General features: G+C 35.6%; 3 protein-coding genes and 3 pseudogenes across 3 annotated transcripts; 5 read left to right on the top strand and 1 right to left on the bottom strand.

The window, feature by feature from the left end:
• The first annotated feature begins 6,348 nt into the window (after nucleotides 1-6,348).
• Nucleotides 6,349-8,094, top strand: LOC113351956 (annotated as a pseudogene).
• A 12,044-nt stretch (nucleotides 8,095-20,138) lies between these two features.
• On the top strand, nucleotides 20,139-23,873 carry LOC113351955 (annotated as a pseudogene).
• A 10,919-nt stretch (nucleotides 23,874-34,792) lies between these two features.
• LOC113351954 lies at nucleotides 34,793-35,410 on the top strand. The gene has a single exon (XM_026595853.1). The coding sequence runs from the start codon at nucleotides 34,793-34,795 to the stop codon at nucleotides 35,408-35,410; it is 618 nt and encodes a 205-aa protein (XP_026451638.1).
• A 4,746-nt stretch (nucleotides 35,411-40,156) lies between these two features.
• On the top strand, nucleotides 40,157-42,992 carry LOC113349120 (E3 ubiquitin-protein ligase WAV3-like). Its single transcript, XM_026593038.1, has 2 exons — nucleotides 40,157-40,407; nucleotides 40,996-42,992. Exons 1-2 carry the CDS (start codon nucleotides 40,402-40,404, stop codon nucleotides 42,784-42,786), a joined length of 1,797 nt encoding a protein of 598 aa, XP_026448823.1. The 5' UTR covers nucleotides 40,157-40,401; the 3' UTR covers nucleotides 42,787-42,992.
• A 5,531-nt stretch (nucleotides 42,993-48,523) lies between these two features.
• Nucleotides 48,524-50,471, top strand: LOC113351953 (annotated as a pseudogene).
• A 701-nt stretch (nucleotides 50,472-51,172) lies between these two features.
• LOC113353940 lies at nucleotides 51,173-53,767 on the bottom strand. Its single transcript, XM_026597410.1, has 3 exons — nucleotides 53,351-53,767; nucleotides 52,932-53,018; nucleotides 51,173-51,667 (listed from the first exon to the last, which is right to left on the bottom strand). The coding sequence occupies exons 1-3, from the start codon at nucleotides 53,603-53,605 to the stop codon at nucleotides 51,518-51,520; spliced, it is 492 nt and encodes a 163-aa protein (XP_026453195.1). The 5' UTR covers nucleotides 53,606-53,767; the 3' UTR covers nucleotides 51,173-51,517.
• Nucleotides 53,768-72,089: the final 18,322 nt, after the last annotated feature.

Here is a 72,089-nt window from a genome sequence, read left to right as displayed (position 1 = left end):
AAATTCTGATGAAAGTTGCTTTTCTAATTTGGACCTTGTGTTACAATGGTGCTCCAACATTAGATTATCTTCATAATGTTGGTTCAATTCAGGATGCAAATTGCTTATTTTGTGATAATCATATTGAGACTAATGCTCACCTCTTTCTACATTGCGGCTTATGAGTTATGGTCTTATTTATTAAGTAGTTTTGGCATTAGATGGGTACATTCTTGTGATGTCAGAAGAACTTTGTGGGAATGGAGAAACAAGAAAAGTAAGAAGAGATTAAAGAGACTATGGGGTTATTTGTTGTTTGCTATATGGTGGAGTTTGTGAAGAGAAAGAAACAATAGATTTTACAACAACAAGGCTCGAAGTGCTAAGTAAATTATTGTTGATGTAAAATGTTTATCGTTCAAGTGGACTATAAAAAAGGATGTGTTTTCTGGTTTTTGTCCATCTACTCTTATTTGTAATTGGTTCATACATCCATGTAATCTTTTTTAGTTTTTTTGTCACTAATTTAGTGACTTAGAACGTTTTATAAAATTTGCCCTTTGCCGTCAAAAAAAAAAGTGTTGAGACATTGAACTATAACAAGTTAACATCATAGATGCGGTAATAATCTTCGTACAGGTTGTGGCGTTAATAATCAACATCGTTACCTTTTTTTGGCAGTACCTTTTACTTCTCAGTCAGTCTAGTCACTAGTGATGGTAGCTTTTGAGATTTCGAGCAAGAATATTACTTAATGAAAAAACATATAAATCGACTATCTTCCTCTTATTTCTTTCTCTCTCTTATCCTTTCCTCTTCTCTCAAAAAGAAAAAAAAACCTTAGCCTCCATTAATCTCTTGCTCAGATTTGGTCCTTTTTGGACCCGATCTGAGCAATATTTCTTTTCTTTTTTAGGTTTTAATCGAATAAAAGTAGTTTTCTTTTATTTTTGATGTCATTTGACATATTTCTTCGCTATTTGGAGCGATTTTTCTTCGCCATTTGGGGCGAGTTTCTCTTCGCTTTGAGAGTGATTTATTCAAACCTTGATCGCTGGTTCGTGACTTTCTATTCTCTATTCAAGAACATCGACAATCCAATACGGTATTGCTTAAATTCGTATTCAATCCAAAGGATTTAGGACATCCGGGTTCGTTTGGATTTACAAGATTTTGGGAAAATAACTCCTTTCTTATTGGAGTATCTCTTATTGAAGAAGAAGAAAATCAGATTAAATGGTCGGAATCGATTCCGGATTACACCATCATCCTTCCCTGCTATATTTACAATAATTGGGTATCTTTACGGTATATGGCTCTTTTTCTTCGCGATTTACCCGTGATTGATATCTTCATTTGTATTAAGGTTCTTATTATCTTGTATTTTGATGTTTTTGTTATTATTGCAAGCGATCGTGTAATCACATTTTGATTTGAATAAATTGAAATTGTTGATTGACCCCAAAAAAAAACATATAAATCAAAACTTTACATTTCTAAAATAAAAGTGAAAAGAAGTAAAGTGAAAAGAATCGAAGCTTCTAAGTGGACATCTGCAAATGCGAATCACTAGGTAGAAACACACTAGGTACAAAATAAGAATCCTATTATTGGGTTTGTAGGGGGAGTTTTTGGGAGCTAAAATGCTATATGTAGCCAAAAAATGGATAGGGGGACTCAAAGTATATGAAAAAGTCAAAAATACCCTTGCCTAAATTTCACTATTCATTTAAAAAAAAAAAAACCTAAATCTATAATCTTCTCCTTCTCCTTCTCCTTCTCATTTACAAATCATGATTAAAAAAAAAAAAAAAACTAAATATATTATCTTCTCCCCATCCTTCTCTTCTCATTCATAAATTGTGATAATGATGATGATCATAGTTTAATCATGATGAGAACGATGTTCATAAAGAAAACCCAAAATTATAATCTTCTCTTTCTCCTTTTCATTCATAGATCATAATAAAGATGGTGATCATCATAAAAAGAAAAAAAAATAGAAAATGCACCATTTATTTTTGCTTTTAAATGGTTTAAAATATGATTCCATAAATTTCGGGTTAAATAAAAAAGTTTCTGAAAGTATTTACGGCTGGGAGTTCTTAGATTCCCAGTCGAAAGTACATGTTTCGGCTTGGTTTTCCCAACCGAAATCAGTTATATGATGTTTTTGGTTTTCAGAACCAGTTACGGCTGGGAAAACGCAGTCGAAACTGTTGTTACTGCTAGGAAAACCTAGCCGAAACTGTTGTTATTCCCAACCGAATTCAGTTTTCTGATGTTTTTGGTTTTCAGAACCAGTTACGGCTGGGAAAACCCAGTCGAAACTGTTGTTACGACTAGGAAAACCTAGCTGAAACTGCTGTTACGGTTGGGAAAACCCAGCCTTAACTGGTTCTAAAAACAAAAATAATCAGAAAAATGATTTCGGCTAGGAGTTCTTTATTTCCCCTGCTGTTACGCTTTTTCGTTCTATGGTTGGGTCGAAAAATTATCCCAGCCGAAAACCAAGTCGAGGTGCAGTTAAGGCTGGGAAAACCTAGCCGTAACTGGTTCTGAAAACCAAAAAAAAAAAAATCGAAAAAACTTTCGGTTGGAAAAACCAAGCCGAAACATAGACTCTCGATTGGGTCGACAAACTATCTCAGCCGTAATCTTGATTCACGGTTGGGAATCTAAGAAATCCCAGCCGTAAATACTTTCAGAAACTGTTTTTTTTTTTACCCGAAATTCATCGAATTGGATTTTTTTAACCATTTAAAACAAAAATAAATAGTGGGTTTTCTTAGTTTTTTCTTTCTATGATGATCATCATCTTTATCATGATCTTTGAATGAGAAGGAAGGGGAAGGAGAAGAAAATAGTTTTGGGTTTTCTTAATGATCATCATCCTCATCATGATGAAATTATGCTCATCATCTTTTCACAATTTATGAATGAGAAGAGAAGGATGGGTAGAAGATAATAAATTTATTTTTTTATGATCTTCATCATGATAAAATCATGATCATCATCTGTAAATGAGAAGGAGAAGATTATAGATTTAGGATTTTTTTTTAATGAATAGTGAAATTTAGGTAAGAATATAATAAACATTAGGAATATGATGTGATAAAGGATAACATCATTTATTATTTCATGACCCTAAAAAAAACCCAAAAGACCATTGACTTTCAAAACCTTCAATAATAGAATTCCAAAATAAAAGGCGAAACTACAGATATAACTTGTCAGTACTAGCGAGCAAGTGACTTATTTTTGTAATTAATTTGGTCCGATGACTAGGTAACTTAGACCAACATTATTGAAATGGATCGTCCATCCTTCGGAAGAAATAATAACGCTATTATGTTTCTTCCCCCGCACCACCCTCCACTCTTGTGAAATTATTAACTTGTTTTACTTCCTTCGTGAATGAGATCGAAAAATAAAGAAGAGAAAAGGTGAACAGATACAAACTTACATAAATGTGGATTACTTTTTAATACAAGGGTGAATGAATCTGTCATTTTCTCACACGCAGTAAGCCCACGCATTCCCGTGCTTGATTAAAATGGAAATGCTAACAGTCGGGGCATATTTCCAAAATTCAGAAAATGTGAAGTGGGTGGCAATGGCATACTCTAAAATGCATTTAGGATGGACATATTTCTAATTTCCCCTTTTAGGAGATTAAATTTTTTTTTTTTTTAAAAAAAAAGAAAAGTTAATAACCAAAAAAAACGAAGCTGAAGCGACTAGACAACTAAACCATTGTGAGACTTATTACCCATCCCAGTATCCCACAGTTTTCCGATGTAATGTGGCGGTTGGTAAATGGTTGTTATTTGATGACTTTGAGGCTTCTAAACAACAACCTGGACATAGAATATTACATAAAGTGCCGACGAACCGGACCGTGACCATACACATGCAGTTACAAAACTGATCAGAGTGGAGGTACAGGCGTTCGTTCGCTCATTGGACAAGCAAATTACTTCAGTGTGCTTTGTTAAGCTGAATATAATGTACTGACTAGCAAAACACAAATCCAAAACTGCATCCCTACGTACGCAGCAAGTGATGTTTTTTCCAATATAACATTTTTGGTATAAGTCGGTGAGTAACTTAGACCGACGTACATTGTTGATCATCTTTTTCTGAAGAAAAACAATAAGGCTTTTTATTTAAAACAATTTGTTGGCTGTTGTAAGGAGACTTTGAGGTCGTCAAACATTAAGAATCTTTGTATATTACATTTTAGTGAGAAAATACAACTCAAGAAGTTTTCTTGTTTCTTACATTTAGATGGATTTTGTCACATGAAACCTTACTTATATAAGACCACTTCATCTGAGTGTGATAATTGGTGTTGCTGGTGGTGATCTCATTACAGACCAAATACAAGATATTGGTGTTAACTTCTTCTTTTCGGTGTCTGGGCTTGTTGCAGAGTTCATAACAATCATGGTGGTGAGTGTAATAAAACTTCCCAAACTCTCATTTAACTGCATGCTGTTATGAAATTATAGATTGCGGATGATATGATCAATTTTTGTTTCAGATTCATCTCAGTGTTTTTTTTCTTTTTTTTTTTTTACTGTTCTCTGATAATTTTATTCATTCAGTTTTGTTACTTTCTTTTGTTTGTACCCGCCGTTCCTTTTTAATAGGCTGGTTTTGTTTTTAAAGAAATTTAAAGAAATTAAGAGAACTAATCATTGAAAGTTGTCCTCATGACACTTGTTAATAAAAGAAGTGAAGTGAAATGGTCCCCATGACACTTGTCAGCAAAAAAAAGTAAAATAAAATGGTCTACATGACATTTGTTATCAAAAGAAGTTAAGAGAAAAGTGGTCCCAGAAAATTGAAGTAACATTTGATTTTCCCAATTAGGAAACCAGCTTATTTTTCTGAAACATTTATTTACAGAAACCAGCCTATTAAAAATGAACGGAAGGAGTATAAAACTTTTAATTTCGTCGTTGGTGAAAACCTCTATGTGTTGGTCCTTGACTCTAGCGGGCAGCGACCGAGGTGGGCAGTGACGGATTTTGGGGTGGCTTGGGTCTACTCCAGCCACCCCCAAAATTCTAAATACAACCCAATTTTCATTTTTTTCAAAGGCAAATTTTGTGGGAAAAATTTTTAGCCCACCCTAAAAATTCATTTTTAACCTAATATATATGATTTAGCCCATCTAAATTTTCAATCATGCTTCCGTCGCTGGAGGTGGGGAGGCTATGGTGGGCTTTAGCCTACCCCAAAATTTCAGAAGTCAATTTTTGGCCCTTGTAAGTTCTATAAAAATATATTTAACCCACCTATAAATTTAGATTAGCCCTCATGTTTATATTCATCATTATATTTGATCATGAATTTAAATTATGTTTAACAAAAAACCCTTTCAATGAACTTGCGTATGTTAACGATCTACGTTTTTTTTTATATGTTTCTTTATTTTAATAGCTAGAACCGTTTGGTATTAATAGCTAGAACCGTTTGGTATCAACACAAAGAAAGATCAAGGATTTATAGGTTGTGGCAAGTTCTCTACTCTTCCATACTGATTGTGTACAATGTAGATTTGTTTGCTTGTTCATTTTTGGCGTGGAAACCAATACTCGTTACTTTTGAAATGACATGTTACTTTTTCGAAACCACAAATTCAGTTTTGGATTATTTTTAAATTGTCTTACTATTATTTTGATAATTATTGAAATAATCCCGACATGTCAGTCTGCTTAACTATCATATAAAGATAGTGTTGGACATATTATACGTTTTTATTTTCAAATGTGATAGTGTCATTGAGCTTTAAAAAATAGACAAAATATCGAAAATTTGAAGCGGCCCGCCTAATATATTAATATTTTAGTATCTAAGCTTCGTACAAAACTTTCATTGTTGAAATGTACTCCGATGAAGATAAGTATTTGGTTCATTTCCCGATTCCAGGTACTTTTATGACTTTACTCTACATGCCCAGATAATGTGGGACTAATAATCTCAACACGCCCCCTCACGTGTAGTTTTTTTGGGTCTAACAGGTGGACAATAAATCGGGTGATGCTGAGTAAAGGCGCGGTCAATGATTCGTCGCAAATAACCTGCTCTGATACCATGTTAGAATACGGGCATCCAACTCAAAACCAATTGGCAATGAGTGGAGTGGCCCATAGGATTATAAACAGCAGGATCTTAGATGCCCAGACAATGTGGGACTAATAATCTCAACACACTGTGCTAATGAAAAATCTAATAAACTCGTTCAATTACTAATTGTTTCGAGTTTGTTGGTCTTTAGCTTATTGTTTGTTCTTCATCAATGTTTTTAATGGTTTATCTGAAATTTAACTATGGGTATTCTTTTTTTTTTTTCGACAGATGGTTTGTACTCTATGTGATGGTGCCTTGAAAGTTGGAGATGGTAATGCCATTTTCTCCGCAGAGTGTTCACATTCCTTTCATTTCAATTGCATTGCTTCATACGTGAAGTATGGAAACCAGATTTGCCCAACTTGTGATGCTCAATGGAAGGATATTCCTGCATTTGGCCCTCCAAATCCAACCAGTGGCCAGTCAACAATTCTTCCGATTACTAGGACATCTCAGCTCAATTCCACACCAGCAACACCATGGCCTTGTATTCGCTTGCAAAGAAAATCTACATCAAAATTCTCATCTTCTAAGCCATCTGTCTTCAGTGACGATGATCCCTTAATAAATCAATCTCGTTTTTCCTCAAACGACAATTCTATCGTCAGGTCCATTGATATCAATACACATACTGAATTCCCAGCTGTTCAGCGATCAATTTCCCAAGAAAACTTCCATATATTGATCAATATCAAAGCTCATGTTACTGATCTAAATCAAGTTCATCGTGATATGCACCAAACCTGCCGTGCACCAAATGACCTTGTCACCGTTCTTGATGTAAGTGGTACAAAATTTCAGTTGTTAAGGCGAGCTATGGGATTTTTGATAGACAACCTTGGCCCTTCTGACAGATTATCTGTTATTAGCTTCTCTTCTAATGCCCATTGCGTCTTCCCGCTTATTCCCATGACGGATTCTGGTAAACAACATGCACTACAAGTTGTGAATTCTTTGGTTGCTGGTGGAGAGTCAAACATCCTAGAAGGACTAGAGAAGGGTGCAAAGGTAATTGAAGATCGAAAACACAAAAATCCTATTTGCAGTATCATGTTATTATCCGATGGGAAAGACGCGTTCATGAAGAGAATCAACCTTAAAGAAATTTCAAGGTTGCGAATTCCAGTTCATACATTTGGATTTGGTGCAGACCATGACCCCAGCATGTTGCACTCGATTGCGGAGGGTTCGAGGGGAATTTTTTCTTTTATTGAATCTGAAGGATTAATACAAGATGCATTTGCTCAATGTATCGGTGGTCTTCTCAGTGTAGTTGTGCAAGATTTGCAAGTACATGTCCATTCGCTTGACCCTTTTCTTTGTCTTACTCAACTAAAAGCTGGGAGTTATTCCACTTATTTGACTGATGATAACCAAACAGGATCTGTTGTCATCGGAGATTTGTATGCGGATGAAGAGAGGAATTTTCTCGTTGTAGTTAACATTCCAGTTGTACCAGGTGGAAATTACGATGATCAGATGGAGTTTGTTAGTGTGTGGTGTGATTACAAAGATCCAATCACTAAAGCATCTATTACTACTGAAGCTATAGAAGTAAAACTTGAGAGACCCAAAATGGTTAATGAAGATATGGTTGTTTCTATAGAGGTTGATAGGCAGAAGAATCGGTTTCGGGTTGCTCGGGCATTGAGTAATTCACGTGCTGCTGCTGAGAGAGGTGATATGTTCACTGCGTGGTCTATAATTGATGATTGTAGGATGCAGATATTAGAAACTGCATCTATGCATGCTGGTGACAAATTTTCTGTTGATTTAGATTTAGAGCTTCAACAGGTACGATCAAGGATGGGAAACAGGAAAACATATGAGTCAACATGAAGAGGATATCTACTTTCAGGACTGAGTTCACATTCGAGGCAAAAGATTACAACTCGAGGAGATTCTACTATGAGTTTAAGCTACCAGATGCCTTCTATGAGTCATATGGTTAATCGGTCTGGTGCATCTCTCTAAAATTCTTCTTATGAACAATATACACCGAAAACAGTTTAAAAATAAAAAGCTTTATGTAGCGATTTCTTTGGTTGTACTTCTATGGATGGATGCTTTAATTTAGTATGATTCTTGCTTTGTGAGGTGTTATTTTAAGGATACAGTCATTTCTGTTATCTTAATGAGAAGCTTGTGTGGAAATGAAAATATCTTATTGACTGGCAACAAACTTTACTAATTTTGTCTTTTTTTTACTGGCACACAGACACAATGGTACATTATTTTTATTTTCTTTAGCCACATTTTACCTAAAAGCAATTACTGTGGGCACCAAATCTCTCAATTCTTAAAACCTAATATTTCTTAAAATAATGTTTGAGTCCACAATTATTCATCATATTTTTAGTTTTTGGAGGACCCTAGTAATTGCTTTTTCTGGTTCAAGTGGTTGGTGTCTTAGTAATCGAGTCACAAGGGAATCATCTCAATTCTCCGAACCAAGCGGTTCTAATTGGTTCAGAACCCGACTCTTAGAAAATTAGATTACCGCTTAAAATCTCATTTTCAATGACAGCAGGAGAGCAGTGGAATAGAATCTTATTTCGAGGAATGCAGTCGAAATTGAAGAAACCTTGATGGAACCTATAAAAAACTAATTCATTTGTAGGATTATAAATTTTGGGATGAGGAATTTGCTATTTCATCCAGAATATCCGACTACGTTTAACCGGTAGTCCAGTGCCAAAAAGTAATTAATCAGAGGTCCAAAAAGCTATTGAATAGTCAAAATTACTTGTCTATCCTCACCACTCACATGTGGATGCATATCTCGTTCTTCTTCTTTATTTTTTCTTCTCATTGTATTCATCTGCAGAGGAAACTCCTTCCTCGTTCCTCTCAATCAACAACACCAATAACAAAATCAACCTAAAAATCATGCTTAATCATCTCTAAAAATCAATCAATTTTCTTAAGCAAAAACCAAAATCTCCAATCAATCTTCATCAGCAAACCCTAATTCGATTTTAGAAGAAGATCTCTGCTAATCACCAAGATCCAGAGAAAGAAAAAAGAAAGAAGAATAGAAGAAGAAGATCTCTCCTAATCACCAAAGGCAGTACATATAGTTATGTATGATCATATATACACCTTTACCTTCAATACATATCGATATGCACTGGAGGAAAATACGTACTGAAAGTAAAAGTGTAATCCCACAATACATATTGATATGTACTGGAGGAAAATATGTACTGAAGGTAAAAGTGTATAATCTCATGGTACATATTGATCCAGCAATACATATCGATATGTACTGAAGGAAAATATGTACCGAAGGAAAAAAATGTATAATCCCATGGTACATATTGATCCAGCAAATACATATCGATATGCACTGAAGGTAAAAAGTGTATAATCTCCTCGTTCTTCTTCTTCTTGGATTTTTTTCGTGAATCTTCTTGATATTCTTCTTCACTTGTTTCACTTCTTTACCACCGCGTATTACGGAACATACCTGGATTGGATGGATATGAAGCTATGAAATTAAAAGTGTACAATCTCATGGTACATACTGATCCAGCAATACATATCGATATGTACTGAAGGTAAAAGTGTACAATCTTCTCGTTCTTCTTCTTCGTGGATTTTTTCGTGAATCTTCTTGATATTCTTCTTCACTTGTTTCACTTCTTTACCATCATCGCCTATTACGGAACATACCTAGATTGGATGGATATGAAGCTACGAAATTTGATAAAAGACATAATCTAGGATTTTCACAAAATCGATAGAATCAGATCTAACAGGGAAAATAAGTAAGAAATGTATCATCAACATACATGAATTTAAAATTGATCAATTCCATAAAGAAAAAACCTAAAAAATAAGCATAAGAATAAGAAATTAAGGAGAAACCCTATAACCAAGATCAAGAATAACTTCGCTTAAAAATGGAAGAAACGAGTTTGATTTCGGGAATGAATCACAAAAGATCTACTTCAACAAATTTTCGTCGGCGCAGAGATCGACTGAGAAAAAAATAATATGAAAAGACAAAGTACTTTGAGTGCGGGCTAATTTGGTCGTTTCGAAAATATACACGTGCGGTAGGATTATGACATTGGACCACCGAATAATATTTTTAGTCCAAAATCATGAATTTGGACTAGCGGTTAAATTACTTTTATGGGTGGACTAGGCACTAAACGGGTCTCCTAGAAATGGATTAATCAGTAATTCCTAGTTTTGGGATTCATGTAAATCCCTAGTATGTTTGGTAATTCAGTTGAAATTCTTAGGATTCATAGAATTCTCTTGTGTTAAAGTCCATGTACAGTTTGGCATTGCCCTAAGAATCTTAAAATTGTATATTTATAAGATTTGAAATTATAAAAAGTGGGTCCATAAATCCCTTGATAAGTTTCTCAGCAATTCTTAGGGAGGGTCGGACTCCATACGAAGGATTTGCTGGAAAAGTGATTCCTGTCGGAAACGTAATTTTAGGGATTTGGGAAACCAAACGTACTGAGGGTAACGTAATTCCACCAAATTATCTAGACCTACAAATTCCATCTTTAAAATTCTACATCCAAACCCACCATTATAGAAACTATAACATTTAAATTTGTTATTTTCTCACACGCTCTGAGTCCATATGTTTACGTGCTAGACCAACTTAACAACACTAAAATAGAAAACCAACGATCAGGGAATATTTCCAAAATGTAAAAAGAGTTAAAGTTTGTGACATACTCTAAAGTCTAAACTGCATTCATAATAGACACATTTCTGATTTCCTCGAATAGACATACTTAGGCCGGTTTCTATGGTGGGTGGCTAACCCACCCATTTTCCATGCCAGCTGGCCTGGCAAACTGGCCACGTCACTATGGTAAAAACATTAAGTGATCGAGTCTCCACCTAGTGGTCTCGTAGCGATCGCCCGGTCTAGTTAACACCGCCAGCGGTTTAGTCTCGACTGTCCACGGTCGGTGCTCTACCGCTTATAGATACCCCTATTCCCTTCAGTTTTTCATTCACAAAAAAAATGTCTTCCCTTCTCTAGAGAGCAGGCCAGAGTGATTTTTTAAAAATGAGTAGTTCCAAAACAAATAGACAAAGGAAAAGAAACAGGAAAGATAAAGGAAAATCTGTTGCAGATAGTGATATCGTTTGGGTTCAGGATAAAGAGCACGAGTTCACTAGTGTTAGGCAACTAGTTGGATCTGGTGTGATATCTACGCATTTATGTAACCATCCCGAGCGAGTTTTGTTACCTAAATTAAGAGGTGGGTGGTCTGAGCTAACTGAAGTGTTTGGGTTACTCCCCGAACCTGTTCAAGAATCCTTGCGAAGATATCCTTGGCAGCGTTTATATTTCATGAAAGGCAAAAACCACAGGACTCAAATTGTGTGAGTTATTTGTGAACGTTGGTGGAACACTGCAAATACATTCTTTTTCAAGGATTTCGAGTGTGGTAAGTTCTATTTTTTCCATTTAATAGTTTAATTTTTAGTTCAGAAACAAATTTTAATTTTTAGAGATTCAATTTTTTATTGATACAAATTTTAATTTTATGACCATGTTGTTTTTAGGGTTTACACCGTTAGATTTGTATATGTTGACTGGAATAAAAAGTGAGGGTGAAATAGTACAATTTAACCGGTTAAAGTGGATATCAGAAGGAAGATGGAAATAATTACTCCCCTTGTACTCAAATGATACTGAAGGAAATCCAGATTCCAGACAGTTACACTCATATGGATTATGAATGTCTGGGCTGAAGGCTTTTTTGAGTCGTTACAATGCCAAAGGGATAAACAGAACTGAAGATTATCCCGAGCTTGAACGTATTTTTGTATTATAGATGCTAGGCCAAGTTTTTTCCCCCAATGCTAACACAGTTTCATTAATTGGTTTTCTGGAAGATTTAAATAAAGCGCCAAATTATGATTGGGGTTCTGCAATTTTAGCTGAGCTATACATATGTCTCGGTGATTGCTCAACTAAGAAGAAAGATAGCTTAAATGCATTTTGGGTCGTATTGGAGGTAAGAACTATTTATTAGATTTATTATCGAGTTGTCAAACTAGTGGTGAATGTACTAACACATCAATTTTCGTCAATGTTATTTTACAGTATTGGTGGTATACTTACTTTACGGTCGGCAAACCTGATCTTCAAAATAAACGATTAATTTTTCCAGTCGTGTACAAGTACAAAGCTGATAATTGGATTGGCCATATTAATGATGGTCAAAATGTTGTTGCTATGCAAAGGATGCAACAAGTGTACAGAACTAGTATCAACATTACGCCAGCGTTGTATACAGTAATTGATGAGTTCCATGATCCAGTGGCACAAGCCATGCTTCAGTTAAGCCTTAAGATACTTGTGTTTTACAGTCTAGTTAGTGGTCAGGGTATTTGGTACTACGGAGAAAGACATCTGTTTCAGCTACAAGGAAGAAAGGTAAAAGCGATCAACCCTTTTCCAATTTCAATTATTTCACATGATGATTGGATAAAGTTGATAAATAATGGACAACCTTGGGAAGAAGCTGATGATTTGAACCAAGTACCAGAAAATGACTATGATTACTACAGTTGGTTCCAAAAGGTATTCAAGCTAAATATTGTTGTTCATCCACAAAACTTAGGTAGTGTTGACTTTCCAGCAATTGGCAATTTCCTACTTACAGATCTTCCATCCCAAGGTTATGAATCACCTGATGCTACTCAACCACCATCTCAGAGTTCAAATAATGAGTTTTCACAAGATCAAACAGGCTTAGGGGTTATGTATTTGGTGTTAATCGTCAGTTTGATAGATTGATAATCGTTAATATGAATCGTGGTTTGTTTAAATCGTTAATGTAATTGCAATTTTGTTTGATAGATAATAATCTTCATTTAAAGTTTTCTACATAAGTTAAAATTGGGAACTTAGAATTGATAAGCTAGATTAAATTGGGGCAACACTTTTAAGATTTCATAACAACTTGCATATCGGAACTTCTCTCCGTTGTCACGGAGCCACTTTGCACAACATCTTTGATCAATCTGCAACAGAGTTTCACCACTTCTCATGTTTCGAGCCTCTTCCCTTATCATATCAATATACTTGTTAACATTCTTGGAAATTATGGAGAACCGAGCATTCAACACCATCGAATTGCGATTGTTGAGGTTCGTTGTTTCTTCTTCAAATTTCATTAAAACGTGCCCCCAAAACGGAATAAGTCGTAATGCGCCATCAACGATTGGATGATTAGTGAAGAAAACATAATTCCTGCAGATGCATTCATCTTCTAACGTGCTAAAATTGCGATGTTGTGCTCTTCTTATTTCATTTTGCACACTAGTTCCAAGTGCAACTCTTTGATTTTCGGCCGCATGTTGGTCTTCTATAAATTGAGCCATAGACATGTTTTGAGCCATTGGAAAATCTAACAAAACAGGAAGAAGGTGTGAGTTAAAATGATAGAGGAATCTGGTATTTATAGGGGGAAAGATTTATGACCGTTGGGTCAGATTCTACTTAGCGGTGTAAACTAGACCGACTGGTCTTATAAGAACCGCTAGCGGTGTAGTCTTGGCCGAGCGGTCGAGACGGTGGAAATTTGACCTGCCTGGCTAAATGGAAAATTTTCCACTTAGCAAGGCCAGTTTCCCAGCTCCATAATGGGTGCAAAAATGGCAAACTTGAGAGTTTGCCACACCCATAGGAACCGGCCTTATAAATCTTATGAAATGATGTTATAAATCTTATGAAATGATAATAATGATTTATAAAGGAATCTAAATTTTCTCTCACTTATTCTTGTTTTGATTAAGCCATGGAGCTCATTGATGTCCAGGGCCTTCTGTTATGGTCATTCCATCTAGGTACGCCGTATTATGTCAACTACATCGACATGCAAAATGTATGCCAAAAGCATCAGCAATTTTGTTCAAAGATGTTATGAATTCCAATGTAATGAACACCAAAACAACCACTAATCCACCTCTTCAACTCCAAAGATTAACCTACCCCAATTAATGGCGCAGATAACACATAGATGCCAAAATGCATTGCTGGATAAGAAATAGTGTTGCAGGATAACAGATTAAATTTGTTGAAACAACATTCATAAATATGGATAAGATGGGGGCAGGCAGGGGTGGTGGAATAAAATATTAATGCGACATCCGTGCGGAAAGAAAGTGCACAATTTCTTTTTGGACGGCAAGCAAACTTTAGTAGTCTTGTTTATTTATAGGAGTCTATATGGATGAATGACTGACCAAGGAGTGAAAAGTAGAGAGTCCAGAGACATTGAACTATAACAAATTAACATCATAGACAATATTCAAACTTTCACCTTTCTTGGCAATAACTTTTACTTCTCAGTTGTAGTGATAGGTTATTCATACTTGTATTTGTCTTACTCCGGTAATCGTTCTTTTTTTCTTGTCGGATTTTTCGGTATTATACTCTTACCGTAAGTTTTTGTTACTTTGTATTCTTTTATTTTCGATCTTAAACTCATTATAATCTTGAAATCCCATTAATGAAAAGGTTCATTGTTTATCAGAAAAAATTTTTTTTGTAGTGATAGGTGTTAAGATCAAACTGGAATTTTAGGCTCATTGTTTATAAAAATAAAAAATAATTTTTTTTTTGTAGTGATAGGTGTTAAGATCAAACTGGAATGTTGCTTGATCAGATAAAATCAAGCTTCCAACTCTAAATAGAAAATGAAAAGAGGAAAAGAAAGTATTATTGCCATGGGAACAAAAGTCTAAATGGACCCTCTAAAAAGCTACCTAAAAACGTCTCTCTCACGCAAATTATTTTTCTCCTAAGCTTCTGGCATTCAGTTGTAACCCACCACTCTCTAAAAAGAATTTACTTCTCTTTTGGGCGTACAATTTTTAAATATTTTTTGACGGTCCATGTAAACGATGAAAGAAAACGGAAAATTATAGATCCATTGGGACTGAAATTCAGTGAATCACACCGGATGACACAGTTGTGGTGGGTCCTACGGTGAACAGAAACAACACCCTTATTGTTCTCCTGGTAGGCCCAGGAGCTTTCTCTCGGTTGGTGTATTTTTCGATGGCGTGTCTGACAAAGCCGAAAGAAAAATACACAAGATTGTATTTCGGGGAAGAGGTGCTAGACACACCGAGGAAGTCATCGAGGAATCGTGTGGTCCCTGTAAACCTCTAAACATTGGGATGGGTAAAAGTTAGGTGGGTTCAGATAGTTTTTTGCACGGTGTGTTTTTCGGGATAAGCCCGAAGTACATCTAGCATTTGATTTCGAGGGTGTTGTTGGTTTGAGTTCTTAAACTCAGCTTGTGGCCTGTGGGTGCCTTGCCTATAGTACTAGAAGCTGAGGGTCCATGTATGTACAAGAATGGGAAAAATATGGTTCAGTCCAAAAATCATTCTAAATGTACAGTTTAGTCCAGTCCGAGTCAACTAGGTACAGATTAGTCCAAAAACATGGAAAGTACACTAATAACCCTCATTATTTACCATTTAGTCTAAATATTTGCAATTTAGTCGCACTGACTCATGACGATGTCAGCAATTTTAAATAATATAAAAAATAATTAAAAACAATTTATCTTTTGAACCGCTCGTCCAAAATCGACAAACTTTATATATTTGGAAAGCATTTTTCGAGAGTTACAAAAGGAGTACCCATATGACTATATAATTTTCATTTTTTAAAATTTTTAATTTACATTGGTGTGTACAATAATGTACACCACTGCAAAGATCCAAAAATTCCATGATAGCCAAACTGCCACCCTAATCGCACAGACTGAGAAAAATACCAAGCCAATCTCCAGTTGGATAACATCCATATTTGCAGAGGTAAGTTTAGCAGATAACCTGCATCGAGGACAAACCAATGAACATGAGAAATCGAAACTTGGAAAGAAAGTGATTATCCTTTCACCAACATCCACATAAGAAAACAAAACAAGAAAACGATCAAAATAAAAAGTTACTTAGTTTATGGTCAGAGACACAATCCATGTGGGCATTACTACACAAACTTAATATGCATTCGAAACATCCCAGTACAGTGATTCTTTGCACTTTACCAAAAAGGAGATTACTAACATACATAACAGATCAATCATACTCATACCCAGACCTACTTTTTCATGAGAAGTATATTGGCGCATCAATATATTCATCCCTGTGAAACATTCCTAAAACCGATCCTTCATAGCCACAAAAAAACCTACTTTTTCATTGAAAATACACTGGTGCACCAATATGTACACCCCTGCAAAACATGCACAAAATCGATCATTCATATTCACACTCGGGCAACACTTTTTTATGGGAATTATACAGGTACACCAATGTGTACACCCCTGCAAAACATGCAGAAAAACGACCATTCATAACCACACACACACACATCTACTTTTACATGGGAATTACAGAGGTGCACCAATACGTACACCACTTAAAAACATGCATAAAGCTAATCATTCACAACCGCACACAAACCTATTTTTCATGGGAGTTACTTCCCACAGGTGCACCAATATGTACACCGTTGTAAAACAAGGGAAACACATTTTTTCATAAGATTTACACAGGTGCACCAATATGTACACCCCTGTAAAACATGCACAACACCTATCATTCATATTAACAATCAACAAGTTTATAACTATATACACATTAGCTATGTACCTCTATTATTGTGAATGTTGTACGAAGTTTCTCCTCTTTCTCCTTATTCTGAACCATTAAAAGAAGTTGTAACCTATCCAGGTCTTCTCTTTGCATGCTGACACACACAATTCCAGTTCCATTCTTTATAATAACCGTCATAGCTTTAGGATTTGTTAATCTGATGCCATTATTAAATCTCCTTCATTTTATCTATCGTCGTCATCAACAACAATGACCATCTGCAAGATAGACTCAAAAAAATTAAATTAAATCATGGACAACTCGATCATTCCATTTCAAACCCAATTCCGAGCTAAGGGTACACCAATATGTACACTTGTATTACAGGTGCACCAATTTGTACACTTGTTTTACAGGTGCACCAATATGTACACTTGTATTAACAATCATCATGTGTATACTAGTTTATACACCCTAGTTATTTACGTATATATTATCTTAATGAGTCATTTTACCACATATGTACTAGTTTGTACACCCTAGTTATTTAGGCAAGCGTAAGCATAATGAGTCTTTGTTCACATGTGTATAACTATGTACACCCTAATTATTTACCTCAAAACATGCACCATTTTCATATATTCACGACACAGAATTGTGAGTGCAAAAATACTATTCATTGTGGCATAACTAAAACAACGAACTTAAATTAAATATGCTTGTATGCGAACAAATTATCAAAAAACAATTGATTGATGGTGGTAAGGAAATGGAAAAGACATATAGTACTTTCGATTTAATTCTAGAAAACAAATCCAAAAGAGTTTCATGAAACACAGAATGTCAAGCCGTCATCACATGAATTCAGGACTTAAATCACAGGACTTAAAAATAATTTTCAAACATATATAAATACAAAGGGGATGCAAGTATAACAAGTGGTTGTTCTATGTAAACGAATCGAAATCGCTGTAATCCTCAATAGGCAAAAGTTGTAGTGAATCTATGCTACTAAAGGAACTCACAACCATCGGGAATTTATGTACCAAAAAATGGTCCAAAAAAAATGAGCTTCTAACAGAAAAAAAAGAGAAAATAAATATAAAATCACAAAGCCCATAGCTTAACATAGAATGGATAATCCATACCATGATAACACCAATCAGAGTTTTTATTACTGACAACTAAATATATAATTTAAAGAATAAAAAACTTGCATTAATTAACAATAAACAAAAGTTTCATAATCAGCAAAGTCAACTAAATCACTTGTTAGTTAACAACACACAGGGAATTTAATTGGAACTATTAAAGCATTCCAACAAATTAACGAATAAGTTAAAGAAATTTTCATTTCTTATCAAGCATATGTTGTTCCTATTGCAAGAAAAGTATTTCAAGCCGCTACCGTCATTCCCCTTAGTTCTATTTTTCATTCTAGGATGGAATAGTAAGAAACATATCAAAGTTAATAGATTTTAAAACACTTGGCCAATTAAGAGATAGTTTTGTATCAAAATATCCACCAATGTGCGACATCTACAAATTTAACGCGATACATGTGGAGGCATATCAAAAATATCAAATATGGAAACGCATACATGAAATGCATATGAAAAACCTTAAATTAAGCCCATATGTGTGTTTTCAAGTCCTCGGGGAAAACTTCTAAATTATCCCGTGTTTGAAAGTATTTCATTTTCAAAATTAGTTGATGGGTAATGAAGATTCAGATTCGCTGATTATGAATATGAAATCATATTTTAAGATCGAGAAAAAAGATTGAGAGATCAATCAAATCTTATACATGAACCCTAAGAAAATTTAATGAATTGTTTCCCGTAAATTATAGGTCAAAATGAAATAACGATGAGATAATCTTAGGTTGGAAGGAAATAAAAATTTAAGAAGAAAAACATACTCTCTCACCAATTTTCAGTGAGTCATTGGATTTCATCTTCAGGAATAGGGAAGATGATTACAAATATCATCTTCAACTATAAGTAATTTCTTCTTCAGGAACAAAGATCAGACCGATTGGTGTTTACGATCATAATAAGCGAAAACAGTAACCAAAATCAAATTTAAACCTGAAAAACTTTCTCAATCAAAAATCGCCTCTCTCTAACGGTTTCTCCTACAGACGAAAAATCTCAGATCTAGAATAAAAGTATTGAAATGTAGATTGAAATACTGAAGGATATTTTGGGTAATAAAATAACGTAAGAAATATAGGATCGGTGAGAATTTGGACTGACTCGTCCATATTTGGACTAAACTGTTGGAGGCGGGGATTTTTTGGACTAGATAGTACTAGGCCTGAGATGAGTGGACTAAAACTTTTCAAGCCCAATAACTTTGGGACTAAATGTCAATTTCTACTACAAGAATTCCCTTCGGATAATAGACTGAAACAAGTGGGCTGGTGTTGGGTCACATTGATGTGAAAGTCTTTAGACTTATCCATAAGGGTGATGTAAGATTTCTAGCGTCAGCTGCACACACCACTTTAATTGAATGTTGACGCCAAAAGTCGCGATTCCACTTCAATTAGTTATCAGCTGGTGTCTTTACAGGTTACATGTACAGAACTGGTTATGATAGTAAGTTCTATGGTGTGCTAATCTAGTAGTTAGATTAGCAGTTCACGTCAGCTAGGACAACCTCCAATGCCCTATGACAGTGCTAATTAGCATTTCACATCAGCGCCCAACCAATTTTAGCCGTCAAATCAAAAAATAAATCTAGACGCGTTGAACCATTCAGCACAACTATCTCGTTGTTAGTTCAAATGTGAGAAAATGATAGGAGAGAGAACTAGTGTTAACGAATAGACAAAGCTTTCTTTTTCATGCCAAGACAAACATGGAAAGCAGAACCAACCAGTTTGGAACTGCGCTCTACGGTCAATTCTGGTCGTCGTTCTCTTGACTTCAGTCAAGGTTCTTTATGCATCTTCTGTGATGATTTATCTTCATCTCTTTTGATGATTATATGTCCCTTTAGGGTTTCTTTGTGATCACTTGTGTGGTCTTTATCTATTCTTTGATTTTTTCTTTTTTTCTCTCTGTGTATTTGTTGGTTTTTGCTGTGTTATAGCCTCAACATCAAGAGATGCTCAAGATCGAGATTTTGATGCGATTCTACATCAGCTGAGCAACATCATGGTAGAACCGGTTACTCACTGTTATGATGATAATGAAGATGATACAGAAGACCCAGTAGAACTAAATAGAAATATTATCTTCAAGTTTAACTTAGGTAGAGAATACAATCTAAGTACTTTGAATGAGGTCTTAGCAAAAGATTGGAGACCTTCTGGTACGGTAGTCATCTCAGATCTAGGGGATGGGTTTTACAGAACTGAGTTCCAATTTCTCTGTGATTTAGAAGCTATGTTATAAGTAATGCCATGGTCCATTAAAGAAGATCTCATGCTGGCAGAACGGTGTAAAGAAGATCTACTTCTTGCAGATTATGATTTTAGATATGTATACTTTTGGATTCATGTATATGGGTTACCTTTCAGCATGATGAAACCAGGAAAAGTCTTCAACATTATCCAGAACATTGGAAAACCAGATCCTATTGATACTTCTCTGGCAGCAAAATGGGGGAAATACGCTAGAGTCCGTGTTCAACTGGATATAACTAAGCCGCTACCAAAAGATATGATCATTACTCTCAAATCAAAGAAGAAGTTTACCATCCATTTCGGGTACAAAATTATTCATAAAACACCAAGGTGACCAAATTAGTGATGCAAAAACTCCAACCATATGTTGAGATTTATAAGAACTCCATTTCCCCCAAAAGTGATACAAAAACTCCAAATCCAAAATAATAATCTAAATTAGATCTTTTCCTATTTCAGAAATACCAGGCTTACCCTTTTTATGCTTTTCTTTGTACGAGATATTAATTCCCCAAGCTCTCTTAAACTCTCAAACCACCACTGAAACCAGTACCGTGTCTATATCTTTCATTAACACCATCGCCGCCTCCTTCACCAGCAGCAACACCTCAACCTCCTACTCTTGCACCACCACTAAACCCACTGCAATATCCTGATCCTCCACCAAAATCACCTCCACAACTCCTCTTCCTACCATTACACCTCAATCAAACCCATTTCCATGTCCTTATCTACAAGCAAATTCGAAATACAGATCTCGATTCAACGAAGATTGGGTATTAATTTTTTAAGTTAAATCGATTTATATCAATGATGATGACGGTGGTGGTACTCCAAATCATATAATTTTACCGAACCTCCTACTCCTCCTCTTCCGATCCAACCTTCAATTTCTGACCATCTCCGAGAATCACTAAACAAAAAGTTGAATCACAATGATGATATATCATTATCATCATCATCTATTGTTTGATTTGAAGAAATTTCACCTCAACCTCAACTATTACAAGAGGTGCGTATTTCATTTTAGGGTTTTTTTGTATCTAATTTCCAATCAGAATCTGATTTCTAAAGAATTTGGTTTTAATTTTATGAATATCAGCTTTCAAAAGATTAACATCGGTATGAATACCTGATGGTGCTGGAATTCGGTCTTTTGTATGGAAGGTAATCAGTTTTCTTTTGATTTTTTAGGTTAAAAATTGAATGAATTTTGAGTTGGGTTTTTACAACAATTAAGGTAAATAAAAATGAATTTTATCTATTTATACGAGAAGAAATGTTTTGTTGTAAATGTGGTTGGATATGTGTTGAGATCATATGAACCAACAACTGCATCACTAGTGTGGTCTGATGAGGTTTACAAGCGAAGTGAAGTGAAGATTTAGTCATGTATGGGTAGACTTTATAGTCATATGGAGATGTATTTTTCCTATTTGACTGTTTAGAATGGGATTTTTGTATCTAACTCTTCTGCTGTTTAGATTTATGATGTAGTTAAATTCTATTTTCTTTATATTTGCTCCAAACTTATACAACGGTATATAGAATGTGGAACAGACTTCCACCTAATGTTTCTAGCAACTAGTAACCATAGGTAGGGAGAACATGGATGCACCAATCCACTGGATACGTGTTATTGTTGAGGTGAATGGTATTGTAAAATAGTGAATAGGATGTGGGACGGGCTGGAGCCTAGTAACTATGAGTGTTTTCTAGCAGGTTCAAATGTGTAGAAACTTTTTATTCTCATCGTGGAAATCCAAAATTGGTTTTTGCGCAGTTTTTTTCTTCCTGATTAGTGTTTGTTTTTGGTGCAGCATATGCTTAGTTGCAGTCCTCAACGTGTGGATGCTTGTTAGTTATGTGTTTACCAAGTTGAGTGATTCATTAATAGATACTTGTGAAATGATTTGTTTGTTTCAATAGTTGAGACCTCTGTGTGTGTCCATGCCTTAAATTATTTGTCCGAGTTTCAAGTTATTTTTTTTATAAACCAACACAGGTTATTGGTATTGGTGTGGTCAAACAGAATGAATCATGGTTTGAAATTTTTCTTGCAGTTGAATTCTGACGAAACCAATTACGGTTTCATCTTATTTATGATGAAACCGAAAATTGGTTCCATCGTATTTATGATGAAACCATAATTGGTTCCATCTAATCTTATCCTTAATTAAATTGAATTTTGTTTATGAGTTTGAATTGTTGTTGTGCTTGATAATGGATTAGATGTATGCTAGGATTTGTTACATGAAATTGAAGAAAAGGCCCGAAAATGGTTAGTTTTTGTATGTGCATATAGGCTCAGGAGTGGGATACTTGCTCTGTTGGATGTCATTTTGGACATAAAAGTGGATATGATAAGACGCCGGATGCTTCGTTTGGTCAACCTAGTAATGGAGTGCCTGGGATTCTTCGGATAATGGAGTCATCGCATTATTATTCAGAGAATAACGTTGCTCCGGCACGAGAGTGGGTAAGCACAATCCAAAATGTCTTTTTAGAAATAAGATTGATGCACTAGATAGTCTTGTTAGTTTGATAGTTCAGACTTTAGACGATGAATTTGCAAGATTGTGGCTATATATGAGGCGCTGAATTAGAAGTAATCCCCTTTGTGACTTGATAACCGTTCCAGTAAGCATTAAATGAACACTGCTAATTAGAAATATCTATTTAGCGTTCACAGACATCCCTGCAAGTCTGAATTTTAGGCTACAAAAGTTAACCTTAGCACATCAGAATGAAACTACTGGCGAGTAACCATCTTTGACATCAGTTATGTCTTATTGTTGTTACCACTCCAGAACTATCAAGAGTTGCTAAAGACTAATGTTTGCTATAATTTCTTTTGTATTAGGAAAGGGTTTAAAGTTGTAATAACAACTAGTCTCTCATCAGATGTTCCTGTTGGTTATTTTTCGTGGGATGAGTATGACATTATGGCACCCTTACAACCACAGACAGAAAAGGCCCTTGCGGTTGCCTTCAGACTGTGGTGCCTGAAACTTCCTTTTGCAGGCCCTTGAGATGCTTGAGAAGTCAAATATTCCAATAGATTCCTATGGTGGTTGCCATCAGAACCGTAATGGAGGTAGAAATCATACATATTACTTTGTATATCGTATCCCATTTTGGTGCCTTATTTTGAAACTTTTTGTCCAGCTCCTAGATGGGGTTTATAAAATCATGCTAGAATTATATGCTTAGTGTTGTCTGGTTGGCTTGTGAAGAGATTTTTAATTCTATTAGATACATAGACCACAAAAGTTTAATTTAGCAACTCCGTAAGTGCATGCTACAGTTACAACATTTATATTATTATTCGACAGCCTAGCATGTATCTTCTGTTGCCTGCTGTTGCTAATAGATAATAGTTTGTTGAGGTTCTTGACGACTAAAATAGGATACCTGTTTTTAGCAATAAACTTTGCACCTGCAATGTCAAATCTCTTGATATATAGTGGTCATGTTTGCTTAACTATTCACCAATCACGTCAAGCTTTCTAGATGTTCATATGGGTATCTTTTGTTATTCATACTGTACAATTAAATAATAAACTTTCTAGTAGACAATGAAACTTTTTTTAGGTGATCAACTTGATTTTCGATTGGTGATCAACTTGATTTTGGATTGTCTATTGAGAATTTACTTTTTGTTCATTCTTGAGTATTTAAGTTGTATCACTGCTTGCTGACATTAGTTCACTTTGTTGCAGGCTGACACTCGGTTCGCACCAATTATGGTTTCATCTTATTTATGATGAAACTAAAACCAGTTTCATCGTATTTATGATGAAACCAAAATCGGTTTATGATGAAACCAAAACTGGTTTCATCGTATTTATGATGAAACTAAATTTGGTTCCATCTAATTTTTGGTCGGTGGTGGTGGGCGGTCGTGGTGCTGGTGGCGGTGGTGCTGGTTTTGGGCGGTGGTGGTCGGCGGTGGTCGACAGTGGTGGTCGTCGGCGGTGGCTGATAGTGGTGGTGCAATGGCGTAGTGGCGGTGGTGGTGGTGGCGATGTGGTGGTGGTCGGCGATGGTGGCGCGATGATAGTCGTCGCCGGCAGTGGTCAGCGGCGGCGGTGGTGGCCGGTGGTCGATGGCGGAGGTGGTGGTTGGCTGCGGAGGTGGTCGGTGGCGGCGACGGTGGTAGTGACGGTGGGCGGTCATGGTGCTGGTGGCGGTGCGACATGTGTTGGCGGTGGTGGTGGTTTTGGTCGGTGGCGGCGATGTGTGGTGGTCGCCTGGTCGGTGGCGGCGACGATGTGTGGTGGTCGGTGGCGGCGGTGGTGGTGGTTGCGGCGGTGGTGGTCAGTGGTAGTGGCACGATGGTGGTGCTGCTGTGGTGTGTTGTTGTGAGAATATAATAAAAATTAAAGGTGGGGTTGATTTTTATTTTTTTTGGGTGATTTAAATTAGAAGTGTAATATTGACAGTTTATGTTAAATGGGGTTTTTATGAACAATTTGTTTTGTTGGAGTTTTTGTACATAGATAGTGACACCTATGGGGTTATAACTCGCGGCCCGTTTCAGGTATGAAAAACTCCCAAAAATGTGCTTCTACTGTGTTTTTTTTGGTCATGTTATGAAACAATGCCCTCATCTATCTAAAGCACTAGAAGAAATTCCTAATCTAAGTCCTGAAGAATTCGCTCTCAAGATGAATGATAAAACCTTTGCGAGATACTCTGAAGAAATTAGAGCGTTTTTTAAATCAAGTAATCCAGGTATCATACATGTTGTGAAAGATGTTCATCAGATTACAAGGTTCAATAACACTGTACAGGGGCCATTGATTTTCAAAGATCAAACCAAGGGCGGGGATGGTAACACATGTCATCTACAGACAACACTGGCAGCACTTAAGATGGCAGACAAAAATGTTGCAGGAGCTACAAGCACAGAAAATACAGGAAAGTGCACTATTTTTACCAGACAAGCTGACACTACTCTGCATGAAGACGAAACGGGTGCAGGTGCAGGCACTGAGTTGTTTGCCAACAACGTTAATAAGAAGACAAATGAGGTAACAAATCCTTCACGTGATCCAAGGAAAATATCCGTTCAAAAAGATGCTATCACCGAGGTTGTGCATGCGGTAGGGTTGAGAGTAAAAAAGAAAAAACTATTACTAAAGGTATTGTTATTTCGGGTATTACTGTTGATCCATCGGGTCATGTTAGTCACTTGTTAACCCATCCCATAAACGAGCTAGAAAAGACTATCCCAGAAAACCCAAACTCAAACCAATCAACCTTACCATCAACAGTGCTATCGACACCCCAGTCCCCAACCCTCAATGCATACCCTAATTTCAATTTTGCACAGAAAGAGGAAAAGTTTAACCTAAACGAAGAAGAAGAACTATCTACTTCCACTGCCTCATCAATTGACAACACAAAGAAAAAGATTAAAGGGTGGAAACGATCTGCAAGAATAAAGACAAAGAATGAAAGCAATCAACAGTGTGTAATTGTAGGATCAGAATCTCGCAGCAATAATGCCTCAGCGAAATTATCAACAACACAACACGACAGCGTCACAGAACAATTCCAGAAATGACATAATAAATGACGTCAGCTAAAATCATGAGAAAAATGTGATGATTCTGCGAAAATAAGAGAGTTTGCGAGGTTAACATTCGTAAGGTTGTGAGAATGTCGCAAGCCATATCCGAAAATAAAGGACAGATTAGCTGTCATCCATTATGAATTTCCCTATAAATAGTCGTTCAGTTGTAAAAGAAAGGAGAGAGATATTTTTCTGAATGAGAAGCAAGTAAAGAGGAGAGAGAAAATCTAGAGCAGTGGTTATTCTTGATTCCTTTATCTTTTCTTGTAATATTGTTCAAAGATTCATCAATAAAATTAAGATGGTTGATCTAAAATGAGTTGAATGTTAATAAAATCTTGTGAGGGGTGTAGTGTAGGATTTCCTGTAACTACATAATGGCGCTAGAAATGGGGAACATTGAAGATTATTCTAGAAAAAATTGAAGATTAATATTGAGATTTGTGAAGATTTAGAGTGATTGATTAAGAATTTTACATAATTTCTTGCAATTCGTTAAACATTGAAGAAATGGCTAGAAGAAGAAATACATCAGAACAACCAACTAATGTTAGAAGAAGCAAGAGAATTGCTGGAAGGGAAAGAAGTGAAATGGGAGAATCTACTAGAATGAGAAGTAATAGAGAAAATCAAATTCAACCACCAGTTCAACAAACACTAGTACCAGGGAGGAATACAGATTATGATAGGGTGAGTATACACACTTGGCAATCAAATTCAGCAGAAGAAGTAGAAGAAGAGCAACAAACCAAAAACCATAGACAGGTAGAGAGAAATCAAGAAGCAGATAAAGGAATAATTCGTGGAGATGAGGAAATTGGAGCGTTAGAAACGTTGAGACGAAGAATACACGAAGAAAGAAGAGCTGAGGCAGAAGAACGTGCGAATTTAACAAGACAAAATCACGAATTGAGGATGGAAAATATGAGACTACAGAGTAGAAGATCGAGAAGTATTACAAAATCATATTCAAGATCGACTAGAAGAGAAATGAGGCGAAACTCACCCACAATTAATGCTGGAAACAATATTCAAGAAGAAATATCAAATCCTAATGAAGAATATCGCGAAAATAGAGAAAGAACTGATGATCGTTACGTTCCACAAAATGAAACTTTTGATGATAGGCAAAATGGTAGAAATCAAGAGAACGGACAACGTCAGGGACGAAATGACCAAGATGGCGAAGGAAATCGAGAAGAAGGAAGGAGAATTTTACATGAAAGAGAAACTCAAAGAAATCAACAGACGATCGAAGAAGAAATTGAAAGACATTATGCTGAACAAGCACGTTTAATTTGCGAACGTGAAAGATTGAGAGCGAAAATGGAAGAACAAGAGCTTCAGGAGACAATTCGCCAGAACAATCACGACAATCGAGAAAGAAGGCGTACACAAAATCGGAATAACGGTAATATCAATGAAGAGTATGATAGAATACAGAGGATGGCTGAAAGACAGCGAATAGAATTAATAAGAAATGAAAAAAATCATGAAGGGGAAAATGAGAGACATCATTATATGCGAATTCAAGATAGAGATGAAGAAGAGACTCGCAGAAGAAGACGATATGAGGATAACGAAGAAGAAATGCAAAATTTCGCGAGAGAAGAAAGACATGAACGCAGAAGAAGGAAGGCGAAATTAAAAAGACCAATGGATCAAAATTCAGGTGTGAATAAACAAATATTGAAAGAGTTAGAAGAAATGAGAGGAATGCTAAATAATAGAGGAGAAGTAGGCAGAAGACAATTGGATGAAGCTATAGAAGAAGCTGTGAAAACTCCATTTACAAGGGAAGTACAACTAGGAGGAATACCTCCGAAATGCAATTTGCCCGCATTAACCATCATTTTTGATGGAAGAACTTGTGCAATTCAACACATTAAAGCCTATGTGAGGTGTATGCTGCAATGGGAAAATCATGATGTCGTATTATGCAAGTATTTCGCATCCAGCTTAACAGGGGAAGCGTTAAAATGGTTCGAAGGTCTACCAAAGAATACAATAACATCCTTCAATCATTTGCAGACTACATTCCTGGGGGCATATATAAATAATAATTCTTCGCGACCTGGTATTGAAGACGTGTTTGTATTAAAACAAATGATTGGCGAAAGTTTGAAGCATCTAACTAAAAGATGGAGGACTATGTGCAGCGAAATGGTTGGCTGTGTAGATGAGAGATATCTTATATTATCATTTATCAATGCTATGTTTGCAACCAACCTATTGTATGTCCAAATTTTCAGAGTCAAGAATACGATCACAATGACTGAATTGCGAGAACTTCAAGAAGAATATATTGCTCTAGAGGAAAGGCAAAATGAAATGGAATCATACCCAGTTGCGAACAACAATTCACAAACAGCGAATGCAAGCTTATTACCCAAGCTAATAAACACAGTGGCGAACACTTCGCAAGTACAACAAGAGAAGGTGACAAGTAACAATCAACAGAAACTGGTGGCTATGGGAAGCAGAGATCAAGAGGAGTATGAAGGAGAAATAAATTTCTACAATCGTGGTGGAAATAACAAGATTCAAAGACTCGATCAGCCACAAGAAACTTATGGAGGTCAAAGACAAAACTATAATAGAGGACAAGGAGGTCACAAGGTAGTATGGGAAGAAATCAAGATGCCACCTCTAAATGCAAGTGTGAAAAAAATATGGGAAGCTATAATTTTGATGGAGAATATACCAATACCATGGAACATGGGAACGGAACCACCTCCAAACCACAGAAGTCATGAGTTTTGTTCTTATCATCATTTTCATGGACATACTACAAATGATTGCAGAAATGTAAAAAGAATTTTATTCTGAGAATGATATATCAAGGAAAACTTAACCACTTTTTGGTAGGGCACCCACAATCTCAACCATTGCCACCACCACCAGAACATCACAAAGTAAACACGATGAAAAAGAAGGAAACATTCTTCATAGAAGTGGGTGCAAAAGAAAATAATCTATTCTGTCACTCTATCGTACATTCATACAAGACAATTGAAGATTTTCATGACAATGTTTTGAGTAGAGTGTTCGCAAGAGATAACGATGGAAGAGAAATTATGAATATTGCGAAAATCTCGCCACTAGAGGAATGACAGAAACAGATTATTTCTTTTACCGCAGAAGAAATCCCTGAAGGTGAAGAGGTACATGATAACCCATTGGTAGTAAAATTAGAAATTAATCCAAAACCGAAAGAAGATGAGGATGATGAAGCTGAAGATTCATGGGCAAATAATAGGATTCTGATCGATACTGGAAGCTCTGTGAACATCTTATTTTATCATACTTATAAAACTATGGGAGGAAGAGATGATGATCTTATACCATCAACATATAAGATATATGGTTTTAATGGTACTGCCAACAAGCCTAAAGGGGAGATTACTATGCGAATTCCATTGAAGGGAATACCTTCTGAAATCCTATTTTGTGTCGTTGATGTAGAATCACCCTACAATGCATTAATTGGTCGACCTTGGCTACATGGGATTCTAGGTGTAGCTTCAACTTTCCACCAGTGCATCAAATTCCCTCACCCTACAATGCATTAATTGGTCGACCTTGGCTACATGGGATTCTATATGTAGCTTCAACTTTCCACCAGTGCATCAAATTCCCTCACCCCAGCGGTATGTGAATCATAAAGGGAGATTGGGTTGAAGGAAAGAGGTGTTACGAAACTGAGATAGAATCTTGCGAAGGAAGAGGAAACAAGAAGGAAAATTGGCGACACAAAATCAAAGAGACCCAAAGAAGTGAGCGGTTGATGGTGGATGCAATCGAAAGAAAAGAATAAGATATGTTGCGAAACTAATGCTAGCTCAGAATAAAAAATGGTAAACATACCTCTACCAAGGAAACAGTAGCAGAAAATAACAAAGAAGTAGAGGATAGCAAAGGTAATATATGAATGATTGATTTGTTGCGAAACTCTCGCAATAAATAAAATTCTCAAAAATACATTTTATTGAATGACAAAATTGAGATTGCGAAATGCAAATACAATATGATGATGTGCAAGAATCTCGCAGAGATAATGAACTCTACAAAAGACAATCAGAGAACAATGACAAAAGAGAAATGGGAGAACCTTTATGGCGTACACCCTAGTTCGCGAATACGATTTCGCAAGAGGCAAATGTAAGACCTAAAGTATGTCATATAAGGGGGTACCTGTTGCATGGCTCAGGGAAAGTCTACACCGCTACCGGAACCTGAGTCATGGAGATTTGGGGTCAATAAAGCCCATCCGGGAGAGCCACCTTGTATTCTCAGCTTAAGCATATGATTTAGTTTGGGTGACTCAAGAGTGCAGAATCTGATCAAGGCGCCGAGGTACACGGTTGAGTCAAGAGTGCCAGGGGCGTTTGAAGCGTACCTTGCCATTCTTGACAAGTCTTGGCTTATACTGCACTCGGCCCGAAGAAAACCCCACTTAGGGTGCAGTCTCGTAACCATAAGCCCTATAGGTAAAAGGGATAAGAGGATGCGAAAACAACTGGTTGTTGTTAAGACTGGATGGGAGAATCTAACCTTGTATGGTAGAAGTACGCCTCCTTCAAGGGGAAACCAGGGGGAAGATAATGGCGGCACCCTCCATTAGGGAGATGATAAGTGTCTTAAGACGCAAATGTCATTAGGATTTTTACTCGCAAGGGTATTAAGGCTTGTCATATTTGTGCAACAATCCTGAAAAGGCAATAATACAAAAGAAAAAGATAAGACGAGATCAATGGGTTTTCGCATGAAAGTGCGAAGACGTCCTGCGATTTCGTCGCAAGACGGCAATGTCACGGGGCTTTATTTTCGCAAGAATATTTAGGCCTATCATATTTTCGCAACATTCCTGAAGAGGCCATAATACAAAAGAAAAAATTTAAAGCAAGATCAATGGGTTTTTGCATGAAAGTGCAAGGATGTCCTGCGATTTTGTCTCAATGACAAGAGGTGGCATAATAAGACCTTTAACTAGGAAGGCAAAATAAGACCACACATGGATGAGATTTTGAAAAGAATCAAAATTCACTTTGCATTTGATTGCGAAATTATACATAAACAACTGCGAAGTTGAGGCACACAGTAAGAAAAATCGGCAAAATCTCTCATTTGGATACAAATAACAGAGGCAAGTATGGGAATGAAATTAGAGAATGTTATTTGTCTCCACATAATAGATTTACGCAAAAATTAAAAAATTAATGATTATATTGATTAACCATATTGCAAGGAAGAATTGTTTTAATGAATGCAGGTCAAAATGAAAGAAACTCATATATTAAGGAATATGGAAAACCAAAAGAATTCGCAAATATACAGAAAGGAGGAATAAATGTACAAGTATTACAGAAGATTAAAGAAAGAAACAAAGACTACTTCTTAGTTGATCCTTCATCATATTCATCAGACTTGTTTCCTTCTTCGTCTGCATCAGAACTTTCATCTCCATCAGAACCTTCATCACCATCAGATTCTTCATCCCCAGCTTCGCTATCAGAAATAATCATACTGGGAATGTTCTTTGGGATCTCCTCCAAGAGACAAGGATAATCAGAATGAGGAATACTATGGTCATCACAAACCATTTGAATAGTTTGATTGCGAAAATGCATAACATCATTCTTGAAGTTCGCAACAGTGATCTTGATTTGATTCTTTAATCTAGAAACTTGTCGTTGCGAGAAGAAAGATTCTTTGCGAGTTCTATTTTTTCAGCTTCAAGTTCCTCAATCCTTTTGTGATATCTACTTTCAAAATCTGCGAACAAAAGATAATCAATTATAACTTGATGAAAATTCATAAGAAACAAAAGATTAGTGTTGGAGAACAGTTAATAACCTTCTCTGTCAGAAATCATATCTCTAATCAAGGCTGTATGCTCAACTTGGAGACTAACATTTACACCTAAATCTTTTCTTGCATCGTCTAAGATTTTCGCAGCCCAAGAAAATTCATCCTCATTACTTATAATAAGACGAGAACGAATTTGGGTTTCTCTTTCACAGAACTCGGTATTCCTGCGGTTAGCTTCATCTCGTTCAAGTTGAACTTCAAGAAGGGACTCTTGGAATTTCGCCAAAGCCTTAGCACATTGATCAGAGATGCGATCCTTATCATCTATGAGACTGCTAATTTTGGTTCTCAACTCATTAATTTTCTCTTTAGAATTAAGAAAGAGACGCTTAAATCGGTTGGCTAAGCCTAAACTAGATCTATGGTCAATTTCTAAGAGGCGAAATTTGGATCTTAGTTCATTCAAGGAAAGAGATGAAATTTTATCATTTGAGAAACTATTTAAAGATTTATTAAGACGCTCAAGAAGGGTATCATTATCCAAGGCATTAGGAAATGAATGAAGAAGGGTAGCTTCATCAGAAAGACCATAAATGTCTGCAAAAAGGATCAATTAAATAAGATAAAACAACAGGATGAATGAATGAAAGGAAAGGAGAAAAGAAACATACCATAGAGATGATTATTAGCTTGCTGAAGACTAGATATTTTTTTCTTATACGAAGAAGAATCAATTTCTAGTTATCCATTTTTCTCGCGAAGACATTTGACTTCAGCTTCCAGTTCCTCATTCTTTGTGCGAGATTGAAGATTCTTCTTTTTAAGATTTTCGCATCTCCTCTCAAGATCTGAGGCAACAGCGAAAGAAGCTTTTCCATCCTGCGAAAATATAAAAAGTATTAAAATATAAAGAGATTTTGAATTACAACAATGAAGAAATAAAAGGATGAAAGCATACCAGGCTATTAAAAGAATGCAGGAAATTGGGAGTCACTGATCTAGAAACTCCGCGAAGAAAATTATCACCATCCAGCAAAGGAACATCGCAAATTGTAGCGAGAGCTTTACAGGTGTTAGCAAATTGACTATCTTCTATTCCTTGCAAAGAATCATAAAAGAGGCCAGAGAGCTTAGCCATAGAAGATTCAGATGGGGAATCTTCATTTGCGGCAGGGTCATCATTATCTTCATCATCCTCATCATTCTTGGAATTTTCATGAGAAGGAATATTTGAAGGAGAGGAAGAACGGACTTTTCTTTTCTTTGAAGGAGGAGCAGTTGGTCTTTCCCTGCTAAGAGTACCTTTACCTTTATCACCAATCTTCGCAACATTGGCAGACTCTTCTATTTCAGCAATAATCTTCACACAACAGATAGAAATAAGAAATAGAAGCAACAGTATATTGTTCAAAATCATAAGAGAATATTTCTTACCTCATCTGTGTATGAGCGAAGAGCTAACAAGGTACTAGCTTTCCCAGTCCTGTTATAACTATCTTTCAGTTTTTGGATCTGTAGAATGTCGCAAGAGTCAGTGAACAAAAGAATAAAGGCAAATAAAGAAATATAAAGTGAGCGAAGCTGGAATAAACATACCTCTTTCTCCTTCTCGGGCCAAGAAAATACCCAAGGTTGATAGGTAGCGAGATTCTCAGGAAGAACATTTGACCCAGCAATGTAAGGTCCTTTTAACATCAAGGGAAAAACACAACATTTATCATCTTTGGATTGGCGAAGAGTTGTGTTCTTACCAGAATACCAATCAATATCTTGCATGAATATTTTAGCTTCATCAGTGTTATCTTTCCTATTCAAACGAATACCCCAGCGAGTATTCTCTTTCAACATGGAGATCAATTCATAATTTTCAAAGAAACTCGCTACTGTGTATTTCTCAGCAATTATCTCCAAATCTGCGAATTTAGGATCCCTAAGTTATTTGGAGTACAGAGATCATTTACCAGCACCACGGTTAGCGAACTCTAGCATCAGACGGATGCAATCCCCACTCAATTGGAAGATAGCTCGCGAAAATCCCGAGTGAGCGAGAATTTCATAGAATAGAGGAATATCTGGGTCATAAAGAGGAATAAGGAGACCTGCGAGAATTTGACCTAGAGAAATTATGATTGATTGATCATCACAATATTGATCAGAGAAAAGTTTGATAGAAAGAATTGACTTGGCACTTTCACCAGGAATGGTAGAAAGTGTGAAACCTTTCTCAGCAAGATCTTTTTGGACGTCTTTTAAGGTTTTCTCATGTCTATGGCCACTTGGAGGCATATTTGAATATAGAGTATGGGAATGAGTAAAATGTAAGAAGATTAAAGAAGGAAGGATTACAGTAGCAGAACTTGCAGAAGAACAACAGAGTTGCAGAGATGAGAGAATAAAAAGAGAAGAGAAGGTAAAAAGAAAGTGGAAAGAAGAGTAAGAAGAGTATATAAAGAATATTTTTTACTCGAAGAAATAAACACCATTAAGACGAAAAGACATGAGCGGTTGAAAAGCAGCGGTTACAGAAGACGTGTCAAGAAACGGATGGAAGAAAGAATACGTGTGATAAATGCAGAATATTAAGAGATGAACAGCTGCGGCATTTCTCACATCATTCTCTACTTTGCAGAGAAGATATGAGAAGATGCAAGATGTAGCGTCAGAATCTCGCAGCAATAATGCCTCAGCGAAATTATCAACAACACGACATGACAACGTCGCAGAACAATTCCATAAATGACATAATAAATGACGTCAGCTAAAATCATGAGAAAAATGTGATGATTCTGCGAAAATAAGAGAGTTTGCGAGTTTAACATTCGTAAGGTTGCGAGAATGTCGCAAGCCATATCCGAAAATAAAGGACAGATTAGCTGTCATCCATTATGTATTTCCCTATAAATAGTCGTTCAGTTGTAAAGGAAACGAGAGAGATCTTTTTCTGAATCAGAAGCAAGTAAAGAGGAGAGAGAAAATCTAGAGCGGTGGTTATTCTTGATTCCTTTATCTTTTCTTGTAAGATTGTTTAAAGATTCATCAATAAAATTATGATGGTTGATCTAAAATGAGTTGAATGTTAATAAAATCTTGTGAGGGGTGTAGTGTAGGATTTCCTGCAACTACAGTGTTGTTACTTCAGTCGGTTCAAAGAGATCTACTAGTCCTATGGATATTGATATTCCAACTAAGAATAGCCCCTCAAATCACAGTACTCAAATGGGTATGGTGGCTGCCCTTAATCATCCACAACAACAATGTTAATCTTCTCCTGGAACTGTCAAGGATTGGGAAACATCTCGACAGTCCGTAATCTTAAGGCGTTTCTCAGGGCTTGCAACCCTCAAATTGCTTTTCTTTCTGAAACTTTATTGAATGAGGTAAAATCAGTTAAACTATTTTCTTCGTTAAATTTTGACAATTACTATTGTGTTCCTGCCATCGGAAGAAGTGGAGGTCTAGCTATTTTGTGGAATGATTCTATAAGAATGGAAATCGTATGTCCTGATAAGAATGTCATCCATTGTCGTATCAATAATTTCTTGGAGCAAGAGTGGGATCTATTTGGTGTTTATGGACCACCCAACCATCAAAAGAGGAATACCTTCTGGCAGAATTTCCCTCAATATACTTCTCAGGTTCAGAACCCTTGGTTTATGGTGGGAGATCTTAACACTATAAGTTCCATTTCTGATAAACATGGTGGATGGCAAAGTTTGAATCCAGTTAACCAAGGTTTCAAGGATTTCATTCAAGACAAAAGCTTAATTGATATGGGATACATAGGTCCAGCTTTCACTTGGTCCAACTGTGCTACTATGAATGACCTATCTTTGAGAGGCTCGATAGAGCATTATGCACCACTGAATGTCTAATGATGTTCAAGGAGAATGGGGTTCTTCATCTCCCCAGAATAAGGAGTGATCATGCCCCTATTCTCATCAATACCCATATGACAAACAAAAGGAAAAGAAATCCTTAAAACAAGATTGAGTACTACTGGATGGAACATCCTGAATTTCAGGATATAGTGGCTAATACTTGGTCTTCTCAAGATGGTGACACTATGAGAAAACTGGAAGGGGTTGGCAAGGCGCTTCACAAGTGGAGTAAAATATCATTCAGCAACATTTTTCAGGCTGTAGAAGATGCTAAGACTGAGCTACTCAATTTACAAAAAGAAGCCCATTTAAGAGATACTAGAACTGAAGAGAAAATTCTATGTGATAAGATTGACTCACTGAACCAATTGTAGTACAAGTATTATGAGCAAAGAAGCAAAGTCCAATGGATACCCAATGTGGACAAAAATACTCATATTTTTCATCTAGCTGCTAATCAAAGGAAGAGGAAGAATCAAATAACAGCCCTGCAATGCACTGATGGCAACCGGATTACACAAGCTGATGAAGTGGTAGCTCACTTAGTAAATCATTTTTCCTCTCTGTTCAAAAGAGACCCACAAGAGCACAACAATGTCATTCAAATCCAAGCTCCAGTTTCTATAGATGCTACTGATAATGAAGTCATTGCCAGCATTCCTTCTTCTTAGGAGATTTGGAGTGTGATCAAACATATGAAGAATCTTAAAGCACCAGGTCCATATGGGATGCCTGCCATCTTTTTCAAACAATGATGGGAGTACATTGGTGAAGGAGTCACTCAAATCATCAAACATTTCTTTGCCTCAGCAACTCTACCTTCAGGTATGAACCATACAAATATATGCTTAATTCCTAAGGTGAAACATCCAACTTTGCCATCTGAGTTCAGACCTATAGCTCTGAGTAACATCATGTACAAGGTGATCACAAAAATACTAGCTCAGAGACTAAAGAATCACCTAAACAACCTAGTGGATCATGCCCAATCATCCTTCCTACCTGGTAGAATGATCATTGATAACATTGTTGTTTCCAAAGAAATCTTCCACACCATGTCCACTTCTTCTTCTATAATAGGTGCTTATGCACTTAAAATTGATATTAGCAAAGCCTATGACAAGGTCAGTTGGAGATTTTTAAGCCATTGCCTTAGAGCCTATGGAATTATAGGTAAAACAAATGAACTGATCATGAAATGTGTCTCTACAACTTCTTTCTCTTTAATCATAAAAAGTCAGGCTGAAGGATTTTTTACTAGTGAAAGAGGCCTTCGTCAGGGTTGCGCTTTATCCCCATACATATTTATATTATGCACCCAAGGTCTCTCATGGCTCATGCACACGATGGAAAACAATGCTCTGTATAATGGTTATAAAATCTGTCGCAATGCTCCATCTGTGTCACATTTAATGTTTGTTGACGATATAATCCTCTTCGGTACTCTAGACGAGACAACTTTGAACACTCTCCAACAAGTTCTAGGTACTTATGCGGCATGGTCTGGGCAACATGCTAATATGCAGAAGTCAGCAATCCACTTCAGTAAAGGAGTAAGGCCTGAGCGAAGAACAGAAGTTGCAACTGTGTTGGGGGTAAAACAGATGCAAATTGATGATAAGTATCTTGGACACCAACTCCTCAAATCTGCTTATAACATTGATTCGTATGACTTCTTGTCTGGTAAATTTGATTCCAAGTTAGCTGGTTGGAAAAAAAGTCACTTCTCGCATGCTGGCAGAATCATTATGATCAATCATGTGCTAGGTCTTATTCCACCATATTACATGGCCACTTCGCTCCTTTCGAAAAACGTTCTGCAGAAACTCACTAGAACGATGCGGAATTTCTGGTGGGGTCACTCGAAAGATATTCAAAAACTCCATTTTATCAATTGGAAAAGGTTTGAACAACCAAAAGAAGATGGAGGTCTAGGAATTAGAACTCTGCAGCACATCAACAAAGCAATGATTGCCAAGCTCATATGAAAGCTCCTAGAGAATGATACATGCCTATGGTTTCAACTGATGAGATCTAAGTATCTCCACAAGGAAAACTTCTTGGAGGTAAAAAAACCCAAGAAAAGCTCTTCAACTTGGTCTGCTATGCTAATCTGCAGGAATGATCTAAAAGATGGATGTTGCTGGGCTATTAAGAAAGGGGAGAAGATAAATATCAAAGAAGATCCTTGGGTTCCCACCATCTACAACATGAGTCCTGCGCTTAACTCAAACGCCACCAATTGCCCTACATTTGTAACTGAGCTGATTCTGCAGAACCCTGTCAGATGGGATGTCGACAAACTCCACCAACTGTTTAATCAGCATGATGTCAACAAGATATTAGATATATGTATCTCAGAGACAAATGGTGAGGAAGTTGAAGACAGGTTATTATGGCTACATCACCCAAATGGGAGTTTCTCTGCCAAGTCCTTTATGAAATCGCTGCAAAACGGATTGCCTTATTCGTCAAATACTGGTAATATTGAAGAATTCCCTTGGAAAAAATTCTGGCAGGTAAAAGTTCTACCACCTAAAATTCATATCTTCATGTAGAGACTTCTGAACAATTGTTTAGCAGTGGGAAGCAAATTCATGCATCACTGGAAGGATGCAAATGCTGAATGCAGGCTATGCAATGGGGCTATTGAGTCCATCGAACACCTATTCCTATACCGCCCAGTTACCCAAAACTTCCTTTTTGCATCACCTTTAAACCTCATAACAGATGAGACTCTAAACATCTCTGTGCTTCACTATGTTAAAAAGTGGTTACTTGAAGGAGGAGATTTAGATAAGCTTAAATGGGGAGCATGCCTGATGTGGGTTACCTGGAAAACTAGGAATGATGTCATCTTTAATAAAAGCAAAATTCATATGGAGAAGATGTTACGGGATGCTGCTTACTGGTATAACCTGAACTCCTGTGAACTGAATACCCTGACCTTGCCAACTGAACAAGACCTGTTAAACTCTGCTGCATGTACGTGGGTGCCTCCATCTCAATTTACAACGAAGATTAACTTTGATGGTGCAACTGGCTCTAAAGGCCATGCTTGTGCTGCTGTTGCCAGAAACTTTCAGTCTAAAGTTGAAGGGTGTCAAACAAGAGTTCTAGAATTCAACTCTCCTGTAGAAGCATAAGCTAATGGTGCTTTGTTGAGTATTGAACTGGCCATCAGTATGGGGTTACGTCAAATCATTGTCGAAGGAGACTCTCTCACCGTGATAAACTCTTTGCGATATCAGCACTCACCTACTCCCTGGCGGATCAATAATACTATATCCAGAGTTAAGGAAAAGCTAAGTTTTTTCACCTCTTGCGAATTTAATTTTATCAAAAAGGATGCCAATAGTATGGCTCACTCCTTAGCAGCTTATGTTGTAGAACATAACCACTCTATGCAGTGGTTACCCTCCTCTCCTTCGTGTATCCCTCACATCTTGTGTGAGTCTTCTCCTGCTACTTAGCTTTGTTGTTTTGTTGGTTTTGTTGGTTTTTCCCCTTCAAAAAAAAAAATAAAAATAAATAGACAACGCTTTTATTTTGAACTGCAACACTTTTGGCTAATTTAGCAGCTCAATTTAGCCCATAAAACTTAGCCCGTAGAACATGTACAGGTTACAAACCCTATTGAGCAAACCAGTATAACTGAAAGCACAACTCGGGACACCCCGAAGTAATCAATCCCTAAAGCTAAAGGGTGACATTTTTGTACACGCTTGTGCGTAGACATCATAACACAAATACAAATCACTAACCAGATAAATAAAACTCGAAACTATTTTGCAATTCCAATTACTCAGTAATTTAGACCGAAAAAAAATACTTGTAACTTACTTTCTCAAGTAAATTTTGCAGAAAGATTAAAATATAAGTAAGGGCATATTTCCAACACAGGTAAATATAAGTTCATTTTTTTTACACAGGTAAGTCCACATGTTTGCGTGTTGGACCGATTAACAACACTAAAATGGAAATGCTACCCATCAGGGCATATTTCCAAAATTGCAAAATATAAATAATGGCATACTCTAAAACGGCAATGAGAATAGACATATCTCTAATTTCCCTCATTAATAAATCCAATCTAATTTTTTAAAAAGGAAAAACGAAGTTAATAACTAAAGGACAAAAGAGAAAGACCGAAACCACTAAACCACTGTGAGACTTATTACCCATCCCAGTATCCCACAGTATTCCGAGGCCATGTGGCAGTTGATACGAAAAGTCATAATTCCACAAAAACAGTGGTTGTTATTTGATGACCTAGAGTTTTCTAATCAACAACCTAGACGAATACGATACAGAATAACAGGACCATGACCACGTACAAGCAAATAAAATACACCATCCAGAGGATGCCTCTAATCGGAGTGGCAACAGCTAGACGAGTTTGCTCACTAACATGACAAGTAAATTATGGACAAGTAAAATATTTCAGAGTGTTTTGTTGAGCTCGATGTAAATTACCGAAGCAAAAAGACATGCAAAACAACTTAAGCTAAAAAGCTAATAAATTTTTTTTATCAAAAAAAATTACCGAAATTAAAAGAAAATAAAAAATTTAAACATACATTTCTACCCGTAATTATAAATGAACATGTCAGTATACTCACTCGGTAACTTGGATCAATGTACATTGTCGATTATCCTTTTTTGGAGGAAAAAAAACACTATTTAACACAATTGGTTGGTTGTTACACGGGAGATTTTGAGGTCGTCAAAGATGAAGGCTCTTTTTATACTTACATTTTAATGAGAAAATACAACTCAAGAGTTATCTTACATCAGTGAGATTTCGTCACATGAAACCTTAGTTATATAAGACCACTTCATTGGACTCTCCAAAATTCAGAAGATCAAAAGAAATCCTTGGTATTTTTTTCATTCCACAAGTTTGTTTGCAGAAGTTTGCTAATTGGTGTTGATCTACTTCTTCTTTTGAGTGTTCTTGAGTTTGTTTCAGACTACACATAATCATGGTGGTGAGTAGTATATAACTTCTCAAAGTGATCTCTTTTAATTACATGCTGTTATCACTTTTATATGAACTTGATTCAAGTCTACCTTATGGATTGTGAATGATATATGATCATTTGCCTTATCTTATTTTTCTCTCAACTTTCTCTCTGATATCTTTTCAAAGTCTCTTTTAATTGCATGCTGGTATCAGTTTTATGAAATTATGGATTGTGAATGACATGATCATCAACTCATCTCAGTGATATTTGTTCTTGACCCTGTTATCATTTTGTTCATTCAAATTTTGAAAATTTGTTTTGTTTAAAAACTGCGAATTTGGCCATTGATGAAAAATCTTTATGTAAGCCTGTTGGTCCTTGACTCATTTCTCTAAAATTAGATGAGTATGAAATTTCGTCTTGAGGGTTGTCCGGGGATGATTCCTGCATATGCCTAGTGTCATTGTGCTCTGACAAATCTAACAAAATCGTCCAATTACGTAAAATTGGACTAATTGTGTTTCTGAGTTTGTTAGTCTTTAGCTAACTTATTGATTGTTCTTCATTTAAGTTTTTTATGGTTGATCTGAATTCATTTTCTTTTTTCGACAGATGGTTTGTACTTTATGTGATGGTGCCTTGAAAGTTGGAGCTGGTAATGCCATTTTCTCTGCAGAGTGCTCACATTCCTTTCATTTTAATTGCATTGCTTCTTATGTGAAGTATGGAAACCGCATTTGCCCAACTTGTGATGCTAAATGGAAGGATATTCCTTTCACTAGCCCTCCAAATCCACAACAGCCATCTCAACTGAATTCCACACCACTGCCAAGTACTCTTTCGCGGACAAATTCTAATCGGATCGTTAGATTCACTACATCAAAATTCCCATCTTCTGAGCCATCTGTCTTCAATGACGATGATCCCTTAGACATCCAATCTCGTTTTTCCTCTAATGACATTTCTATTGTCAGGTCCGTTGAAATCAATACACACACTGAATTCCCAGCTGTTCAGCGATCAATTTCGCAAGAAAATTTCCATATACTGATCAATCTCAAAGCCCATGTTACCGATATAAATCAAGTTCATAGTCATATATCCCAAACTTGTCGTGCACCAATTGACCTCGTCACGGTTCTTGACATAAGTGGTAGCATGAAAGGTACAAAAATTCAGTTGTTAAAGCGAGCCATGGGGTTTGTGATAGACAACCTTGGTCCTTCTGACAGATTATCTGTAATTAGCTTCTCATCTAATGCCCGCCGCCTCTTCCCCCTTCTCCTCATGACTGGTTCTGGTAAGCAACATGCACTACAAGCTGTGAATTCTTTGGTTGCTGATGGTGAGACAGACATTGTAGGAGGACTAAAGAAGGGAGCGAAAGTCATTGAAGACCGGAAACACAAAAATCCTGTTTGTAGTATCATGTTATTATCAGATGGGCAAGATTCGTTCTCGAAGAGAATCAACCTTAAAAATATTTCAAGGTTGCAAATTCCAGTTCATACATTTGGATTTGGTGCAGACCATGACCCCAACATGTTGCACTCGATTGTGGAGGGTTCAAAGGGAACTTTTTCTTTTATTGAAGCTGAGGGATTAATACAAGATGCATTTGCTCAGTGTATCGGTGGTCTCCTCAGTGTAATTGTGCAAGATTTGCAAGTACGTGTCCACTCGCTTGACCCTTATGTTTGTCTTAGTCAACTAAAAGCAGGGAGTTATTCCACCTATCTGACAGGTGATAACCAAATAGGATCTGTCGACATCGGGGATTTGTATGCTGATGAAGAGAGGGATTTTCTCGTTCTGGTTAACATTCCAGTTGTAGCAGGTGGAATTTTCAACGATCAGATGAAGTTGGTTAGTGTGTGGTGTGATTACAAAGATCCTTTTACTAAAGAATCTGTTACAACTGAAGCTGTAGAAGTGAAACTTCAGAGACCCGAAATGGTTAATGAAGATATGGTTGTTTCTGTAGAGGTTGATAGGCAGAAGAACAGGTTGCAGGTCGCCGAGGCATTGAGTAATTCACGTGCTGCTGCTGAGAGAGGTGATCTGGCCACCGCGATGTCAATAATTGATAGTTGTAGGATGCAGATGTCAGATACTGCCTCTATGCATGCTGGTGACAGATTTTCTCATGAATTAGATTTAGAGCTCCAAGAGGTGAGATCGAGGATGGAAAACAGGAAAATTTATGAGTCAACAGGAAGGGGATTTCTACTTTCCGGAATGATTTCACATTCGAGGCAACTGGCTACAGCTCGAGGAGATTCTATTGAGAGTTCATCAAGCTTCAGTCAGGCTTACCAGACAACTTTCATGAGCAACATGGTTAATCTATCTCGTCAGTCTCTTCGAGATCTCCCTCCTCCAGACAGTTCACACCAACAATAGTTAAACAATAAATTGCTCTATGTTGCAATTTCTTTAGTTTTATAGATTTAACTTCTCTGGATGGATCCATTAGTGGGATTCTTATTTTATGGAGCGCTATTTCAAGATGTAACCGTTTCTTTCTTTTTTTTTAAGTTCTGAAAATTGATTAATATGCAAGGATTAAAGTGTTTTAGAGTAAAAGAGTTTACCTTCTTTTTTGTTTACTGTGAAAGAGTTCACCCACATTCTGTCAGGCTTCCTTGTGCTTAATGGCTAACGTGGGTTCATGGCATGTGTTTAAGAGAAAGAGTTTGGCAGCTGCCATACCTTGGGTTTTTATGCAAATATATAAGGCATTACTGGCGCTAGTAATTTGTAATCTACTTCATCAGTACTGACATACTATGCTGATGAAGGATTCCTAGTTCATTAGCACTACACATGTTGCAAAATATAGAACTCAAGTGCAGACCACATCTAATACTAGATCATGGGCATCAGACACTAAACACGACCATTGATTGGTAATACCGAACACGAAATGAGATTAAAACAAATTTTCTTTGCAGTTAAACAAGTGAAGAATACTACGTACATTTTAACAGGAAAAGCACAAAAGACTTCATACCCTCTTGTCCATTTACTAATTCAACTTTGTTTATTGTCTAAATTGTAAATCAAAATATGTGTTCTTAGTTGTTAGGTATTAGCAAGTGCGAATCTGTCACTTTTCTTCCACATGTAAGTCCACTTGTTTGCGTGCTTGATCACTTAACAACTCTTAAATGGAGAAGCCAACGATCAGGGCATATTTCCAAAATTCAAAAGGTGTGAAGTGGGTGGCAGTGGGATACTCTAAAATGCATTCAAAATAGACATACTTGTAGAAAATTTAATTTAATTTCGACAGACTAAAACCACCAAACCGCTATGGACTTATTACCCATTCCAGTATCCCACAGTATTTCGAGTTTTCTAAACAACAACCTATAGACAGATGATATGATACCGAAATAGAACACACATAGAATCCTACGTACTGGAGCATGCAATACCGAATAACCGGACGCAGATCCTTCGAAAATAAAGTGCTCGTCAAAAAAAGTGTTTTGCTGAGCTGAATGTAAACTGCTGATTAGAGGAATAAAAATCCAAAAATACATCTCTAGGCGTTTTTAATCAAATCACCCAGTTACTTATGCATTGTTGATCATCTTATATTTAGTAGAAAAAACAATAAGGCTATTTATTTAACACAACTGGTTGGTTGTTATACGGGAGAGTACGAGGTCGTCAAATAATGAATCTTTTTATATTGATTTGGGAAAATTAGGTTAAGACCCAACTCATGGATAATCCATAATATGAGGCCCTTAATTAAAAGAAGTTTAAATCTAGGCCTCAATCGTTGATATCTTTATGCATATTATCAAGCCCATAATTACATAAAATTTAAATTTAAACCCAAAATTATTAAAATATTATGTGATGATGTTCCAACCACCTCCGACCATCATCGCCACCTCCGACCACCACCGCCACCAACCACCTCAGACCAACAACGCCAGCCACCTCTGACCACCACTACTGCCGCCAGCCACCGCCAACCACCTCCGTCAAACCACCTCTGACCACCACCGTCATCCACCTCCGACAACCGCCACCCACCACCTCCGACCACCGCCGCCGCCGCCAGCCACCGCCACCAGCCACCTCCGACCAACACCTCCACTGACAACCACCGCCGCCAACCACCTCCTGCCACCACCGCCAACCATCACCAACATATGGCATGTGTATCCAGAAGTTACACATGCATATGACATGTGTAACGCAAAGTTACACTTGTATATAGATGTGTGCTCAGTAGTTACACATGTGTACGCAGAAGTTACACATGCGTATGGCATGTGTAACTACAAGTTACACACGCATATATGTGTACTACTAGTTATACAACAAAACTACACATAGAAAATACATGTATTACTTTAATATTCATTTACAATAATTTGTTTGTTTATCAATAATAGTAATTGCTTGTTATTCACAACAAACGAATCAAAAAACTAGATATGTAAAACGAAATCCTCGAAATAAGCCGCTATATCTTAGAAATAAGCCATGATATCCTATAATAGAAATGTTCTCTTCCCTTCTTGTCTTACTTGATTCCAAAATGCTTGGATATCTGAAAGAGAATAAACACCCATGGAATTAGGTTGGGATGAAGAAAAAAAAAACAGAATTTGTAGAGCATATGCCATGTAACCAACTTAAAGTAATCAGGAAAAAAAAAACTATGAAGAGAGATGTGTAATCAGAAATTACACATGCATATGGCATGTGTAAGTATTAGTTACACATGCATATAACTTGTGTAACAGTAAGTTACACTTGCATCCGACTAGTGTAACAGTAATTCAATCACCAAAACCAGAATTTACATATTCAATCAGTATGCGTAAGTAAAAGTTACACATCTAATTAGCATGTGTAACTAGAAATTACACATCTATTTAGCTTGTGTAACTAGAAATTATACATCTAGTGAAATTAAAGGCATAACAAGTTAATGAAATTGAAGGCATCTAAAGCTGAAGCATAATGGCTGATTCATTTATACATACATACGAGGGAGGAAAAACTAAATCAAGATAACTGATTAGAATCAAAATTAGAAGTCGCACACGAATCTTACTAGTGTAACTTTCACTTACATCTGTGCAAGTATTGTTAGGGCCATCGAGGCAAAGAATTAACTCAAGTAAACATGCCAAAAAACTGACGTATTCATAGCAAGATAACAAAGAAAAGATGAAGTTACCTGGCGCTCAGTAGGTTCCCCTCTAACAGGCGAAATCAACTCGAAATAAAGATATGATTGAATCAACAATCTGTCATAAGACAGTCCAACCAATACGTGTAAAATCATTTGAATTAATTATCATTCAATCTATGTAAGGTTAAATGTACTTAGATCCAGAAATGCAAAATCAATTGATGCAAAAAATAATTTTGTTATTCATTTTTAGCATGTGTAACTAAGACTTACACATGGATATGGGTAGTGTAACTGAGAGTTACACATGCCACTAAATATAGTAGTTACACATATATAGTGGCATGTAAACCTAAAATCTCTTTGTACGTATAAAGTAAAAACACTAAATATTTAACTTACAGTGTCATTGCAAAGGATTTTACCTCAAAACCAAAAAAACAGACGGTCGAGGAAAAAAACAGAGATTGGAACCAATCCTCGATTCTCCAGTGCCATGTCCACTAGTGTCATCTGCACAATAACAAAGGGATGTTCATAACTGTACATAAGTAGCAAATACAGAGAATCCTTCAAGAGAAGAATTGTCAATAGATGCCTACGAATCTAACATACCGGTTATGGAGAACCAAAACTACAAAATATCAGGTAACATGAAATAATAGACACATGACTCAAAGGCTATTCTAAACCAGGAAGATCTTGGATTCAAGATATTATAACAAATATGGACCATATACATGTCCAGATACACCAAATGTTCCCCTCCACCGCCAAAGACCTTTGCTCTTCTATTACATATAAGCAGCTTGGCACTTCATTTAAAAATATACCCTTCACATTAAGTTTACGAGAATCATATGTGGGAAAGCTACCTTATTTAATTTTGCAAAGAAAAAAATAGGTGGGTGACGTATTAGATGGGTCATGAATAGTGATAAGGAAGAATTTGGAGGTATTCAGTGGCATAAACTATGCACATACACATGGTTCCAGGAGCTGACTACTAAGCCATACCGACCAGTTGACATCGCGAATCACATTTATTTTCATAGTGCCATTTTTTCCCCTCGAGTTTAGAGTGATAATGACCAAGAATATTTCAACAAGAAAATAATACTAATATTTTAAGAGGCCTCGAGTAGACTTGTTTCTAGTGGAACTTAATGCCTATTTGCTGGTGAAGGAAGCTTACAGCAACAATTAAGTTCATGGTTCTAGTTCAGGGAGAGAGAGTTTCGTAATACCTGCAATGTTTGAAAGATAATGGATCTCATGAGTGCTTCCGCAGTAGGATATTTTTCTGCATTTTTATCTCAGTCACCACCACATCTCTACTCCTTTCTTCTGCAAATTCCGTCAACAACATCACATCTCCTTGTTTTAGTTCCAACAATTTAGTTCAAAAATCAACCTGCAATTTCAGTTCCACAACCAACCATATCACCACCTCTCATTTCCAACAAAAAAAATACTATGTAACAGTTAAATTCGATTTCATTGACAGAGATGTATCAAACTACATAGAATCAGAAGTAAAGTACACAAAATTAAGCAATTCAGTGAAAGTATATGAAATTCGTAACAAATAGATAGGTAATAAAGATGATGATTCGTTGATAACGAATCTGAAAACAAACTTTCAATCGAGATTTAAGATAAAAAAGACTGAGTGATTCTCAATAAAGAAACCTAAAAAAAGTTTTCTAATATTTTTTTTTTCATATTTTCATCTTAAAAGCATTGCAAAGAGCAAACTATAACAGATTTGAACTCTGATCACGAGTTCATCGCGAGATTTGAACTATGAGTTCATCGCAAACCATGATTCGTTGTAGAAAGCTTTCTAATCAACAAAGTTGTTTACAAATATGAAATCAGAAATAGAGATTAAAATCGTGTTAGGAATCTGAAATTAAATTAACAATTATTTCAAATCCAAACAAATCAAGCCAGATCTAGAACTTATAAGCTTAAAAATTCGATCTCAAAACACTTACATCCACAGCCGTAAAATTAAAATTAGATTCAATCTAAAACCAAAAATGATTGATTGATTTCGTTCTTCTGTAATACGTAAACGTCATCAGCAAAGATCAATGGAGCGAGAATCGTTTTCTTGCTCTCTGCAATTGTTTTCTTCCTTTTGATGAAGAACCCTAATTTGTTTCAGAGCAGAGACGAGAGAGAAGTGAGAGAAAGTGAAAATGAAAATGAAACTGGAAATGAAACCTATAGCCTATTTCATTAGGTATATATAGTAAAGGGAATTTTTGGTATTACGAATTTTTCCCAAACCCTAAACTTTATTATCAAGTCCTGAAATCTAAAGTTCTGGGCCTAGAAATATTAAAAAGTGAAAGTATGGAGTTGACAGGAGAGGATCCATTTAGTGGGGCTTCTATATATTGAACCCATATAGTAGGGTTCTAGTATTTTTCACTTTTATATTTGCATTTTAATGAGAAAACACAACTCAAGAAGTTATCTCACATCAAAGAGATTTCGTCACATGAAACCTTACTTATATAAGACCACTTCATTAGAGAGATCAGAGGAAAGAGACTTGGCGCATTTTTTCATTCCATACAACTTTGTTTGTAGAAGTGTGTGGTGATCCCATTACAGACCAGATACAAGACATTGGTGTTAACTTCTTATTTTCATTAGTGTTTGGATTTATTTCAGACTACATAAACATAATCATGGTGGTGAGTGTGTATCTTCTCTTAATTACATGGTGTTATGAGATTATGGATTGTGAATGATGTGATGATTGACTCATCTCTCAGTGTTTTTTTTGTTTTTGACTGTTCTCTAATCATTTTGTTCGTTACCTTTTTTGGTGAAAAACTGCTAATTTGGCCATGGATGAAAAATCTCTGTGTAAGCCTGTTGGTCCTTGACTCATTTTTAAAATCAGCTGAATATGACATTTGGTTTTGATGGTTGTCCGGGAATTATTACCTGCATATGCTAGTGTCACTGTGCTCTGATAGATCTACCAAAATCGTTCAATTACGTAAAATTGGAAGATCTACTAATTGTGTTTATGAGGTTGTAAGTCTTTAGCTAACTTATTGTTTGTTCTTCATTTAAGTTTTTAAAGGTTAACTGAAATTTATTTATGGGTATTTTTATTTATTTTGTATTTGGCAGATGATTTGTACTTTATGTGATGGTACCTTGAAAGTTGGAGCTGGTAATGCCATTTTCTCTGCAGAATGCTCACATTCCTTTCATTTCAATTGCATCAAAACATCTGTGAAGCTTGGGAACCAGATTTGCCCAACTTGTGACGCTCAATGGAAGGATATTCCTGCCTTTGGCCCTGCTTCAAATCCAGGAATCACACCAGCCAGATTACGGCCACGTATTCCTTCACGAACGATTTACACAATCGGGTCATTACATCACATCCCATCTTCTGACTTGTCTTCAATGACGATGATCCCTTAGATTTCCAATCCAGTTTATCCTCTAATAACATTTCTATTATCAGGTCCATAGATATCAAAACACACTGAAACCCCAGCAGTTCCGCGGTCAGTTTCACAAGAAAACTTCCATATACTCGTCAACCTCAAATCTAATGTCACTGACATTGATCAAGTTAATAGTGATTTAACTTGTCGTGCACCAATTGACCTCGTCACGGTTCTTGATATAAGTGGTAGCATGAAAGGCACAAAAATTCAGTTGTTAAAGCAAGCCATGGGGTTTGTGATAGGGAACCTTGGCCCTTCTGACAGATTATCTGTAATTAGCTTCTCATCTAAAGCCCGTCGCCTCTTCCCCCTTCTCCTCATGACTGGTTCCGGTAAGCAACATGCACTACAAGCTGTAAATTCTTTGGTTGCTGACGGTGTGACAAACATCGGAGAAGGACTCAAGATAGGCACAAAGGTACTTGAAGACCGGAAACACAAAAATCTTGTTTGTAGTATCATGCTATTATCCGATGGGAAAGACTCTTTCTCAAAGAGAATCAACCTTAAAGAAATTTCAAGTTTGCAAATTAGAGTTCATACATTTGGATTTGGTGCAGACCATGACCCCGACATGTTGCACTCGATTGCGGAGGGTTCTAAGGGAACCTTTTCTTTTATTGAAGCTGAGGGATTAATACAAGATGCATTTGCTCAATGCATTGGTGGTCTCCTGAGTGTAGTTGTGCAGGAGTTGCAAGTACACATCCAGTCGCTTGACCCTCATCTTTGTCTTAGTCAACTAAAAGCAGGGAGTTATTCCCCCAATCTGACAAATGATAAGCAAACAGGATCAGTTGACATCGGGGATTTGTATGCAGATGAAGAGAGGGATTTTCTCGTTTTGGTTAACATTCCAGTTTTAGCAAATGGAAATTCCAACGATCAGATGAAGTTGGTTAGAGTGTGGTGTGTTTACAAAGATCCTTTTACTAAAGAATCTGTTACCACTGAAGTTATAGAAGTGAAACTTGAGAGACCCGAAATGGTTAATGAAGCTATGGTTGTTTCTATAGAGGTTGACAGGCAGAAGAATCGATTGCAGACTGCTGAGGCAAATGAGTAATTCGCGTGCTGCTGCTGAGAGAGGTGATCTGCCCACCGCGTGGTCTATTATTGATGGTTGTAGGATGCAGATATCAGACACCGCCTCTGCACATGCTGGTGACAAATTTTCTGTTGATTTAGATTTGGAGCTTCAAGAGGTAAGATCAAGGATGAAAAACAAGAAAGTATATGAATCAACAGGAAGGGGATTTCTACTTTCTGGAATGAGTTCACATTCGAGGCAACTGGCTACATCTCGAGGAGGTTCTACTAAGAGATTAGGCTTCACTAAGGCTTACCAGACACATTCCATGAGTAAAATGGTTCTTCCATCTCGTCAGTCTCTTCGAGATCTCCCTCCTCCCGACAGTTCAAACCAGCAATAGTTCAATAATAAATAGCTCTATGTAGCAATTTCTTTAATTTTACAGATTATACTTCTCTGGATGGATCCATTAGTGTGATTCTTATTTAAAGAAGTGCTATTTTAAGATGGAAGCGTTTTATGTTTTCTTTTTTCTCCTTGTTCTTAATGGATTAATATGCAAGGATTTAAGTGTTTAAGAGTGAAAGAGTTTACCTTCTTCTTTTTTGTTTACTGTAAAAGAGTTCACCCAGAATCTGTCAGGCTTCCTTGTTCTTAATGGCTAACGTGGGTTCATGGCATGTTTTTAAGAGAGAGTTTGCAGAGGCTTCCTTGTTCTTAATAGCAGCGCCAACATTGATCTTTGTCTTTCTAATGATTTGCTAATTATCCTCCAAACTTCTATTGTCGAGAATGTGGAAATCTGACAGAGCCTGGTTATTTTCATTGAAGTTCAGCCAGTTGCCAATAATGGTATTTGAATGTTAGGCTGTAAAGGGGTATGGTTTGTGCACTAAAAACTCTTTCTTAAGTCCAGGTCATGCAGGTTTGAAGAAGATCATGGTATTTGAATGTTAGGCTGTAGCAGACCTTTGCATGAGTCCATTGTATATCAATTATATCTGCTTTCCAACAGAAATCAAATCCCTGACCTTCTGATTGTTAATTCAGAAAAATAGATCAAGACATTCTGGATGTTGAATTGAAAATTTGGTTCAGATATACCTCAAGATCAGTGAGCTTACTCCTGGCCATCTGGCAACGCCATTAAATTTTCAGTGAGCTCAATCCAATGAACTACAATCAGCGATCAAAAAGAAAATGCAGTGGTATAACATGTGGATCATTTTTCTGAAAAATACAGCAAACTTTTCATTTTTCACTAGCTCTGAAGTCTGAATCTGAACAATTTATACACATATTAGCTTTGTGGAAAAGATAAATTCCATCAGTGCACTACTACTGTTCCAGTAAACAGTTGACGAGTATCACCAAAAGCTGTAAACTGATCTTGCAGAAGTATTTGTACAATGACGAGTATTGGATACGTCAAACTCCCCAGGATAATCAAAAAAGTGTTGGGTCCTTGCAGAAATCGAGTCTCCGATTTTCTCTCAGAATCTTCCACTTTGAATCGTTTGCTGTTGCATGACAGTGTTCCACTGGGGTATACCAATATTTACAAGGAGCAATTGAATCGCAAACGTAACAGTAGCACTGCAACAAATATAAAAGTACGCCTGGTTAGATGAATCTTCTCTCTCTCCAAAATTGAGAAAGTGCACTACAGAAAGTAGAACTATCTTTTAATAAAAGGATTTTGGGTGTTGGTTAAATCGAAGAAGTATTGCTGGATCTAGAACTGACTACACTAACATGAATGTATATATGGATAGCGATTATATTCCAAGTACCCATGAAGAATCACGACTGATAACTTAGAAACATCCAGCCATATGCAAACAAACATTGTTACATTTTACTCAAGCAGGTGAAATCTTCCAAGAGCACAAGCTCTAGTACAAGAAAGATCTCGTTATTCATCTAGTGATTCCGGTAAACCTAACAACAGTCAACAGATAACAATATGACAAGTTGCTAATGGCTGGGTTCAATGTGCACCCCCAGAACTCTTGAAAATGGTCCCTCTAGACAATTTTGATTTTTACACTATTAAAATTTCATGATATGAAGTGGTATCATGGGCCATTGCCTTGGTATTTACTTCCACTCTTTGAGCCCTAATAATGGTTAACTCAAGATCAGCTTTAACAAAACTAGCATTAAACATTTCCATCTAGTTCCACTCTTTGATCCATAATAATGAATTACTCAAGATCAGCTTTAATAAACCTAGCATTAAACATTTTCATCTAGTTACACTACTTCTGCTGTTCTGCAGCTAATTCTTCAACAGAGCACAGCCGAAACATCAGACCATCTACAGACTAGAGGATCCTAGCCAGTTGCCACTCAAGTTAAACTCTCTTTCACAAAAATGCTTAACAAGATCAAACAATTCTAGGAGAGTAGGGACACACATTTGTCCACATTTCCTACTACTAACATCGTAAACGATACCCTATTTCAATTTGTTAACTATTTTTTTTTCCTTTTTACTATCTAGCATACAAAATTGATACTGCTAGTGGTTTAACCACACTCTTGGGATTTTATGCAAATACCTAAAGCATTACCGGTGCTAGTAATTTGTAATCTACTTCATCATTACTGACAGTATGTGACAACCATGCTGATGAAGGATTCCTAGTTCGTTAGCACTACACATATTGCAAAATAAACAATTCAAGTGTAAAACACATCTGATACTCAAAAGGACATCAGACAGTAAAGTATTGATTAGTAATACGAACATGAAAAGAGATTAAAGCAAATTCACTTTGCAGTTAAACAAGTAAACATAACAGCCTCATAGATACATTGAAGTCATGTACTTAGAACAGTATATCAAACTTAATACCTGCTTACAGTAGCTACTGTGTGGTGTCTTGTTGAATGGAAACTTCACACAAAGATGTCTAGAATGCGGATAATCTCTGCAAGCAACCTTCAACAGGAAAATAAATCATATTAGCGAAATTAGGGATTCAACGCCTCTAACTACTCAAAGTAAATCAATTTTCCAGTTCAAATTACCACATTTTTGGTTACACCAAGAAAACTTATACAGCACATAAACCCTAAATTAAACCCTGAAAACCGATTCTTCGACAAGACACTTAGATTCTTTCTTGTATATATGAAAGGGTTTTCTTCAGTGAATCAGATTCATGAATAAACAAAAAGGGGGTTTTCCAATTTGCCCTAAAAACCTAAAATTTCACTAAAATCAAAACAAATAAACAAAAATTAGGGTTTTGTCCTACTCCATAACCTTACCTGGCCAATTTCAGCTACAACAGTAAGATCTTCATCCTCAGATTCCTTAGCGTCGTTGATAGAGAGTTTATCTATAGATTCAAAAGGATTGAAGTCCAAAATCAAACAATCATCATCGATTACTCTTTGTTTTCTCTTGTTTTCGTCTTTCATAGCAGAATTTATCGACCTGTAAGGTATAAAAGGACTTTCATCTTCTTCATCAGATGAAGAACAAATATCTATAACCTCGATCCCATTTATTTTCTTCGCCATTTTTTTTTTAATTAAGAAAAAATTACTATTGGTTTTCTCTCTTTTTTCTTGATCAAGTACGGTTTCTGTAGAGACGTTTGGGAGTTTCTATATACAGGGGTAGGAGAGGAGTAATCCGACCGTTGTAAACTTGTTGGTTCCTTCTTGGAACCAGACTCGCCAACTTGGGAATGTGAGTCCTCCGTCCTGCTATCTTTTTTTCTTTTTTAAGGTAGAAAGATACAAAAAAAAATCACTTATAGACGGTAGATAGGAAAAATTAATGAAGGTTATTATTGGGGCGTCACATTTTATTAGAGGGGGTTTCACCTAATATGATAAAAAAGGGTCATCCAAAAGTAATATCAAAAATCCTTTATCTCAAATAATTTTGTAATGACCGAACAACTCTTTAGTTAATTTTAATTTAATTAATTTCTAAGGTTGGAATCAATGTAAACCTGGACGTAAAACCAATTTCTACGGTTGGAATCAATCCAAACCTGGACGTAAAATCAACTTCTACAGTTGGAATTAAAAGGAACCTGGACGTAAAACTACATGCAAATAAAATTCTACGGTTTAATCCAAACCTGGGCGTAAAATCAATTTCTACGGTTGGAATCAATCCAAACTTGGACGTAAAACCAATTTATACGGTTGGAATCAATCCAAACCTGGACGTAAAATCAATTTCTACGGTTGGAATTAAAAGGAACCTGGACGTAAAACTACATGCAAATAAAATTCTACGGTTTAATCCAAACTTGGGCGTAAAATCAATTTCTACGGTTGGAATCAATCCAAACCTGGACGTAAAACCAATTTGTATGGTTGGAATCAATCCAAACCTGGACGTAAATTCAATTTCTACGGTTGGAATCAAAAGGAAGCTGGACGTAAAACTACATGCAAATAAAATTCTACGGTTGGAATTAATCCAAACCTGGTCGTGATTTCTTCATAAACTAAAATTACGTCTAGAAAAGAAGCATTGAACCTAGACGTAGAACTAGCAGAAACGTTACTGTAACCCTAATTTTACTTCAATTTCATTCAATCTAACATATTTTAAGCACAAAAACGAGTAAACAAAGACGGGTTTGTTCGATTATTACCTTACATACACCATGGGTTTGTTCGATGATATGAATTCAAATGGAATTATCGTTGAAGAGGATGAAGAGAAAAATGAGAGGAAGAAGAAGAGCAATTGAAATGTGAAGAATGAAGAATATAAATTAGGTTTTGTTTATGTTTTTAAGTTTTAATTTTAACTTAAGGGTAGTTTGGACAGTTGCTATTGAATCAAAAGTACCCCATAACCAGATTTTTGGTCATTAAATATCCAAGTGAAGCCCCTCTACTGGATGGTTACGCCCCAATAATAGCCTTCAAATTAATACAGAACGCATCCCAATTAAAGAGAATACTGCTTAAAGGATGCAATTGAATAGCTCAATTGTCGAAGCCACAACACTAGCAATGCCTTCACCTCCATAATTGTAGCATTACTTTGCTTCTTCTTTCTTTTAAAGACCCTTGCGTTCCTTTCCTTCCAAGTGGCCCACATGATTGCATAAGGAAGTCATTTCCATAATGCATTTCACCTGCCAGAAAGCACATTCAAATCCTAAGCTTCAAAAATTGTGTAGTGGGTTATACTGCATACACCAGGATATATTAAAAGCCTCTAGGAAATAATACCAGACTTCTCTAGTGTAAGAGCAATGAAACCAAATGTGATCAGTATCTTCATCTTCTATATCGCATAACTTGGAAGTTCTGCCAGGAATTGTAATATTTCTATGCTGCAGATTTGTTAATGTGGGCAAGGAATTGTGAAAAGCTGACTATAGTATAATAGAAACCTTTGGTGGTATATCATTAAGTCATATGAACTTGTAGAAATCTGCAACATGTGCATCATGTTATCCACATGATAAATCATAGCATTTCTTATTGGGGAATTTTTCCATCTGAATCTCCAAAGAAGCTAACTGAATCTTCTTCAATCAATAGTGCAGGTGGAGATCTGATACTTCTCATTAGCCCAAAACACTCATTCCTTATATCTGCATTAGTTGAAACACTCTATTTAAGTTCTCAAATCTATACATTCATCTATGCTACACCATTTGTTTCCTGATGTTTTGTACATAAAGGGGAATAATTTTTTTAAAGGTCCTTGACCCAACCAGTTGTCACGCCAGAAATATAGATTTTTCCATTTCTCAATTGAACGAATCTTATTATTACTTTCTACAACAATTTAAAATCTCATCATAAGACAAGCTTGACTCGAAATCTACTTCTTTGTAAATATAGTATAAGTCATACGACACATGTCAACAGATAGAACGATGGTATAGTTAGTAAAATAGAATGGTTCAGTCATCACATACCTGGATACAGAAGTTCTACAAATGTCTTCGTCGATCTTCAGTCTTCAATGTTGATGTCTGATACTTAACTACAATTCTAACCTAGTCCGAGACTTGACTTAGTATACTAGAAATCAAGACATGGTTTTGATCAGCTAAATTTGACAACAAGCTTGAGATAGCAAAACTTGTGGGTTCAACCGAGCAGTGCTCTAACACCAAGAAGCTTTCATGCATATTTCAGAAAGTTCAGATTGGCCTCTTCGGTGTTGCACACAGAAGCAAAAGCGTTATTAAAGGCTTTAAAATGGTTAGAAGACAATATACTTTCAAGTGTCTTTATTATTACAGACTGTAAACTTTTGGCGGATTCTATCAACAAATAAAGGAACAAATGCTTCATGGGTAGCATAGAATACTATAAAAGAATCTATTTCCATTTTAGAAAAACTATCACAAGCTTAGGTAAAATTTATAAGAAGGTATCACAATGCATCAGCGGACTCAATGGAAAAATAAGTAAAGATCAGAAGACTTCAACACATGTCAAAGCGCTTGCACCAACGAGTGCAAAAAGAGAGCATTAATTATATCCAATATCTTTGATAAAAATGAAATTGTAGATCTTCTGTATTACATTGGTTAATTAATATATTAAACTTCTTATTAGAAAAAAAATCTGACTTAAACTAAAGAACAAACAGTCTAACATCTATCTCCGATCGAGGCAGGTCGAGTCAAATCCACATGCCGAGTCAGGGGAAAAAAACCACCCTCTAAGTTTTCTTTAGAAGCGGGGGATAAATGAATAATACTGGTGACTTAGTTTTTCCGTTAATATTGGGTTATCTCATATAATACCATTCAACGACCCCCAAATTTAAAAAATCCTTGCAAAACATTTTTTCAAAGGTAACTGTTACAAATAGTTTTTCCGTTAACAGTACATAGTCATGTAATAGCGTAATAAAATTATTATCGTGCTTTGTACATGGTTGTGGTACATGGTAGTGGTACTGGTACAAATGATTAATAGTTGGAGATATGTTGTTTTGAACCCCATTGAGCCTCTCCATTCCTCTTTCTTGGAGCTGCTAGTAAACTATATATCTTTCAACTTCCTTCTTGTGTTGGGTTCATTTAAGCCTTTTTTTATTCTTGGTAAAGGACGGCACTTCGCTCACCTTGATGTTTTACTCCTTATTATGTTTATGTATAATGATTCCTTTTTATTATCACACAAAGAAAACACATGGTACAAAAGATAGTTGTATATTTAATGCATTGCGGTTATATATGCAACTCTAGATTCAAGTTTATAATATTGATAAGTACACAATTATACAAACAATAATGTCCGAAAATTATAATTTTTTTTTCTTTAGATAATAGTTTTTTCATTTTCATAGCTTCAAATCAGTTGTAATGGTTAAGAACATCAAGAACAAGATTACAAATAATAAAAAGTACATTCAAATATTCCTTTGAAAAGAGAGTTGGAATATCAAAATAAGTTTCAAATACATGTAGAGAGTGCGATGCTCATATTTATCTTGACAACTTCTAAAACCAACAGAATTCTTAGATCTCTTTTGTTGAAAACGGGATTAATTTTTTTCCAGTAAGATTCGAAGAATCTCTTCACCATAACATACCCAACATCAAGAAGGCGATGAAGACCAAGAAAAAACGTTACAAGAACGCATATAACATCGCTACGAAAGCGAAGGAGAAAGCCGAAACGACAATAAAACATTAAAACATTAAAAAAGCAATAAAACTAATCCTAATCTTGCTAACCTACTTGACAGCAAGAAGTTGAGAGAAACATGCTCAGATCCAACTCGAATGGAGATGGATCTGAGCGGGAAGGGGGATGGTGGCTTGGGTTTTTCTAGAGTTACAGAGGGAATAGAGAGAGAGTATAGAGAAGTTGGTAATTATAATCTTAATGTGCACATTATTGTTCCTATTCCGAGTATAATAAATAACGCGGATCAAATTTAGTGTAGCAATAATAAGCCACGATTGAAGCTTCAAAGTTACATATGTAGAAGCACCAGAGCTTGCAAAACCGATCATCGTATTCTGTAGGTAGCAAGGCTTTAAAGAGATGGCAGAAACTGAAGAACAAGAGGCCAACATCAAGGAAGTCAATAGTCATCCCGTTATATTAAAGGTAATTTAATTTGTTCATCAAGTATCATATTTGTGTTTCGGGATTTACAACATCGATCACTATAATTTGTCGAGTATTTACATATTGTAGTTTGGTAATGTGACTTACAAGATCAATACCAAGAAAATTGGATTTCGGTTTGGATAAAGAATGTACTCAAAATAAAAACCTTATGATTATATTAACTCGAAAGTTATATTAAAAGGAATCACTGGTACGGTACAACTTGGTGAGATGCTAGCCATATTAGAACCTTCAGGTTGTGATAAATTTCTCTACTGAATGTTTTGGGAGGTTGACTAGTTGGCGGAAAACTTTTTGGAACCATTACATACAGTCGTAATCCTTACTTATCGAATGTTATGAACCGGAATACGGGCTATGCTACTCTGGATGATAGGTTTTATGCTCACCTGACACTAAAAGAGGCATCAAGCCCTTTTATGGTTACCCAATACAATTATCAAAGAAGAAAAGATTATCCGAACAGAAGAAATGGTAATGCAACTAGGACTAACATGATGCAAGAACAGTATAATCATAGGACCTCTTATTCAGGGTATTTCGGATGGATAGGGAAAAGAGTTTGAATTGGTCAGGAAATCTTGACAAATCCAAGTTTATTGTTGCTCGATTGATCTTGATTCGACATCAGCTCAGTAAGTTGTATCTATGTTAATGGTGTTAACAAGCGAAGGTCATCAGACGGTGTAACTATCAATTTATCAACCTTCTAGCAAACTGTTTTACATGTTTTATAAGATTTTTTTGTTGTCAGATTGCAATCCTTTATACTTCGGCAGTGGAAATAAAACCATTGAGTATTTCTCTATCATCGGATTTTCTTCACATGTTGTTGTAAATCTTTGTGATTTCCTTATTTATCTAGAAAATAGTAAGTTATTACATGCTTTCCGTGCAGGGCGGCCTTGAGACGAAGTGCCCAAAGTTCAGCAGATTTTTGGGGGCATCAAATTCCTTTTTTTTTGTATGTTTCTTTTGTTAGACGTTATATTATTGAAACGACTGTTCCAATTGAATAAGAAAGTTAAAAGCCAAACACAAAACCCAATAATTAGCTTTTGTTAGTGATTTTGGTAATATGATGTTGGATAATATGTTGTAAATTTAATGGATCAATTTATGCTCTAAATTGGATAATATTATTATAAACCCTTTAAGTTAGTGTTAAATAAACATGTTTCTCGTTCACTCTTTTTTCAACACATGCGCTTTTTAGTTTTTTTCTAGCAAAATAAATTAGGGAATTATTATTCCCTTAAAGTAATAGTTCAAGGTAATTTATTAGTTTTATTTAATCAATTATTACTAATTCTCTAACGAATTTATCTTATTAATTTATTTATTTTTTATTTTGTTTTTGGTACGTGTTGTTATGATTAGATTTTGATAAATTATATATTTCTCCAAATCTAAAAAGAAAGCAACCACTAGGATACCAAAATAGAAAAAAAAAAGAGAAAAAAAAGATGAGTTAGTAAAATATTTTGCTGGAATAAATATTTGATTATACCTAGTAGATATATAGTTCAAAATTTAAAAATAATTGTGAGGGATGCAAATGTCACGAATGAAGATAACATAAAAGAAAGAAAATACTGATGTTTTTGATCCAAAAAGCTGAAACACAATTTATCCAAAGAGGAATTTTCACACCTAATTACTAAATCTATTATATTTTTGAGTTCATCTTTTTGTTCTATAACACTTATAATCATGATCTATTAAAATAAAAATTTCTTAATCCATTACGGTGTTAAGAAAGTGGCCTAGTATATAGCCATATATAGGGCATCATGTGTTAATTAGTTGATATTTAATTTAACTAACATGATACTGCATGATTTTCTGTTGTAGGTGTTTATTTGGGTGATATAGATGGTGAAAGAATAAACGATGTTAAACAAAGACTTGTCCTGGATTACAAGAGAAATATTCTTAGTAGAATGAAGGAAGAGGAGAAATTGGAAGTTGACCATAATAATGGTTCAAATTGACATGATCGAACAACAAAGATATTGTCCAATGGCCTATAAATTGGGGTCAAGAATTTTCTTTCTGACTTAAAAGGGTTCTTTTAGAAAGGAAACATTAATCATTCTCTATCATGCAAGTTGGTCAGCTGTAGGTAATGTCTTTCCTCAGTGGGATTTTATGGTGGAAATCTAGTGTCAATCACCTAGACAATCAGGTATTTGTTGCTCTTTTAATTTTTATAACGTTAGGAAACTATTTGGTGTAAAAGTTGATGTTAAAATGACTAGGGGTTTCACAACTCATTTATGTATAGCATGTCGAAATTTTTTTGTTCGTTATCTTCAGCATTATGTCAATTATCACGTTCTTATGTTCGCTAGTGGTATGAAACGCATGGTATAAACAACTATGGATTTCTTCATTCACAGTTATTATAGGACCAAATGGATTAGCCATGTGTTGCATAGGAATAGAATAAAGAAACAAGATCATCGGATCCCTGATTATAATGGTTGCAAAACGGGGGTCTAACAACCTCACCCAATATTTCGATTAGCAATCTGTATGGACTAACTCCAATATACTTTCTAGAGAATCAACTAGACAGTCAGACTCAATCTAGATAAAAGTATATCAAAGAGTTAATATCTCAATCTCTAGATTTGATCTTTACTCAAGAAAATGGAAATCTGCGAGTCTTTATCAAATACTAAAGAGATAAACTTGGATGGTATCAAAGACCAATATTCAAGTGTCAATCAATTTAAATCAACAACCAAAGGTTGGATATTCTAATTTATTGATCTTAACACACAACCTTTGATATTTCAATTATATAACAAAATATAATGCGGAATAGAAATAACACAGACACCAGAAATTTTGTTAACGAGGAAACCGCAAATGCAGAAAAACCCTGTATTAAGCCGCTATAGATACTAGCCTACCACAAACTAACTTCGGTCTGGACTGTAGTTGAACCTAATCAATATCACACTAATTCAAGGTACAGTTGCGCTCCTTACGTCTCTGATCCAGCAGGATACTACGCACTTGATTCCCTTAGCTGATCTCACCCACAACCAAGAGTTGCTACGACCCAAAGTGGAAGACTTTAATAAACAAATCTGGATCACACAGAAAAGTTTACGATGATAGATAAATCTGTCTCCCACGGATAAACCTAAGAGTTTTGTTCTGTCTTTTGATAAAATCAAGGTGAACAGAAACCAATTGATAACTGAATTTATATTTCCCGAAGAACAACCTAGAATTATCAATCACCTCATAATAATCTAAATCGTATGGTAGCGAAACTAGATATTGTGGAATCACAAACGATGAGACGAAGATGTTTGTGATTTCTTTTTATCTTGCCCTATCGGATATATAATCTCAAGTCAATTATTCAATTGAACTCGTACGATAGAAAATGGCAAGATCAGATCGCTCAACTACAAGAGAAGTAGTTTCGTCTGGCTTCACAATCCCAATGAAGTCTTTCAGTCGTTAACCTATAGGGTCTCGAGAAAAAACCTAAGGTTAAAGGAGAATCGACTCTAGAAAAACCAACTAGTATCAAAGGAGGTGTGGGGATTAGTTTTTCCAGTTGCTAGATGTCTCCTTTATATAGTTTTGAAATCAGGGTTTGCAATCCAAGTTTCCTTGATTAAAAAGCATTCAATATTCACCGTTAGATGAAAAACTTGATTTAACCAAGCTAATATTTTTCAACCGTTAGATCGAAACTTAGCTTGTCAAATACAAATAAAAAGTATTTCATTTAGGTTTGAGTAACCGTACCTAAACGTGTACACTTAGTTGGTTCACAAATAGTTAACCAATGGTTAGCCATATGAGCACTTCCATATTAACCATATTCATCTTCTTCACATAACTAGTTCAAATGACTCATAAGAACTAGTTGAAGAGTTGTTTAATTGCTTAGGTCTTTACGAATAGACACAATTGAAACAAAATCGGTTTGATTCACTTGAATCGATCCATGAAAAATATAGCCACGGTTTGCAAAGATTGCATTCCTTATTTATTTATTGTTTAAATTCATGAACTTCCGATTTGAGAAATATAACCAGCCTGGGTACGCGTACGAGTACGTGTACCATAGCTATCGGATTTGAGTTTAGAAACTCAGCAGAAATTTTCGGTCGAAAAATTCCGTGGGTACGCGTACGGGTATGCGTACCTAAGATGAATGGTTTAACAGTTTGCAAACTTACAAACTCAGCAGAAATTTTCGGTTCGAAAACTTCCACTGGTACGCGTACCCAACCTGTCTCCTTCACCAATACCGTATGCACACATATGCACACACTTGGTTTCCGGCACATGGATTTATACACTAATGTGCGAACACACTATATATGTTTGTTTCCATAGTTGGTTACGTAATCTCAACTCTACATTTCAATCATCGAAACATTCTTCTATAATGTTATAACAGTCGTTATTCACAACTATCGTCATCAAAGCTATTTTCAAGATTGAAACTTCATCATGACTTTCGTCACGGGTTAAGATGAAAAGTGGTTAAAGAGAAAGCTTACCAACACATATTTCTAGAAAAGATAGGCGATTAAACTCGGCTCGAAATAGTAAATGTGTATGCATGAAAACTATCATACTTATACGACTTTGTCTCAAGAGTAGGAGATAGAGTAGACTTTTGAGTGATAGATAAGTTCAAGTCTCCACATACCTTTTATTCGGATGAAGTTTCACTGGTTCCTTGAGTAGTTCTTCGTCTTCGTAAGATGAACGCCATGGAGTCTGGAGCTCAACTACATTAAACTGTCCTAAACCGAGACTTAACTATAAGTAATATAGAAATCAAGATATATAGTTTTGACAACTAAACTTGACAAACATGCTTGAGATAGCAACGCATGAGAGTTCGACCGAGCAATACTTAACAATGGTGCAATAGTCAGTTATGTGAATAAAATACAGTCTCTTTAATGTTACTCTATAAACTACACATATGTATCTTATATCTAACCAAGTCAACTGTTAGAGAATTGCAGTAATTTATCAATCTCAAAATTTGTATGTGTTTATGTAGATTGGGTTAACATTCGCCGCCAACATGCACTGGAATCTTTATCCAATGTTCACGGCAATTTTAACTTTTCCTCAAGAGCGAATGATGATAATTAAGAAGCAGTTATCAAGAATGTACAGGATTTCATCTTATTTTATTGCAAGAAATGTTGCAAACCTTCCCATGGGGTTTGCGCTATCAAGCATATTTGTCATAATAACTTACTGGATGATAGGATTAAAACCTACAGTAGGAAGATTTTTAGTGACCCTATTTGTTGTACTATACAATGTGTTGTTTTCTCAAGGACTTGGTCTTGCGATTGATTCTGCAATCATGAATCCCATGATTGGATCAGTATTTGGTGCGATAGTATAGGTCAATCATTCTTGTTAGCCTTTGGATTTTACATCATAAATATCCCAAGTTTTGTAGCCTGGATAAAGTATATATCTCACAATTATTATGTTTACAAACTTTTGTTAGGATCCCTGTATAAGAAGGATGATTTGTATCAATGTGGACCAAATGTTAGTTATAGAGTTGGAAGTAATATATCCTACTATTAAGAAAGTTGGACTATGAAATGAAGTTATCTCAGTTGTTGTTTGGATTTAATGCTTGTAGGTTATAGAGTTATTGCCTATATTGCTCTAAAGAAACTCAGAGAAACCAAGTAAATCTGGATTCTGGGAAACAATGATCTTGTAGTATAAGGAGTTATTTAGTAAAAAGGTCGAATGTTTTTGGTCATATTAGGGTCTGGGTCGTAGAACATGTCGTTGATGTATTTGGGTCGTAGACTAACGGAAGACCGTTAAAAAATCGTTACTTGACTTTTATATTTTGCCAAACACCTGGACCAATAGCTGATAAACGTTGACGGTTAAAGCATAGTCAAAATATTTAACCCTCTGGTCCTTTTCCATCTCCTAGAAAAATCTATTTCTTCCACTTTTGTTTTTCTGGTTTAGGCATTTTTGCGGACATCTTATGAGCACAACCTGATGGTGTCGTTGTGCCTTAGGTAGTCCCCTTCTCTAATTGTTTAGTTCCTGCAAATTCAATTCCTACACATCCCATCTACCATAATTCATGACGAACTCAAAAGCGTTCATAATCTCCTCAAATTAGGCCGGCTTTTTATCATGTTTGTATCTCTTGGACCTTTTTTTATCTTACTCCACTTTCTTACATGACAACGATCCAAACTAAGCATACATATATATAACCAACAGACAAACTAGACAAATCCAGAACTTTCTGAAGAAGTTTAGTAGTTTTTGATCTTTGGTCAAAACCAAAAGAACTAATTAATGTGTAATCAAGTTGACTGTAGAAAATCCAAAGGTAGGGATTAATATTGGATTAACATCAAAGTAATCTCTTATATGAAAACTAACCTGCGTTTGCTTTGCTGAACCCAATTAGTTTGGGGATATATCTGTGATTGAAAAGAATCTAGAAGAGGATTTTCAAGTAAATTATTGAATTGGAGGAATCCGTTGATTTTCAATTTGAACCTTTGTAATATCATCTCTATATCTAAGTTACTGGTTCGCAGAAAACCTGTACGAAAAGATGAAGACGTTGAACGGAGTGGAAGTTACTATGCATCAGAACCCATTAACGCCTTCGTTAACTATTTCTAGCAAGCTAGGATATAAAGATCAAAACTTTATTTGGTAAGGGTATTTTTGTCAAAAATCAGGATGTCAAACAAGTCAAGGGTGAGTTTACGACCCTTTTGCATCAACGGCATGTTCTAAGACCCATACCCTAATATAACCAAAAACATACGACCCTTTTACAAAATAATCCTAATATAAGTGATGTAAATTGATGTATTTAAGAAATGAAGACGACTGTCCTTTTAGAATCTATCTTTTCCGTGGGAAAAAATACCCCTCAGTTAAATGTAGTATCACTTATTCGTGATTCAATTTTCATGTTTTCATTTCATTTCATGGAAACAACTCTTCTGAGCGAAGAAAAAAAAATCATAAAACTGAATCTATTCGTTTCAATGAAATTTCAATCTCGTCATTTCAATGATTATCGAACAACAATGGGTTCATCTTTGAAAAACCTAAATCGTCGTCATCAATTCCTTTTATTGAAGATTAACTCAAGATCGATAAATTTTATCAAATCAATTGAAGATTTCATCATTTGGAAGCGATTTGAAAGATGAAAACATGTTTTTATGATTTAATTTGTGTTTATCTCCCTCCCTCCCATAGAAAAGCAGAGAGAGAAACTCTTTAAACTTTCTTTTTTCATCAGATTTGAAGATCTAGAGAAATAATTTTTGTTTTGGTTGATGGAAAATGGAGGTCATAGACAGATTATCGAGCATGGATCTTATGCGTTCGGAGAAGATGTCATTTGTCATAGAGCCGTTTCTTATCTATGAGATATTGGACTCTTACAATTCAAGGATGTAAGTAGTAGTAATAATAACCTAATTTTTATGTCAGATCTCACCCTAATTTGATTTTTGGTTTTCATTTTTGTGCATCCAATTCGAAATTTGTTATGGTCATCATTGAATTTTATTAGTAGGTTAAGTTTTTTGCAATTGGGTTGGTGTTGTTTAATTGTGAATGCATCGACAGTAGCTTAGAAATTTATGGTATATGTGGAACATAATTTATTGTATTTGATGGTAATGAGAGTTAGAAATGTAGTAATTGCAGCTCATGCAAGAAACTTTTATGGATGAGTTCTACGACCTTTGAGCATAATACGTACGTTGATTTCAAAATTAAATAATTGCAACATATGATCAAAGTTTAATGAGCTCAAAATTCATAGTTTATAAATAAAGACGAAAGAAAAGTTGAATGCTTCAATCAACAGGTGAACTAATAGCATCAGTTTGTAAGATTGTCATAAATGATGTTCTAGATTATGAGTACCTAAACAACTAATCAGAGATGTTCAAGATTCTTTGGTTTCTCTTAAAGAGTTCATTCAATCATCGTTGTTAGTCGACACCGTCACTCTCCGTAGAAGATATGAGCTTCTAATGAAATTAAGGGAAAAAGAAAGACCAAAGAAAATTAAAAAAAAAAAAGTAAGAAGTCTAATTGTTGGTAATGTGCTTGTTTCATCCCAAGTTGTTCATAAAACACAAACCGTTCAAGTGAAAATGTGGGCGGGTGTTTGTCTTACAATTTTTCAAACAAAAAGAAGTCTAATTGTATTGACATTCTAGGCTTCAATGTATCATTTATTTATAATTTTGTTTAGCACAGTGCTAAAAATATAATATCTTTGCCGCAATTTGATGGTTTCTTGTTAACTTCCTTATCAACATTATTTCTTTGAATAAAATTTATCAATTCCTGCGAATGTGTAATGACCAGTAACTTTATTTCGGGCACAAAGAAGTTTGTAGTTTTGTGGTCATTGCTTAATGCAACATGATTTGATGCTCTTTACACTCGCAAAAATGCAGCTGGTCACCTACTTAGTTCCAGGTACTAAGGTCCTTTCAAGATTAACTAGGAATTTTTTTTAATTTCATCATCTATTGTATGCAAGAAAAATAATCAGTAAAATGCAATCCATGTAGCCACTATGAAATATATTTTGTTTAGCAATTCATTGTATAATTTTGGTGCTCAAGGGGTAACTCTAGTCGACAATCTCACAAGATCGTACCTTGGAAATTCAGCTTCCATTTCACGCATTGTGTTATTATTACAAGTTCATAGTTTACTGAAGGACCTTTTGCATGAGGTATTTAGTAATACCGTGGTAAGTTCATATTGATTCTTAATGTGTACATAATTATATACTTGTTGATTGTGAATGTATATAATGTTGTAAACCTGTTGATTGTCAATGTGTACATAATTGTACACATGATAATCGTTAATGTGTACATAGTAGTACACATGCTTCTCACTATACAAGAATCTTCTATATTAGATTTATTTTTTATTTTTTGTTTGCATCTCTAATGTGATATGTGATGTTAACTCAGGGGGAAGCCAGTGTTGGTGACAACGGTGAAGCTCCAGAGATCTCTATGTGTATAATACAACTTGCATTTTAACAACTTGGATCTCAGTCCTCTCTGAATTCCTGGTTGACATCTGCAACTCCAAAACTAATCAAGTAAGGTACACACAGAATTTCATACACTAACCAATTCTTTGTTGATATCAAAGTTGATGTGTTGACAAAATTAGGTTACTAAGAAGTAATTCTAACTAGTTTTTGTCATGTTTTAACTTACCAACTCTGCAATTCTTAGTTGGTTATGTGAACACTCGATCCTACTGTGTATTTTGTTTGTTGATGTATGATAACTACTTAACCGGTGTATTTTCTTGTACACCAGTTATATGGGTATATATAAAAGTGCACCTTTTTTTGTGCTTTCTGTACGAGGTGTTTATGCTTGTACACCAGTTATATGTTGTGGTCTCCTTATCGAATTTGGTTGCTGGACCATTATGCTCTGAAAAAACTTTTGATTGATGGCGCTATCGTTGGTTGTGCACTGGATGCTGTCGAAGGGCCACAATGGATGGAAGAATGGGTATGAGCATTAACCTTAGGGTATGAATTGTAATTTAGGCATGAGCAGTAACATTACTGAATTCTAGTGTTGGCATTATAATTCATTCTCAAGAGACGTAAAGTGCGCACTAGCATTATAAACGGTGTTACCAACTGTAACAACATAAATTCTTAATTTTAGTAGGTATTTAATTGATATCTGGTTTAATGAATTTTGTCTTAGGTCAACTTAGTCATACTCAAATTTTCGCTAACATCAACTGTAATACCTAAAGTACTCTTTCATTTAAGGTGCACATAGTTGTACACATGTTGATTGTTAATGTCTACATAGTTGTACACCTTTTGATTGTTAATGTTTACATAATTGTACACCTATTGATTATGTATGGAAAGGCATCTGATTCCATTTTTTTTTGAATTTTGGTGAAGCGATGTGCCGACAACCTCTTACACAAGAATTAATTTGCTAGAAATTTACATGGAAGTGAATGGAGGCTTCACAACATCTTTTGGAGGTAAAATTTGTTGTACTTGTTTGTATTACTAAATTTAGCTGAACATATAGGATTTGCGACACCAAATATTATTAGTTAATGATTAGAGGCATTAATGTTTGTGGTAAGATGCATTACAATTGCGTATATATAATATTTCAGACTCATTACATGCATTTGAATTTTAGTTTTCAATTCCATTTGAATATAATTGTTGACCATATGTTTATAATGTTGTCTGCATTTCAGTTAACCTATTAGTATCAGATATCGTTCTTTGTTTTGTCTCCAATAGCTGGAAAAGGGATGCAATCTGGGAAGTTATTTGATTCATGTTGAATTCATTGTTGTGAATTCCCTATTTACAAGATCCACAGTTCTGTTGATTTTATTGGTATGCTCGTGGTTCACTTTTTTATCTTGTTTTAAGCCTAATATAGGAATGAAACCATATGTTGTAACAATCGATGTTCTTTTTACTTTTTTAAGAATTTAAATAGTTCTTACATGATTTTGTTTCCAAGTGTGATGTTGAAGATTTTAATCTAGGTGACATGATTATTACAACTATGGATTAGTAAAGAGAAAGTTGCAGGCATTCTCAAGATGTGTAAAGAAAGACATGGAAAATCATTGATTTAGGTGAGTTTATCTTTCTTTTTTTAATCGTAACTAGGTTGTGCACATGTGAATAAATGACACATGGTTATGGAGATTCCTGATAGTGTTCTCACTCATATTGGTTTGTTGTTGACTTATTGCTGAGAGTAACCTAGGTCACGTAGTTATACACATGCTGATTCATAATGTATATATACTTAGATACATGTTAATTGTTAATGTGTACATAGTTGTACACCTGTTGATTGTTAATGTGTGTATAGTTGTACATCTGTTGGTTCTTAATATGTACATAGTAGTACACCTGTTAATTTAAAAATTGAAAGAAAAAAATCTGAGTCTTTGTCATGTGAGCTTAGTTTCCTACGAAATACATTCCTCCTCAACTTTTAAAGCAGAATTTCTCATTTTGTATTTCTTGTCATGACCACATAAACCACTATTTTAAAAATTGTTGCTCCTATGTAATAAATATATGGGAGATCTGAAATAACTTAGGTTTGCGACGAGCTTTTTTATTAGATTCATACTGATTAGTAAAAATATACATATAACATTTATCATTCGGCATTATGGATTCTCCTTTATTGCTTTACTTATTTTCTTATCCATTTGTATCCCATTTGTTCGGAACCGCTCATTATTTTTCCATTTTCCCCTTTGTCAGATCGAGTCGCGCTGAAGATGGATAATGTTAATGACGTTTTGGCACATTTGTTTGGAACCCCTCATGGATATAGTGCCTATTATGTGGGTCTAGATGTTCGTTTTTCTTGATTTTCGCAGCGGTGTACATAGTTGTGCACAACAGTGTAAATTAAAATTCTAAAAAAATGAAAGTTATATAGTCATATCGTTACTCTTTTTGTAGATATCGAAAAGAGCTTTTCGAATATATAAAGTTTGTGAATTTTGGACGAGCGGTTCAAAAAATAAATCGTTTTAAAGTTATTTTTATATTATTTAAAGCTGCTGACATCATCATGAGTCATATTGGACTAAACTTTAAATATTTGGACTAAATTGTAAATAATAAAGGTTATTAGTGTAATTTCCATATATTTGGACTAATCTGCACCTAGTTGACTCGGGATGGATTAAACCGTATTTTTGGATTGATTTTTGGACTAAACCGTATTTTTTCCATTTTTTTTACTATACGTATTTGTGAGGAATTTAATGTGTATCCCTATGAAAACTAATATTAGCCCACTAACAACTCCATTTGACTTATTGATTGTATCTAATCGATTGAAAAATGAAAATAACTCTTAGTTTCTTACCGCCGTTAACGAAGAGCTAGATAGTTTGATAGGTATTTGGACACATCTCAGACCCTTTTATTTTGACCAAAACTTATCAAAAGTTCTAGGTGATTCACCTAATTGATTCTCTAATCAGAACTAAAGGTCTTGTGTTTCAATTAATTGATTTTTAGTTTAGCTTGTCTATTTAGGATTTTTTTAAAAGTATTTTTTTAAAATAGGGCTTTTGCATGGATGGGCGGAACCAAAGGTGGGATAAACCTGGATATAGCACCCACCCCCCACCCCCACCCCCCCCACCCCCTTTTTATTAAAAAAATCAACATGTGAGTAATTCTACCCATTGGCCAAATATAAATTATTAGTTAGTCCACCGGATCCATTGATTTAGTCCACCAGTACAACAAATTTAGTCCACTAAGACGAAATTTTCTATCTTAAATCCTTTCGGCAGTTGCAGAGAAAGAGAAAATAAGGGAATACCTAAAAAATTTGCTTTCCTGCTATGTAATTAGGTTGTAAATATTTTGAAAGATTGTTCATTGTTGTTAATTGTTGTATAAGTTCTTGCTTACGATATCGACTTGTCGCCAAGGACCTAAATAAACATGAAGAATTATTGTGGAAACATATTTCAAACCTCAACTATATCAAATAGAAGATGCAACAAGTGATGCCCAATTTCGATCTCCATCAGATGTTTACCGGGTGCAGTCCAGTATGATATTATTAGGAGCTTAAGCTTATTGTTCGACTACTACTGACAAATTATGATTATGTTTTATAAATGTGTATGCATTAGATTCACAACTAAACGTTTCATAAGAGAAATTATGCATATGGATGCAAAGTTTACATACCTTGTAAACACTCTCATGCTTCATAAGTGGTTAGGGTGTTCAGCATAGTTATATGTATTAGCCTAGTTTGATCTGAATTTTATAACTTTTCAGTCTTTAACAACGTAGGTAATGCCAAGTTTTTTATATTGAAGACTTGGAGGTGCAAGTCGGCTTGATATATGGTTGTCATAATAAGAATATAATCACATAAAAATAAATCAATAATTGCGGTCTTAATAATGTTGAAATCATTATGAGTAACTATAGTAATTTGTGTAGATTTGGTTTTGCATTTGTATTCATGACAGGTTGATGCCAATGATATAAATGGTTTAGAATCTAGATCAAATAATTGATTCCTTAAATTCCTTGCTAGTACTAATAAGGATTGAGGAGATTTCGATACAAACAAGAATACATTCTCTATGAAGTTTGGTAAGGTCAGTGAGAGTGTGGCAGAGGAGGGAGACTAGACATCACATTTACGTACATTTGTCTCTTGCAAGAGTAATATGGTCTTATTTCATTTGTGCTTTCAAGTGAAGTAGTACGTATTTTCCTGTGTTGATTTGGGCGCGATAATACTTTTTTTAGACCCCTGAATTTAAAAACCTGGCTCCGCCACTGTTTGCTGATCTAGAGATTTGTGGGTTTGAATTTTGTATCTTAAAGACTAAAAATAAAAAGGGTTTATGTATGTAATAACATTATATAGAGTTTAATGTTTCTATTTGAGAGATAGATGATGGATTCACCTCTTTAAGTGATGGGTTCATTTGAATGTTATTGTTGATGGATAATTTTCTCAATGAACTCTTTTTCTTAATTAAAATGTAGATCACAGTTTAGTGGACCAATATATGGATTAATTTTTTGTTGTAGTATGATTTTGGCATTTTGGTGTTATAATTTTGTTGCGAAAATTTTCCTAATCAGTGTTTGGATTGAATTGTGACTATAGGAAGGCATAATTAGTGAGGAATTAAAGTTTTGGCAAGGGGATTATTATTAGATTAAGTTGTTTCCTTAAATTTTGAAAAGAATTCCAAGTTTTGAAAAGGTCAGTGTTTCATTTTCTTAGAACCCACCCCTCAATCGTATATAGTTAGATATGGTTTGTTA

Source organism: Papaver somniferum, chromosome 2, assembly GCF_003573695.1.
Source record: "Papaver somniferum cultivar HN1 chromosome 2, ASM357369v1, whole genome shotgun sequence".
Taxonomy (NCBI): Eukaryota; Viridiplantae; Streptophyta; class Magnoliopsida; order Ranunculales; family Papaveraceae; genus Papaver; species Papaver somniferum.
This window is presented reverse-complemented; position numbering and strand designations above follow the sequence as displayed.

Coding starts and splice junctions, on each gene's coding strand:
- LOC113351954 (XM_026595853.1), top strand. CDS start 34,793: ATGTTAATCTTCTCCTGGAACTGTCAAGGATTGGGAAACATCTCGACA.
- LOC113353940 (XM_026597410.1), bottom strand. CDS start 53,605: ATGGCGAAGAAAATAAATGGGATCGAGGTTATAGATATTTGTTCTTCA. Junction 53,019..53,350: donor TTGTAGCTGAAATTGGCCAG/GTAAGGTTATGG, acceptor TTCCTGTTGAAG/GTTGCTTGCAGAGATTATCC. Junction 51,668..52,931: donor ACAGTAGCTACTGTAAGCAG/GTATTAAGTTTG, acceptor TATTTGTTGCAG/TGCTACTGTTACGTTTGCGA.